Below are 72,089 nucleotides of genomic sequence, written 5' to 3'. Positions count from 1 at the left end.
CAAGGATGACCATCATCACCACTACTATTTAATATTGTAGTAGAAATGCTAACTATAGAAATAAGAGCAGAAAAAGAAATTAAAGGAATCAGAATAGGCAATGAGCAAACAAAGTTATCACTCTGCAGATAATATGAGAGTATACCTAGAGAATCCTAGATCATCAACCAATAAAACTAATAAAAATAATTAACAACTTTATTTTATTTTTTAGAAAAAAAAATTCCCATTGTTGCATTATTCATGTTCTTACTCTCCCCTCAAACTCCCCAACTCCCCACCCCCCATAGCCAACACACATTTCCACTGGTTTCTTCATGTGTCATAGATCAAGACCTATTTCCATATTATTGATAATTGCACTAAGGTGGTCATTTAGATTCTATATCCCAAATCATGTCTGCATCAACCCATGTGTTCAAGCAGTTGTTTTTCTTCTGTGTTTCTACTCCTGTAGTACTTCCTCTGAATGTGGGTAGCGTTCTTTTCCATAAATCCCTCAGAATTGTCCTGAGTCATTGCATTGCTGCTAGTACAGAAATCCATTACATTCGATTTTACCACAGTGTATCATTCTCTGTGTACAATGTTCTCCTGGTTCTGCTCCTTTCACTCTGCCTCAATTCCTGGAAGTCATTCCAGTTCGCATGGAATTCCTTCAGTTTATTATTCCACTGAGCACAGTAGTATTCCATCACTAACAGATACCACAATTTGTTCAGCCATTCCCCATTTGAAGGGCATACCCTCATTTTCCATTTTTTTGCCACCACAAAGAGTGTGGCTATAAATCTTTTTGTACATGTCTTTTCCCCTATGATCTCTTTGGGGTACAAACCCAGCAATGGTATGGCTGGATCAAAGGGCAGGCAATCTTTTAGTGCTCTTTGGGCATAGTTCCAAATTGCCATCCAGAATGACTGGATCAGCTCACAACTCCACCAGCAATACATTAATGTCCCAATTTTGCCACATCCCCTCCAACATTCATTACTCTCCCCTGCTGTCATTTTAGCCAATCTGCTAGGTGTGAGGTGATACCTCAGAGTTGTTTTGATTTGTATTTCTGAAAATTGCCTATTCATGTCCCTTGCCCATTTATTGATTGGGGAATGGCTTGATTTTTTTGTACAATTGATTCAGCTCCTTGTATATTTGAATAATTAGACCTTTGTCAGAGTTTTTTGTTATAAAGATTTTTTCCTATACTATACAGCAGGGATCATAAAAACAATATGGTACTGTCTAAGAGACAGAAGGGAGGGTCAGTGGAAAAGACTTGGAGTAAGTGACATCAGCAAGACAGTCTATGATAAACCCAAAGAGCCCAACTTTGGGGACAAAAATCCACTATTTGACAAAAACTGCTGGGAAAATTAGAAAACAATATGGGAGAGATTCGGTTTAGATCAACATCTCACACCCTACAGAAAGATAAATTCAGAATGGGTGAATGATTTGAATATAAAGAAGGAAACTATAAGTAAATTAGGTGAACACAAAATAGTATACTTGTCAGATCTCTGGGAAAGGAAAGATTTTAAAGCCAAGCAAGAGTTAGAAAAAATCACAAAATTTAAAATAAATAATTTTGATTACATTAAATTAAAAAGGTTTTGTACAAACAAAATCAATGCAACCAAAATCAGAAGGGAAACAACAAACTGGGAAAAAATAATCAACAACTTTAGCAAAGTCACAGAATACAAAATAACATAAATTGTCAGCATTTTTATTTACTATCAATGCAGTCCAACAGTAAGAGATAGAAAAGGAAATTTCCATGCAAAATAACTCTAGACAACATAAAACACCTTGATGTATATCTATCAAAACAAACCAAGCAGTTATATAAACACAATTACAAAACATTCTTCACACAAATAAAGTGAGACCTAAACAAATGGAAAAACATTAATTGCTTGCGGATAGGCTGGGCCAAATAATAAAAATGATAGTAACAATCTGGTCTAAATTATTTTACCTATTCAGTGATGTACCAATCAAACTATCCAAAAATTACTTCAAAGAGCAAGAAAAAATGAAAACAAAATTAATCTGGAAGAACAAAAGGCCAAGAATATCAAGGAAATAAATGAAAAAAAAATATAAAGGAAGGAGTACCAGATTTCAAACAATTCTCAAAAGGCAGTAATCATCAAAACATTCTGGTACTAGATAAGAAGTATAATAGTGGATATCAAGAGATTAGGTAATCAACACACAGTAGTAGTCAATATCCAAAGCAACTTAGCATTTTATTAAGATCCAACATATAAAGGGAAAGAACTCAGTCTTGAACAAAAATTGCTGGGAAGACTAAAAAAATAGTGTGGCAAAAATTAGACATAGACCAACACCTAACACCATTTGCCAGAATAAAATCAAAATTGATCTAGAAATATAAGAAAACAAGGAAAGGTTTACCTGTCAGATTTACGGGTAAGGGAAGAAATCATGATGAAACAAAACATAGAGAACTTTGTGAAAAATTAAATGGACAATTTTTATACATTAAATTACAAAGCTTGTGTACAAACAAAACCAAATGCAACCAAGATTAAAAGGGAAACAAAAGATTTAGTGGGGGGGGGATAAATTTATGGCAGGTATCTCTGGTAAAGGTCTCTTCTCAAATATATAAAGAACTAAGTCAAATTTATAAGAATATAAACATTTCCCCTACTGAAAAATGATCAAAGGATATGAGCAGGCAGTTCTCAGAGGAAGAAATTAAAACTATAGGCACAAGAAAAAATGCTCCAAATCACCACTGATTAGAGAAATGAAAATTAAAACAACTCTGAGATACCACTTCGTACAGATCAGAATGACTAACATGACCAGAATGGAAAATATTGGAGAAGATGAGGGAAAACTGGCACCAATACACTATTGGTGGAACTGTGAACTGATACAACCATTCTGATGAGAAATATCGAAGTAGGCTCAAAAAGCCATAAAATTATGCATATCCCTTTACCCAGCAATACTACTATTGAGTCTATATTCCAAGAAATCAGAGATAAGGGGAAAGGATCTACTTGCACCTGTAGCAACTCTTTTTGCAGTGTCAAAGGATTAGAAACTGAAGTGTTATCTATCACTTGGGGAATGGATGAACAAGTTGACTATTGTGCCATAAGAAATGATGAATAGGATGGATTCAGAAAAAACCTAGAAAGATTTATATGAAGTGATGCAAAGGAAAGTGAGCAGAACCAGGAAAACAATGTATGCAGTGACAGAAATATTATACAATGATCAATTATGAAGGACTAAACTATTATCTACAAAGCAAGGTCCCAAGATATCCATGAGACCCATGATGAAAAATGCTTTCCATAGCCAAAGAAAGATGTCTTTTTTTTTTAAACCCTTACCTTCCATCTAGGAGTCAATACTGTGCATTGGCTCCAAGGCAGAAGAGTGGTAAAGGCTAGGCAATGGGGGTTAAGTGACTTGCCCAAGGTCACACAGCTAGGAAGTGGCTGAGGCCAGATTTGAACCTAGGACATCCTTTTTCTAGGCCTGGCTCTCAATCCACTGAGCTATCCAGCTGCCCCTAGATCTGCCTTCTTACAGTTCAAAGCATCCCATCTTCCACTTAATTTCCTTCATGAGTTTTTTATTGTGTATGTGATAAGTACAATGATCAATATGGAAATATGTATTGCATGAAAGCATAGGTATAACCTATATCAGACTACTTACCACCTAGGGAGGGGAGGAAAGAAGGGAGGGAAAAAATATGAGTCCTAAAATGTCAGAAAACAATTGTCAAAATTGTTTCTAAATACAACTGAATAAAAAATAAAAATAGATGTAACTGAATAAATAAATATCTTTAAAAGAGAGAACAGATTGGCACTACAATAGCATAGCATTATCTCAGCACCCTTTTAAGGGTGACAGTGAATTAAAAGTGTTTGTCACTGTTTTATCATTTTGAAAGCAAAAGAGGAATAGGTTTGGCCAGCAAGAGAGTGAGTGGTAAGGAACAGAAGGGGAACAATTAGAAAAGTAGTGGCTTTATGTGGTGCAGATTATTCCTGAAAGGATAAAAAAACATTAAGTCCTATAGTTCAGAGTTCTGTGAGTTGCCCCAAGGACACAGATCTTATTCACTCATGCTCCTTTTTGCTATTTTTCTGTGTATGTCAATTCTCCCAATCAACACCATGTAATGGTGGGAAAGCTGACCATGAAGTATTCATTATTACTTTATTTATTGAATAATTATATTCTTATATATTATTGTATGTCATGTATGTTATATATTATATATTATAATAAAATTATTGTTGCTTTTGTGTTATAATTAAGTAAATGTTTTGTTTAAGACTTAATAGAGTCATAGTGACTGATTTTATATAAATGGTGTTAAAATCATTATCTGGGACAAGATGAATGCCACTTTGAATGACAGGACCAGCAGTTGAGAACCTCAGAATGTTCCCAGGTGCCATGAGCCAAGGGCAAAAAGCAGTTGGCCCCAGCCCTATAAATACCCTCAAGTGACAAGATAAGCTGGCTCAAATTGGAGCAGGGACTTGGGAAGGTGAGAGGAGAAAGAAGGGTAGGCCTGAAACCTGTGACCTGTTATCCTTCTGAAAGAGCTAAAGAACAATCAACATCATCATTATTAGAACTAAGAGAGTTTACTGATTCATCAATCAACATCATCAAATAGCCTTCCCTAATTTCTGGCTTGGCTGTGGCCAAGTCAGGTCAGAGTTAGAGAGAAGGTGAAGAACCTTCAGTTTCTACCAAACCTAGCAATCTCCAGGCCTTGATCAACAACCTAGATTATTAGCCTAAGTAATTAGCAATAGGGTTATTAAATCCTCAGTCCTATTACCTTGTTTCCTAATCCCCTCAATAGATTTAAATACAGTGTCTAACATCAAGTACCTTTCCTGAGTGGTGATTATACCAAAGCCCTTGGGAAGGGGAGATCAATACACAGTCAGATTATAACATTATCCAATAGCTAATCAATAGCCCTTACCAACAAATATTCCAACCTCAGGTTGGGACACCTAGCGAGGTTAACCATCTACACAACCTCTCAGGGGTTCCCTTCCTGGGCAAACTGTTAGAAGGGGATAACTGACAAGCTTATCCAACCAAGCTTGTCAGGGAGGAGAGGCATAGATTATACCAACAACTGGGAGAGGAGAGTGATTTCTCCCTCACCAACTACAACCAGCTTAGGCCTGGGCATACAATCCCTCCTCCTCCATACTGTCTCTGAGATCCATCTATACTATCAAGTTCTCTGGGATCTCTATACCATTATAACAATGGGGAATACACTTATAGGGGCTGAGGACTCATAGCACTATGAATAGTGGAAAAATATCTCACCACATCAGGATTATTCTTAAAACCTTAAGAGATGTGAGTTGCAGCCACATGCTGGTAGCCCATCTTTGAGACTTGCCCCTCCTTCTCCCCAAAATATGCCAGTATGCAGGAAGGTTTGGTCGAGCAAAGAATGAGAGGAAGTAGCTATATTGTATGCCTGAAGCTATAACTATGAACTTTATGGAGGCTCAGCAGAATGAGCATTTAGTGAATTAACAGCTTAAGTGCAGCTTCTAGTCAACTATCTTTAGTAATCTACTTGGGATCTTTCAATATCTTTCCTAATACCATGAGTATACAACCCTCGACCATATCATTATATGAGTAACAAATAATGAAAGAACTCCAATAATTCCATTGATTAACAGATCTTTGGGGTCTCTTGAGGTCCTTCTCTAAAGAGTTGATTTTTGGAACAACTCCAAGAATGTTGGAAGTTGTAGAAGTAGATTGTGTGCATATCCTATATTCTACTCATGCAGTGAAAATGTTTTAAACCCTCAGGATGAGTTTCTTCCAACAAAAGGCTATCCAAAGTAGAACTTTTCATTAGTCACTCCCACCCTACCCCTAGATTAAGGTTCAGTGACAATTATGAGTTCCATGAAGCTGTGACCCTTTTTCTCTATTCCAATACTCTCCCTTTTCTTTCTGTAAACTTCTGCATAAGGTATATAAATGGTCAAGATGTTCAGGTACTGTTCGATGACTGCAGTACTCTACTAATTTTAAGAATAGACTGGATTTGGTCACAATACAGAAATTTTAAAAGATTGACAGGAATTGGACAAGAGACTGGGGCCAGAATATTTTCTTTCTTGCTGAAGCCCATGATTTTTCCAAGAAATTTTATGAATGCTATTGTATATCATATGTATGTATATATGCAGTCAATTGAGACAGCTAGATAGCAAAGTGGTTAAAGTGCTGGGCCTGGAGCCTGGAAAACTCATCTTCCTGGGTCTAAATCAGGCCTCAAACACCAGCTATGTGACCCTGGTCAAGTTGTTTAGCCTGTTTGCCTCAGTTTTCTCACCTGTCAAGTGATCTGGGGAAGAAATGACAAACCACCCTAGTATCTCTGCCAAGAAAATCCCAAACAGGATCATAGTCAAGTCACGACTGAAACAATAGAATAACAAAAATATAGCCAGTTCTCATCATTTGCTGTAGTTATGTTCTATAAAGTAACTGTGAATACTGAATTAGCTAATACTGAACCATGGCTCCTAAGGGAAATATCTGGTTAAGTTACTATGAGCCTTTGATCACAAAATTTACTTTAATCCTTTTCAGAGTGGCCTCAATACAGATCAGTGAATTTCTTCTTCCTTTTTCTGGATCGACTATATTATTGATTCATTAGCATTGAACTCATGGACAAAAGCACTAAAATTCATGCCTAAACAAAGCTTACATAACACATATTTTTTCCTTTAGACATGTCACTGCCTTCTTGTATTTAGGAACATTATACTGCACTTTGACACTATGCTTGGGGGACATTTTAAACAGTGAAATTAACAAAAAGTACAAATATGTGAAAAGCATGGCACTAACTAGACCACAAAAGGGACACTTATTGACAGCATAAGGACTGAAACAAAAAGGCAGTGTCACCTTGTGCAATCTCAGCTGAATCTGTGTATGTTGAATGACTTGAATTTCTTGATTTTTTTGTTCCTTTGTGTAAGTCTGAGAATTTGAGTATTGAATTGAGGTTTCATTAGGAAGAGACTTCACAAATATGGAATCTGCAAATAATGAGGACCTACTATATGTGTACACACATGCACACAAGCATGCTAGTTTACATAATAGTGAACTCATTGCATCCTCTATCAGGTGGATGGGGCTAGTCTCCTTGTTTGATTATCTGCATCTTTAAAACTGGCAAGACCAAGATGATTACTGTCTTTTTGCCATCTTTTCAGCTGCACTTCCCTCAGTTCTCCCTCTTTTACCCCAATTTTAAGAAATGGTTATGGAAGTGTTTGTTTCTGCTATTGTCTTATTTGCCCTCAGTTTTGAGGGCTTGGAGTTAAAGGTCTCCATGGAGACCTAGGAGCCAGATTAAAGGTGGGCAAGCCAATCTACAGGGAAACACTGAAAAGTCAGGGACTTGAGTCCAAGGGAGCTTTTGGACTTAGAACTGGGCTTGTACTCTATGAGAATCTAGCTAAATTATGAATTATGAATTTAATAATCTCTTTCCCCTTCCCAGACACTAAGGTGCAAAAGGGGGAAAAGATTGAAACTCCTACATGCTGGAGGAAGTAAGTTTGCATAATTAATCATTGATTTGTAATAACTTTTGGATGTAACTTTTTATAAAAACTCAATGATACAAATGCATGTGCATACAAATGTATATTATATGCATAGACCATCTAACTCCAAATTCAGAGTTCTTGCTCCTTTGTAGGGGCATATCCTAAATTTCTTCAGAAAGTGACTAGAAAACAATTGTTACCTGAGATTTGCTGTATATAGTAGATACTCCATATCTTTAGTCATCAATGACACCACTGAAGAAGGTCTTATGAGTCCAAGAGAAAGAGATAGCATTTCCTTAAGTTCTTGGTAGTCTTGCAGCATCAGAGGCATAATTGGTACCAGTCTTTAAGTGAATCTTCTTGATTTCTGAATTCAAACTTCCTTGTTTTTCCAGGAAGGGCTCCTAACAAACAGAAGACCTGGACCAAACTTTTTTGGTGAGGTCAAGTTTGGTCTGTGTGTGAGTCTCATTGGCTCACACCTAACTAAATCCCATTGGGCCAGTTGTCATAGTCTTCCACTACTGACTACACACCATGGCTTTATCTCCCTGTCGAGTGGATAAGTTCTGAGTAACTAAAGGGCTGTTTCTGCTGAAAAGACAGCTGCACTTGCATCGATAACAGATAGATATATAGACATATATATATGTTTATATATCTTGAATATTTGAGACAACCTAGTGTAGTTTATGTGCTTCATGGTCACTGCCTTTGGCTGCTGTTCTCTGCAGTAGTCAAAAATAGTCAAGACTTCTTCCTCTGCCTTGGAAATAGGTACTTATCATAAATATCTCTGTGCTTCCAAAGTGTATATAAATGTTGAATATCATAACTTAGAACTGCCCCATCTTCAAGGTATATAGAATGTCAAAACTAGGTCTCTTAAAACTCCTCTTTTTTCTGTATTGGGTCCCTTCTACTCCCATGGCATCTCTATGGCACATTATAGTCATGATTCTAAGACACTTGTTAGATGTGGACATTTCTGAGAGTAACCATAATCATAAAGGGGAATGGGAAGAGTCGAGCTTGATGACTTATCCTGTAGTGGTGACAGGTAGATTTGAGAAAATTTGACATTTTGGTGTGTTTTTTTTAATTCATAATTTTTTGTATTTGTATTGTACTGCCTGCCTGATGGTCTAGGAAGTATAAGAACATGCCTGCCTCCGCCTCATTCCATCCCTTTCTCCCTACCTTGTAGTCTCTTATCTCATGCCCCAATTTTCCACCATGCTCCTGCAGGACAATCCTCATATAGTCAAAGCCCCCACATCAAAGTTTATACTGGCAAACTCAGTTCTTATTTTGATTTGGAGTGAATTTTCTCTGGTTGGTTTATGATTCATTTATGTCTCCAAGTACACTGTCGATGTATTAGCCAATTGAATTAATTTCCCCAATGCTGGTCCAGATAGGCAGGGCAGATGGCAAGACCTTGGTGGATGGTTGGATGGTGTATGAAACACACACACACACACACACACACACACACACACACACACACACACACACACCTGGCTCATTCTCTGACCCATGAAAATCCTAGGAATGTTAGGATCTAGTTTATTTTTCTGTCCCAAGGACACGTTTCCATTTAATTTCAATAATAACAACTACTAAAAATGCAAAAGGTACTTGTGCTTAATCCTTTTAACTTTCAGGAAAACTCTTCTCCCCTTTACAGAGACCATGAGGTTTTCTGCTAAGTATTAATTTTCCATAACTCACAGTACCAGCAAAGGTGTGGTTTGCTCCTTGATGCGTAAGGTACCTGATGCATCAATCTGTCTAGTAGGGTTATAGATGAAAGGGATCTTAGAGGTCATCTAGCTCATGTTTCTTATTTTATGAATGAGGAAACTAACCCAAAGAGGTTTAAGTGACTTGTCCAAGGTCACACAAGTAGTACAAGACAGAACTATTACTTGAACTCAAAGGCTCCTGAATGAAGCCAATGATCTTTTCATTATGGTGATATGGTACACACACTGCTTGCAATGTCCACAGACTTAGCCCTCCCTGTTTTGGCTCTGCTGTCATTTCAGGATTTTTTTATGGACATTGGTTTCTTTATACACATGGTGTTCTTTAAGAACTTCATGGAAATGCAGAGCTTTATTCAGGTTCAATTACATACTTGTCAATTCTATTTTTCTACTCTCAACTTACATGTTCTCTTACATTCAGAAGTGGATTCATTCTTATCCATGCATCACTGGTATGTTATATGAACAAGTGGGGTCCACTGTATGCTTACTGCATTTCTTTGGCATTCTTATATCCACATGCATTTTGAAGAAGAATGATTATTTTAAATATAGTATGAAGACAATTGAAGCAATTATTACAGAAAAGATTTATGGAAAGATTTCAACAATTGTTACACTAAGACAAGAATCCTCTAATTGGGTAGGCAAAAAGGAAGTCTGAGGAATACGACCAGGTAAGAACCTCAGATTAAACATCTAGTTCAACTCCTACTCAAGACTTTTTTTTTTAACTTTTGGTTTTTTGTAATTTATTTATTTATTTGTTTGTTTGTTTTCTTTTTCTTTTTCAAACCCTTAACTTCTGTGTTTTGGCTCCTAGGTAGAAGAGTGGTAAGGGTGGGCAATCGGGGTCAAGTGACTTGCCCAGGGTCACACAGCTGGGAAGTGTCTGAGGCCAGATTTGAACCTAGGACCTCCTGTCTCTAGGCCTGACTCTCAATCCATTGAGCTACCCAGCTGCCCCCATTTATTTATTTTTAAGTATTTTTCCACGGTTACATGATTCATGTTATTTCCCTCCCCACTCCCAGAGACAACAAGCAATTCTACTGGGTTATACATGTATGATCACTCGATACCTATTTCCATATTATTCATTTTTGTAATAATCTTTTTAAAAACCAAAACTCCACATCCTATACCCATATAAACAAGTGATAAATCATATGTTTTTCTTCTGTTTCTACTCCCACAGTTATTTTTCCCAATGCGGATAGATATTTTTTAAAGTTTCTGACTCCTGAATGAAAAGAGCAAAGTGGAAAGCCGAAGGAGAGATAGCCAAAGACTTCAAATGAAAGCCAAAGTTAGAATCAAAAAGAAAGCCCATGGCCATTTGCCCAATGGAGCTTTGCCTGCTTGTCTGGCAAAAACTACACAACTAGCCTAGCAATGTACAATTAAGAAGCATTTGGTGGAGCCCGAGTTTCCAGAGGAGAAGCTTTCCATAGTTTACTACATGGCTGGTATAGCCTATCAGAGAGCAAACCCAGTAGGATCATTGAGATGGAATTTTTATAAGTTCTTGGTAGTCTTGCAGCATCAGAGGCATGTGTCCATACATACATATTCCCTGGCCACATATGTTCCCCATGAGTATGTTAGTCCTTGTGTGCCCTGGCCACATGTGTTTCATATGTGTTCATTCTTTTCACTAATGGTATGTGTATTTATAGGAGAATGTTTAATGATTTATAGGGGGAATGTCATACTATTATTTTTATTTGCCATTTCATTAAATGCCTTTGCTTTGAAATAATTGTAACTACTTACTATCAAAGGTTAATATATAAATCAGGGATCATAAGCTATAAGTGGATTTTGAATCCACAGAGTACCTTAAACCTGGGATATTCTTCTTTGGGGACCCACTTTATGAGTTGGGAGTCTTTCTAAATGCTGTTACTTTGTCTCTAATATTTTTATACTTTGCCATTCAGAAACACTTTTGTGATTCCCATAAATACTTATTGTTAATTGACATTGTGCTCAGCACTGGGGACTTAAAACATATTAAATAGCACATGACCTTAATGAACCTGCATTCCATTTGAGGGGCTGAGAGAATATAACATATACAAAGATGACTACAATGTCATTTGAGAATAATAATAACTGGGATGACTAAATTTTGCAAAGAGCTTTATATACTTTATCTCATTTAACCTTCCAACTACAATATAGTTTTACTTCTATTTTACAGATAAAGAAATTAAGTCTCACAGAAGTTAAGGTTTGGTCCAGGATGACATAGCTAGTAAATGTTGGAAGTAAAATTTGAACCCAGGATTCCAAATCAAGCATACTATCTACCATCCCACAATGCCTCTCAGAAAAAGAAGAGAGTATTAACAATCACCAATGGGACATCCAACTAGAGATGTTAGCAATGAGGGACCACAGTTTAATAGACTAGGGATAGATAACTATGAGAATCGCCTGCATAGTCATGTGTATAGAGGAGATAATTAAACCCATGTGAACAGAAAGTGAGGAAGAGAACATGGAATGAGAACGACCAGGATAAAGATATGAGGGATATCCGTGCTTGTCCTTATCTACTACTATGATGTTCATCTGTCTGCTCCTAGTTTTCCTTCTTCCCAGACTTTGCTTTGGAGCAAACAGAGCCTGAGTTAATCCATCCCAGAGATTAATTTCACTGCCCTGCTTTCCTGGCTTCCATACAAATGGGATTTAGGTACACTAGATGCCATTCTGGGAGAAGAGAGTATTGAAAGGAAAAGTAGGGAAAAGGGTACTGCAGGTCAATGCTATGTATATATCTGTCCATAATTTCATACTACCAGTATCACCAAAACAATAACTAGCAAGTATTAGAGAGGTACAAGACAAAATGATATGTGAAATCCAAGGAAGATTTTTAACCTACTTACAGATTAATGCTTTTAAAAGTCAATTTTAATAACAATGATTGTAAACTTTAGAGACAAGGAGCTCACAAGTCCCAAGAACCGTATGTGTGCTTGTGCCCACCTTAGGTGTATAAGGTAGAGTGAAAGTGTCTAAACTGTGAGAAAGCAGGGACAAGGATATATTCCCATCTAGATGCCCTGAATAGTTACAATGTATTGATTTTTAAATTGGCCAATTTAATACAATCTACCAACCTTGGTTGATAAAGAGAATAGTATGAGAATAGTCCCATGCTATGGGGGTATTATGAAGAGAGAAATTAGGAAAGATGAGTCCAAGGCCTGAGGTTAAGACAGGGAAGTTCCTGGAAAACTTTGTGCTTAGAAGTCTAGTGATTTCTTACAGGCACATAGGATTTAGAACTGGATAGGGCTTTCGAAATCTAATTGCCTTATTTTATAGTAAGTTATTTTACTAAATTTTAAAATTTATGAGGAAAATGAGAACTACAGAGGTTAAGTGATTTGCCCAATGTCAAAGAGGTAGTAATAGAAGCAGGATTCAAACTTAACCTCTTACTTCAAACCCCTTCCAGGATCAAATATGAAATCTTGTTTGGCTTTTAAAGTCTGTTATAACCTCGTCCTTTCCTACCATTCCACTCTTTTCATACTGTGATAAAGGAATTTACCCTTCCCCTTTTCAACTACATATACCTGGTATGAATTTGAACTCTGCCCAGAAGCTAGGACTATGTGAGTGAAATCATTGAGGAAACTGAGTCACAAGGGTAGAACTGCTGAAAAATGTCAGGAAAATGGAACAATAGTCAAGAATATTTCGAGACAGGGGGCTGAGGCATCTTTCCTGCGATGCCCCCTGAACTTCCCCCTGGGTGGCACAGGCAAAATAGAAAGCCATAGGTGGATCCCAAGATGTCATGTGTAAGAGCTAGTGGTGGAGAATAAGTTTGATAAACTGAGGCAAGAACAGATCTCACAAAAAAAAAATAGATCTCACTCTCTTTGCTTCTGTGTTTGGTGCTGACTAGACTTGCCTGTGAGAGTGTCTAGGGAGCCTTTAATGGTGGCCCTAGAATAACAAGCTTAATGGAGAAATAAGGAAAAGTACCTTTTATATCTCTCTTCTATTTTTTCCATCTTTTTTCCCTACTACTTTCGACTTAATAAAATTATTCGAGGTCAGTCTCATAATTTTCACTCTTACAATACCTTGCCCCCCACCCCACTCTACCCCATTCCATATACTATACAATCCAGTGATACTGGTCTGCTTCTTCTTCCTCGAGTATTTACCAACTCCATGCATTTTCACTGGCTGTCCCCCCACATCTGGAATTCTTTACTTCCTCATCTCTGCCTCCTTAGTTCCCTAGCTTTTGTCAAGTCTCAAAGTCCCACTTTCTACAAGAAGTCTTTCCCAGCTCCCTTTAAATTTTAGTGTCTTCCCTCTGATATTATCTCCAATTTATCTTGTTTATAGCATTTTTGCATAATTGTTTCCATATTGTCTCTCCCATTAGAGTGTGAGCTCCTAGAGAACTGGGATTGGTTTTTATATGTCTTTGGATTTCTAATACTTAGCATGTCTAGCACAGAGTAGGAGTTTAAAGAATGCTGGTCGACTTTTTCTCCTTGCTCAAAACAAAACTCATCTTCAATCACAGTCTGTAATACACTCTCCTTTACCTCAACTTCCCAGAGTCCTTGGGATTCTAGGCCTTTCCTGAACTTTTTTTTAGCAGCTAGTACCTCTCCAATTTATGTTGTTTATTTGTAATATACTCCTATGTTTACATGTACATAGAACCTAAGCTCCTTTCATATTTACTTTTCCATCTCTAATGCACACAGTAGACCAGGCATTCTTAATCTAGAATTTTACAATTTCATATAACTAGTTTCCTTTGTAAACCTAGTTCATTTTATGCTTCAAAAGCAGTTAGATGGTACCAGTGGATAGAGCATTGGGCATGGAGTTAGGAAGACCTTCTTCAAATCTGAACTTGAACACTGATTATCTGTGTGACACTGGGCAAGTCAGTCAGTCTGCCCCAGTTTCCTCAACTGTAAAATGAGAAGAATAGCGCTTCCCTCACAGGATTGTTAGGATCAAGTGAGATATTTGTAAAGTACTTGGTTATAGCTAAATAAATGCTATTATTATTATAAAACTTTCCAAGGAATCCATGGGTTTCACCGAACTGCAAAAGGCAATTCCCAAAAAGTTTTAAGAATTTGGGTAGCCTACGCAATAGATACCTGTTGATTGAATGGTTCTAGCTGTTAGCCAGGGAACTTATCAAAATAATTAGGGATTTCCCTTTTTCAATAGCTCTCACTTGAAAAAAAAAAAAGCATTAAAGAAGGGCGAGTTGCCAAAGGTTTTGCTTCCTTGGAGGTCTCCAAACAAAGGATAATTGGCTGTTGGCCCGGCATATTATTATAGTGGGGAGCTTCCTTTTGCGTTAAAATGTGATCAGGGGCCATAACTGCCCCATAACTCCCCAATCGAAGAACTGCAGTTCTTGCCCAGGTGGGTTCCCCAGAAAGGGATGTCTTAGGTGTGGTGGCTGGGCTTGGGGTCCTCCTACACAGGGAGTGGGAGGTCCCCGCCAGCAGAACGGATTCCACGTTAGGGATTTAGTTGGATTCGACAGTGGTCCGGGAGAGGGCCGAAATAAAAGGCAACAGAGATTCGAGGGGCCGCGCACGCAGCTTTTCCGCAGAGAGAAGGGGCCCGAGGGCTGCTAGGGAGTCAGGCTCGCAGGGAGTCCCGGTAGCTGGGGGAGGTAGGGAGCGGGAACGACAGACTTCTGGCTTCCGCCCCGCGACTGAACCAGGCCCGGAATTTCCAGATCAGTGGACCAAGCCGGGGGCAGGAAGGGTCAGTGGACTAGACGTCCGGGCACGGGAAGAGAGTTCCCTAGTCCGGGGATAGGGGTGTGAGAGGCCGAAAGCAGCAATGACTCCTGCAAAGCTACTCTCCAGCTCTTCCCCCAACCACGGGTCCAAGACCAGCTGAAGCAGCGAGAGAAAAGGGGCTGGAAAGGGAGAGGTGCCACCTCCCCACATCTGGGATCCGCTGCCGCCCGCGTTCTCGGAAGCCCCCACCCCGTGCCCTATCCCGGCTTTCACGTGACTCCTCAGGCTCCTCCCCCATCCTGTCGTAGCACATTCTCGGTGGTGCTGAAGGCCTGCAACTACGGTGTCCGCGGACGGCCAGTCCTTCCTCTGCCGTGGAGCTCTCTGGGTAACCCTCGGTGGGAGTCCCACTTCTGGCCCAGCTCTACTGACGTACTGGGCTGTGGGGACCCCTTCCGTCGCGCAGGGCATCCTCCCCTGTCTCCGTCAGCCTACGGCTGGATTCTAGAGCCCCCAGAGGGGCGGGGCGGGATGCTGTACGAGCTCGGAGGCCCGGAGTAAAAGAAGCGCACGCCCTTCTCCGACAGTGGCCGGGCGCAGAACGGGAGGGTAGTCGAAGCTTCCGCTTCTGCGGGCCCTGCTCGGTAGTGGAGCGGAGGCTTCCAGGGAACCAGGCGAAGACGACACCTGGAGAGGAAGGCTGTCGCGGCCGCGAAAGGTGCGCCTGGACCCGAACCCAGGCAGCCTCCCCTAATTTCCTATTGGGGCTGCAGTGAAAGGAGGAAAGCACCACCCCACCCCAACCCCCGCCCTCTTGGCCTCATTTATTACGCTGCGTTGGGGAATCTGAAAGGGCGAGCGGCTTGTCCATGGTCATCCAGCACTTTGAGTGAGGCAGGACAAAGCCTCTAAGGAGTCCTGCCTCATTGATGCTACCATTAATTGATCTCGTTTCCCTCCTCCCCCGGCTTCCCAGGGTTGGGGCTGGGAGACCAGAGCTGAACCCTGGTGCCAGGGCTGATTAATGTCCTCCTTGCCACCTTTCCGTGCTAGGATCGTGATTAGTCCTATTTATAGGGGCTCTCGCCTTAATATTCCGCTTGGCACTTCTCTTGCCAATCAAATCAGTACCGTCTTCAGTGTGATTGTGCTTTAGTGGCACCAGGGAGCTGAGTTAATTAAACCAAGTATAAATAGACTCTGCCCTTGCCTTGCAATTTGCTAAAGTGTTTCTCCTCTTCCACCTCTTCTCTCCCTCCTCCTCCCACCTCCAATCCAGACATACATTCAGCCTACTTTCCTATCTCCAGGCCTGAATCACCTGAGCCTCCCTGAGATGCACCGAGTTAGTCTGCCCCAGGACCAGGTTTTGAATCCATCTCTAGCATTTAGCATAGTCGGAGAATCCCTCTCCACATGTCCCACAGATTCCTTTTCCTGGACATCCCTTAATAATCTCCCACTTACTCATTTTCCTTTGTACTCCAACTTTAACCCATAGTCTCTCCTTTCCCCATGAGTTTCCCCTCTACTTTTCATTCCTCCATCTACCTCTTCCTTAGTCTCCCCCTCTTAGCAGCATCTCTAAAGTTTGAGGTACTTTCTTGTCTACTGTACATCTAGACTCCCTAGCAGTTGGGGTACTGAGATCAAGAAAGACTCCAGATTCTTAACTTGCCTTTCAAATAATTATGTGTATAATGCTGGGATCAAGGGCAGGAATTTCAGAGGGGATGGAGCAGATCTCACTTTACTGTCTCTGATAGGTACAGTGTCAGCCATGACACAGTCACATTACCTGGAAGGCCAGGCCTACTCTGTGCCTCTGATCCAGCCAGATCTTCGAAGGGAAGAGGCTATACAGCAGGTGGCAGATGCCTTACAGTACCTCCAGAAGGTCTCTAGTGATATCTTCAGCAGGTAAGCATGACTCAGGGTCCAGTAAACATAGGTAAATACATAAATTATATGCAAAGTAAGTTAATTTACCCAAGAAGGAGAGGACACTAGAACCTAAGGGGGGAACAGAATAGGCCTCAGGTAGAAGGTGTCACTTGAGCTGATCCTTGAAGGAAGGGAGGGAGTATATTCCTCTTGTGGAGAGTCAGGGGATAGAATAGTATATGTAGAAAAAAACAAGTAGTCTAGTTTGGTAAGATCATACTCTTTGAAAAAAAGTAATGTGCAATAAGTTTGAGAAAACAGGCTGAAGTCAGGTTGTAAGACTTTAAATGCCAAACAGAAGAGTTTGTATTTAGTCCAGGAAGCAAGAAGGAGCCACCCAGGCTGCTTGAGCAGAGGAATGATATGATCATACCTGTGCCTTTGGCAGATGTGTAGAATTTGGGTTTGAAGGGGGATCCCTTTAAGTCAGAAAGACCAATAGAAGGCCTTTTACTGGTAAGAAGTGATGAAAACCTAAATTAGAATGGTAGCTATGTGATTAGAGAGAAGGGGATATATTTTGAAGCAAAACAGACAAGACTTGACAACTAATTGGATAATGAGTTTGAGGTACATTAAAACTCACAAATCTTATTCAGAAAAACTACTGACAATGCTTCCTTCTTTAGCTTATACATTTTTTTAACTCAAGTATATTTATCCTTGTAAAATTTCATATTATTAGATTAAGCTTGATGTTCTAACCTGTCAAGATCTTTTTGCATCCTAATTTTGTCATTCAGTATATTAGCTATCTCTCCCAGCCTTGTGTCATATGAAAATTCGATAAGCATGCCATCTGTGCCTTTCTTTGCTATTGATAAAAATGTTCAACAGTACAGGGACAAGCATAGATCCCTGGGGCACTTCCCAGGAGATAAACTACAAAGCTGACATTGAACCATTGTCATTCAGCCAAGTCCAAGGTTATGTAATTGTACTATCATCTAGCCCATATCTCTCATCTTTTCCGTAAGAGTAGCATGAGATACTTTATCAATTGCTTTGCTAAAATCTAGACAAATTATATCTACAATATTCCTGAACTATTAACTTAGTTACTCTGGCAAGAGGGGAAATAAGGTCTATCCGTTCATTGTTCATCTCTTTAATAATCAATTTCTAAACTCTTCCTGAGAATTGGAATCAGATAAAGCTTTACAGTTTGCAGATTCTATTGCCTTTCTTGAAAATCAGGACATTTGTCTTCTTCCAGTCAGCCAACCAACAAGCATTTAAAAATATTTCCCCCCCAATTACATGTAAAAACAATTTTTAACATTCATTTTTTTAAAATATTGAGTTCCTAATTCTCTCCCTCTTTTTCTCTCCTTCCTCCTCCCTAAGACAATAAGGCAATCTAATATAGATTTTACATGTGCCATCATGTAAAACATTTTTCCATATTAGTCATTTTGTGGAAGAGAACCCAAAGAAAGTGAAGTATAATGTGGTTCAGTCTCTATTCAGACTCCATAAGTTCTTCCTCTGGAGATGAATGACATCTTCCATTATGAATCCTTAGGGACTGATTACTGTATTATTCAGAATAACTGAGTCATTCACAGTTCCTCATACAATATTGCAGTTACTGTGTACAGTGTTCTTCTGGTTCTGCTCACTTCACATTGCATCAGTTTGTGTAAGTCTTTCCAACTCTTTCTAAAATCATCCTGCTCATCATTTCTTATAATGGAATAGTATTCTGTCAACATCATATACCACAACTTGTTTAGCCATTCTTCAATTGATGAAAATCCCCTCAATTTTCATTTCTTTGCTATCACAAAAATTGCTGATATAGGGGCAGCTGGGTAGCTCAGTGGATTGAGAGTCAGGCCTAGAGACGGGAGGTCCTAAGTTCAAAGCCGGCATCAGACACTTCCCAGCTGTGTGACCCTGGGCAAGTCACTTGACCCCCACTGCCCACCCTTACCACTCTTCCACCTATGAGCCAATACACAGAAGTTAAGGGTTTAAAAAAAATTGCTGATATATTTCTGTGAAAGTAGGTCCTTTTCCCTTTTTTTTGATCTTTTTAGTATTATACAGACTTGTAGTTGTATTGCCAGTTCAAAACGTATGCACAGTTATAAAGTCTTTTGGGAATAGTTCCAAATTGATCTTCAAAATCATTAGATTCATTTATATCTCCATCATCAGTGAATTAGTGTACCAGTTTTCCTACATCCCTTCTAACATTTATCATTTTCCTTTTCTGTCATATTAGCCAATCTGATAGGTATAAAGTGGTACCTCAGAGTTATTTTAATTTGCATTTCTCTAATAGAGATATTTCTAGCATTTTTTCATGACTATATATATAGCTTTGAATTCTTCATCTGAAAACTGCCTTTTCATGTCCTTTGACCATTTATCAAAGGGGAATGTCATAAATTTAACTCAGTTTTCTATATGTTTGAGAAAGTAGGCCTTTATCAGACATACTTGCTATTTTTTAAAAATCCCCAGCCCTCGTCTTTCTTCCTAATCTTTGTTGTATTGGTTTTGTTCAAGCAAAATTTCTTAAATTGAATATAATCAAAATTATCTCTTTATATCCTGCAATGCTTTTTTGTCTCATGTTTGGTTATAATTCTTCCCTTATCCATAGATTTGACAGATAAATTATTCCATGGTTGATTAATTAGCCTATGGTATCACCCTTTATGTCTAAATCATGTGCCCTTTTTGACCTTATCTTGGTATGTATTGGCCTATATCTTATTTCTGCCATACTACTCTCTAGTTTTCCCAGCAGTTTTTGTCAAATAGTAAGAATTTTGTCCCCAAAGCTATGATCTTTGGATTTATCAAACACTACATTACTATGGTTATTTACTACTATTGTGTTATATATACTATTGTGTACAACAAGCACCTAGAGTCTATCTAGTCCAAACTCAAATTTTTCAAGTGAGGGAACTAAGGCCCAAGGACTTTGTGATTTGTCCAAGGTGACCTATGTAGTGTGATATGGGTGGTAGGAGGATGAGGATGGATGGAAGGAAGAGAAAAGGAAAGTAGGGAAGCTGTAGAAAGGGAAGGAAGGAAGCAGGGGTAGCCGGCCCCTAGCCCTGTGGGGAAATTGACCCGAGCCCTTCGGAGCTCAACAAAAACTAAGCTAGATGATAGGGATATTAATAAACTGGGTTTATTTAGGTTAGGAAAGATTAGGGAAAGCTAGGAAATTAGGCTCTCCAGAAGCACTCCTCCTCTAGGGGGAAAAAGGCACCAAAACTGTCACACTCTTTTCTTATAATTTCCTCACACACCTCCCACAAAGGAAGTAGGAGGTGTCTGAGAAAGTTATGGCAGAGAGTCCTGGGAGTTTAGTCTCCTAGGACTTAGAGCCATTTTAAAATGCACAATAGGAAGCCCAAGGAAGTCAACAAACTGCTAACTGGGTAATGCTTGAGGTAGAGCTTGAAGGAAGAGAAGATTCTCTGAAGCAAAATGAGGAAGGAGTGAATTCCAGGCATGGAAGACTATTAGTACAAAGGCAGGGAAATGGGACATTTTGTTTTTCTTCCTGTCTTGCTTCTTTATCTTCTGTCATTGAGATTTGGCTTCTCCTTTCCCCAACACTATCTCTGGCCATCCTTTTCAGTACTAGTTGCTCCTTTCAATTCAATGGACAAGATTTGAAATACTTCTTACTCTCTTTTGCTACTTATAAACTCTTCTTATACCAATATCACTTAGCAGCCTCTCTTTGTTTGAAGTTTGATCTATCTAGATTTATCACAAAATTTGGAGCCTGGTGATCACTATGTCCTTAAGTGGATAGAGTATTAGATTAGAATCAGAAAGATATGAGTTCAGATTCTGCCTTTGACACTAATTAACAATGTGACTGAGCTCATCACCTGATCTTTTTTAAACTCAGTTTTCTCTTGAGTAAAAGGTGCTTGGGTTGCTTTTTTTTAACTCTGTCCAATCTGGTCAATTAATGAGCACCTACTATGTAGCAGGCACTGTGCAAGGTAGTGAATAGACAAAAGTCTCTACCTTGAACTTCCAGCAAAATAGAAAGCTGGAGGGGAAAGTGTCTTCCCTGCTGAGAGTAGCAATGCCAACTTATAGGAGTAGTACATGTTAATTGGAGACATGTGGTTTGCCCAGGGGAACACAAGATAGTTTATGACATAAATGAAACAATTCCTGCCCTCAAAGAACAAGCCCATACACCAGACTTCTTTCTGTCAATAACTGAGACATTTTACAAAGATCAGATCAACTCAGCAAATATTCATTGAGAATTTGCTATGTATCCAGGACTTTGGGGTAGGTATGGTCAGGTATATAAAGGAAAAGTGTAAGATACTTTTCTTCCAATCTATTTAAAAATACAAGACATACAAATATAGACCAATAGATAAATCTTTATTCATTCTATTCTCGGCTTTACAAGTCACTTACCCCTTTTATTTTCCTCATCTATAAAATCATGGGGTTGGCAGTTGATGATCTCCGAATTCCCTTTTAGCTCAATCTATGATCCCTTGATTTTCAGGGGGTAAGATATTATCTCATCTATTTTCAGAGAAGGAACATGGATCTGGATGTCCAGAAATCCTTTTGGAGGTGGAGATTAATCCCACCCCCCAATTCTGCTAGTTCCCTCCCCATATGCCCTTTTATCTCAACATCTAAGTGGTTCCCAACTTTTAGCCTCCAAGCTCCAAGGATTCAGTAGTTATAAGGACAGAGACAGGTAGAAGGGAAAGAGAGAATTTTCGAGTCAAAATAAATACTCTTATCCCATCTTAACATTTCTCTTTCTTCTATCTCTGATATTAGATTTCCCTTTATCTCCCTTAGGTAGGAACACTTTGCCCTGGTCTCATTCTGACTAGGTAAACTAGAGCCTAGAAAATGCAACAGCAGAGATTTTCACAGAGATGAAAAGAATCGCAAATATTCTCACCAGATTTCTGCTTCTTCCAACCTTTCCTTGTCTGTCCTACCCACATCTCTCTCCTCTACCAGCATCCTATTGCCTAACTACGGAAACTAGGCCTAAAATTATGGTCCCTGGGTTTCCATTGCCTCAGGACTTGTATAAGGAATGGTTTTGTTAGGGACTAGGGAATGGACAGTTTTTCTGCTTTATAGCTTGAATATATTGACTTGCATATATTTATTCCTTCTCTCACCCCTACCTGTTAGTTTTTCCTGAGAGGGAACAGCCACTTTCTCTAGGGAGAGTAGAGAAGATGCAAAAAGGTAGAGTTAGCATTGCTAAATATCTTTCCTTCCTTTCTCCTCCCCCTCTTCTACCACCTATCCTGCTTCTCTAGCTAGTGATTGGCACCTGGAAGTGCACCAGGTTACAGAACACTCAATCAGCTGCTTGCATAATTAGCAGATTGTTCTTAATTATCCTAAGAGCTGAGGAGGGGAAGGTGAAGAGATCTTAGGTTCAAGCTTTTCTTTGCCTGAGGATAGGAAAGAAAGAATGGGAGGGGAGGGAGGAAAGAGGAGAAACCAGTGATTAAAAGTCAAGGGCCTTTTGGGGAGCACCAGAACAGGATTGGGCTTTGGTGACTTGCATGCTGAGGAGTTAGCACAGTTCATTCTGGGACATCCTTAATGTGTAGGGCAGCCTCAATAGAGATCAGGCCCAGAAGGATACAGTGCATGGAAGGCCTTCTTTGTCATGGGGCTAGACAAGAGTTATTTCTGTTGTTGGAGTCAGAATACCTGGGTTTTGACCCTCACTCCTGCCTTGACATATGAGGTTTGAAGATAAAGTAATGAGAAAGGGTTTTTAACAAACATACTACATCTTAGAATAATAGGATATTAGAGTTAGAAAGATTCTTAGAAGTAATTTAGTCCAACCTTTCCACCTAATTCATGAAATCCATTCTAAATAAGCAATGTGGTAGAAAGAAAACTAGTCAGAAGACTTGGTCTCAGGCTCTGGGTCCAGCGCTTATTAGCTGTGTAAATTCAGACTTGTCACTTAGTCTGTTTGAGCCTCATTTTCTTCATCCATAAAATCTGTGCATAAGGAAAAGTAAAGTGACAGCTTTATAAACAATAAGTTGATTAGTTAATTAAAAGCTATTTAATTCAAAAAAATTTAATAAAAGCCTAATATGTGCAAGGCACTGGTGATATGAGGACAAAAATCAAAAAGCGATCTATTGTAGAATATACAAAAGTAAAATAATCTGCATTTTATTAAAACATCATAAAAATAGCATTTTAGATCTTAGAGTCACGAATCTCCAAAAAGTCTTACAGAAAGCATAGGTTCTCAAAGGCAACATCCATTGTTTGCTCCTGGTACTATATTCTAGGGCCAGAGAAAAAAAGGTTTACATAGTAATCCTTCAAATACTGACTCGTTGGTGATATAATTTTGAGATGTTAAGTAGGATTCTCAAAATAACTATAAATGGGGAAGATATCACACTCAGAAAAAATTCTAGACTTTAAAAATTCTCTACCATACCCCCCCCCAGAGTAACCAAGAAAATATCAGTGACTAACTCTAACCCATATGCCTACTTTACTTTCTTTACAAAATATTTATGACAATGCACATATACATCAAGAGATCCTTGAAGATAGAAGGGTTGTAACTAATATTCTACAAGCAGACCATGTTTTTTATAGTAAGACAATTGAATACCCTGTGCTGTTTGTGTTAAATGTCTTAAAAAATTGATTTGGTCAAAAAGTAAAAAGCTTTTCTGTAAGGCAGTCTTACAACACGATAGTGCCCATGTCAAAATCATATACAGTTCTGTAAGAGATGTAACTTTTTGGTTGTAAGAGTTTAAATTTAGGTTTTATGCTAAATATGAAAGTTATAAAGTAATATTGTAGTCACCAATTTGAAACTATTATAGCGTAATTCAAAATGACTTTTAGTAGCTTTATTTGGAAAGAGTGAAAGTGGAAAAATATAAGAAGATAGAGAACTGTCTAGCCTACCACCCTAAGTGCTGCTCTGGTGTCCAACTCAGCCCCAGCAGGGCTCGGTAATCTTCAGCCAGAGGTCCCTGTGGTGTCTTCAGCCAGAGTTCCATCAACACAGCCTCCCACTCACACAGCAAGTGGACCCAGGATCCAGGGAAAAGGTCTCCTCCAAGCCAGGAAAGGAATCTCCAGAATAAATCTCTCCAAACATCAGGAAGGGAATGAATCTCTGGAACCAGTCTCTCCAGAAGCCAGGAAAGGAATCCCTCCAGACCATGCTGGTCTCTTCTTTATACTCCTGTTTTCTAATCACTTCCTGTCATTCCCTCTTCTTCACAGAAATCAATGGCAGTCTTTCAATTTGCCTAGCACTGCCCCCTCAATAGCCTTTGGAGGTGTGGGCTTACTCTAGTAGCACTTGTGAACTCTCTTACTTAGTGTTAAATAGGGGTACTTTAAGTTCTTAATTTGATCAGCTAAAAATAGGCAAGGGGAGAGTTAATCCTATCTTCACATAGTGCAAGCTTCTGAGCCGGGTTTGGGTCTGAACAACATAACTGAAAAACACAACACAGCCCTGATGACAGCTGCAAGCTCCCAGTTATCCTGAGATCCCTATTCTGGTGTTTGGCAGCAGGCTTCACACTGGGCAGAGGGCTAGATCTGAACCTCTTACCACTCCTAGGGTTAGAGCTAAACAGTTGCCATCTCTTTCTGTTACTGTTTCTTATCCAGTACCCAGCCTCAGATCTAACACCACTCTCCCCTCCCCATCACACACAGACAGAGAGACACACACATATTCATGAGAAAAACAGAGACAGACAGACAAATGTCTTGGATCTTTGACTCACAACCTGTTCTCTCCAGCATCAGTTGTCTCTATGCTGGGTCTAGTATTCATTTTGCCCCAGTGCACAGCCTGGCTAGACACTCTCCCCCTTCTCCAGTGTCAAAGGTGTCTTCCTGTGCAGAGCTCAGCTGGAAAAAAAATGATTCACTGTAATTTTTTTGTCTTGAATTTCCTGATCAGGACTTGGCCTAGTGTGTTCTTCTTCAGTGGTTCCCAAACTTTTTTGGCCTACCGCCCCCTTTCCAGAAAAAATATTACTTAGCGCCCTGGAAATTAAATTTTTTTTATTTTAATAGCAATTAATAGGAAAGATAAATGCACCTGTGGCAATCACTGCAGCACCCACCAGGGGGCGGTGGTACCCACTTTGGGAATCACTGTTCTAGATCATCATAGATTACTTGGGAGTAGGAGCTGGGTTGTACTTCCCCCTTTTTTTCTGCTGTCTTGACTAGTCTTTAGCCATGGTTATTTTCAAAGCCACTTGATACCTTTCTTTTTTATTCTCTTCACCTCTACAGTCTCTCCAATTTGTTTATTCAATTTTTTTACCCCACACCTCTTTTTTAAAAAACATCTTTTTTGAACTTTTGTTTCTCCTCTCTATCCCTCCTCATCTTCACTGGAAAGCCATCCCTTACAAATACATTTTTAAAAGGTGGGAAGAATTATTAAAGCCATTCAAAAAAATGAGATGTTGTATGCAGTGTTCTAAAACAGTCAATCCAACCTTTGCAAAGGAGAAAGTAGAGGTGTCATTCTCTTCTCTTTGAAGGCTAAACTTGTTCTTTATAATATTGCAACATTCAACTACAGGTGTTTTGTGGAAATAATTCTTGGCACTGCTTACTTCATTTGCATCAGTTCTATGATTCTTATTACCATTTCTTTATTTTTGAACCCTTACCTTCTATCTTAGAGGCAATACTAAACATCTATCCAAGGCAGAAGAGTGGTAAGGGCTAGGCAATGGGGGTCAAGTGACTTGCCCAGGGTCACACAGCTGGGAAGTGTCTGAGGCTAGATTTGAATCCAGGACCTCCCATCTCTGGGCCTGACTCTCAATCCACTGAGCCTTCTGTTCCTTTCTTCTGTCATCATTGTCAGTTTATCCCAGAAGATCTTTTGATTAAAAAAGAAATTAAGGAAGAAGCAATGGAAATTAGAGTGTTAAAGAGCTCTTGGGAGTCAGAAAATTTGTATTTGAGTGCTAGCAGTTTAGAGTATTTAGAGGTAGAAGGAACTTTAGAAACCATGAATTCCAAGACCCTCCTTTTATAGCTGAGGAAAGGAGGCCTCAAAAGGCCTAAAGTCACACAGAATTTTAATTGAGCCTCCTTTTACCTCGTGCTGTACCTTTCCTCAATCTTTTAGGAAGTGGTTCAGAGATTTTTAGGGAAGTTAAGAGGAGAAAGACCAAGGAGTATCCTGGAAAAAAAAAAAGTATACCTTCTCCCACCCTCATCTGCTGAGGAAAAAAATCTATTTCTTTGGTGCCATTAGGAAGTCCTGAATTCACCTATCCTTTGACACTCTGTGACCCTGTGCTAGTCATTCAACCTGCTTAGTCCCCTCCTTCACACACTTGGTCTAAAAATAATCAAAGCAACTCATTAGGAGTGAGAGGGAGATTAGGTAGGTAATCTAGAGCTTAATTTCTTAGCTGATTGCATTTACTTCTATCCATGGAGAAGTCCCAGTGCCCCGTTGAGAAAGTGAGGGGAAGAGGCAAGTGGTATAGCAGAGAAGGTATCTGCTTCCCCAGAGACAGGAGGTCCCAAGTTCAAATCTGGCCTCAGATACTTCCTAGCTGTGTGACCCTGGGCAAGTCACTTAACCCCCATTGCCCTTACCACTCTCGTGCCTTGGAACCAATACACACACACACACACACACACACACACAATCTAAAAAGAATGTGATACAGTGATAATATTTTAATTTGGGAGACTGGAGAGGACTTCATGAAGTGGACCACATGAAGTTCCTCATAGAACTCCGTGTAATTGGGAGATGTTGCACAAAATAAGGAAATCCTTGATCGAAAACCTCTGTATGAAAGCAGTCAACCAGTCTATAGGTAAGCCTGGCATGCATTCTGGATTCCAGGAGTTAGATGGGGGGCAGGCAACAGGAATTTATCCAAAACAACATAATGTTAATTTGTGGTTTTCTAAGTCAATATGAGAGTCCTACTTTCATATTTAGAGGGTTCCAGAAGATAGAAATGAAGGGAAGTGCTCCAAGTATGGGAGGTGTGAGGAAGAAGGTCAACCTTGGAAATGCATGGAAGACAGAAATAGCAGGATCAGATTGGGGAATAGCTAATAGACTAGTTTGGCTAAAACAAACTCTAGCACAGGATTGCAGGAAGCAAATGGGAGGTCACTTAGTTATGTTTGAACTTCTTTTGAATTGGTGTAAGGAGATACTGAAACCTATTAGGGACATGGAAAGCTCTGTAGGTATTTGAGAAAAATTGTCTTTTTCTGAATGGTATGAAAATCCTGTAAGATCAGCATTAACTATGATTTGTACTACTTAAGTCTGTTAAAGTTAGACATCTTTTAGGTATAGGGAAAGTTCTGATGTTTCTGGCCACTTGTAGTAGTTAAGTCTGCTCAAATCCTTTTATATAGCCCCTAGGAGATGGGAGTGTTTATAAAGCTCCCAAGTCCAAACCGGCCTTCCAGAAATTATCTGCAGCACTATGCCAGCCCAGGGAAGTATATTGCTCTTCCCAGAGAATACACTTCTTCATTCCTAACGTCTTGGAACCTGGGGCCAAAATAGGATTTGGGACAAAGAACTTTTGGAAAAATTTCTCATTCATGGTTGTTGGTCTTTGTGGCAGGATTTCCCAACGAGTAGAAACGAGCCGGAGCCAGCTGCAGGTCATTGGAGAGAGAGTCTCTTTGGCCCAGGCCAAGATCGAGAAGATCAAGGGCAGCAAGAAAGCAATCAAGGTAGTAGGCACCACAGTGTGTCTCTTCACCTCACCCCACGCCAGTCCGTCAGTCTAGAGATCCTGACTCCATAGGCAAGCCTTGGGCCTCCCAGCCTATTCTATCTAGGAAACAGTACTCCATAACCACCATTAACTCTTCTTCCTAGGGTATTTTTCACCACTTCTAGGACACACTATGGGGTGTTCCACCAAAGGGAAAGATAACCTTCCATCTTTGAGAGTTATGAGCAGACATCTTCCTGTCCCCTCTGCCTCCCTACAGGTGTTCTCTAGTGCCAAGTATCCAGCACCAGACAGACTGCAGGAGTATAACTCCATCTTCACAGGAGCCCAGGATCCTGGGTTTCAGAGGCGCATCCGACACAAGATCCAGAGCAAGCACCGACCCCTAGATGAAAGAGCCCTGCAGGTCTGAACTCCCAAGAGGGAAGAGAGTGCCATTGGAAGGAGAAGAGGGAGATGATGGGCTGAGCATGTTGGGAAGAGAGCTGGCTGGCTAAATAGCTGTAAAGGTGGCTCACTTAAGGCCATAGGGCTTTCATTGCCTATATCATAGAATTTCAATACTTCATTGCCTATATCATAGAATTATTTTGTAAAACTTAAAATGCCATATAAACGCGCTATTACTGAGAGTTCCTGCCCAACACCAGGGCTGTCACTATGCACTGTCCCAGTAATAGGTTGACTTATGGCTCAATTACATCTCTCACCACCCCCTTCATCCTCAGGAAAAACTGAAGTACTTCCCTGTGTGTGTGAGCACCAGACCCCAGCCTGAAGATGAGGCCGAGGAAGGACTTGGGGGCCTCCCCAGCAACATCAACTCTCTCAGCTCCTTGCTGCTCTTCAACACCACTGAGAACCTGTATGACTCACAGGAGAGGAAAAGGGGCAGAACTGATGTCTGGTGGGATGGGGGTGGTGGGGCCAGCAATGGGGTAAGAAAGCTTGAGGAGTCAGGAGAGCCTCATCTCTCTACACCCCTCTCTTTTATTTAAACCTGATCCTAGAGGAAGCAAAGAGGGGAGCTAACCCTACCATACAGTCAGGTCATTGCCAACTCTGCCTACTCTGTCCCTTAGGTACAAGAAGTATGTCTTTCTGGATCCTCTGGCTGGGGCTGTGACAAAGACTCATGTGACACTAGGGACAGAGACTGAGAAGCTGTTTGATGCTCCCTTATCCATCAGCAAGAGGGAGCAGCTGGAACAGCAGGTAATGTGTGTCAGGGGTGATGCTTAAGAGTCCAGGAACACTGTGAACATGGTGGTGAAGCAAAGTTTATATGAATAAATTCAAGCTACTATGCTTTCTTTTGGTGGAAAGAAGGGATGTCCACCTAGTTCGTTCTGTCTGATCCCAGGCAAATATAATCTCCCCACCTCCTGTTTGCTCTTTTAGGTTGCAGAGAATTATTTTTATGTACCAGATCTGGGCCAGGTGCCTGAGATTGATGTACCATCCTACCTGCCTGACCTTCCTGGCATTGCCGATGACCTCATGTACAGTGCTGACCTAGGCCCTGGCATAGCACCTTCTGCCCCTGGCACCATTCCTGAGTTGCCCACCTTCAACACTGAGCTTGCTGAGCCATTCAAGCCAGGTATTTTGAGTACAGGGTGAGGTAGGTATTCATACATTTTTTTTCTGGTCCCAACTGAAGTATACATTTTTTATTTCAGAACTAGATGGTGATGCATTAGTAGCACCTCCACCGCCTCCACCGCCACCTCCTCCTCCTCCACCGGCCCCCGAAGTGTCGGTCAGTGCACCTCCACCCCCACCTCTGCCCCAGCTCACCTCAGTCCAGCCAGCCAGTGTGGACAGCAGCAGTGTGTCCCCTTCAGGTACCAATAAGTGACTTTAACCCTGGCAGTTGGGACGAGAAGGAGTTAAAGGCCCGCCAAAGTCAAATTCATAAGGGCTGTGGACACTTTCATCTAATCCAGTGGCCTCAAACGACACGTTTACTACTGTTTCTTTTCACAAACGTTACCTCTTCCAAACAAAGGGACATTGCTCATGGTGGAACTGGGGGAAAGGGGGATGTAGATCCTGATTTTATATATATATATATATATTGCTAAGCACACCATTAATGAATACCAGTTTTTAACAGATTCCATTTTTTTGATGAACAAGAAATTATTTATTTGTGGGTGGGACTTTAAACTTCATTTACTAGGTAGCAAAAGTGAGCAGTCTCTCCTTCAGAGGTTAGGCTATAAGCAAGTAGATGGCTGACCCATTTTGAAGTTTGCTCTCTCTCCTCCTCTTAGTTCCAGTTCATGTACCGCCCAAGGAAGTCGTGGATCCTTCCAGTGGACGGGCAACCCTACTAGAGTCAATCCGCCAGGCAGGAGGAATTGGCAAGGCCAAGCTAAGAAGTGTAAAGGAGCGAAAACTGGAGAAGAAGAAGCAGAAGGAACAGGAACAAGGTAAGGCCTGCCTTTAGAGCCCTGAAGGCCATTGCTTCTTTCTGTTTCAAAACACAAGGCCCAGTAAAGAGTGCTGGGTCATCCCCTAGCCTAGATTTGTTGAAAGGGCAATGCTCTTGTCTACCGTGCATTATGGAACATTGCTGTTGGCCAGGATTCAAACTGTACAGAAACACCTCTTAGCAGACTACTCATTCTCCAGGCTTGTTTTCTTCTAGTTTCTCAGAGAGCAGTTGCAACCTGCCTTCTGATCTCCTATTCCTTGCCGAGATTCTGGGTTTTTTGAGAATAAGATTGCTCCAGTAGTACCACAGTGCCTCAATCAAGAGATATGCATTCTGCCATCCAAAAAGTGTTACCAAGCATTTTGCCAAGTGTTGGCAGATACAAATATTGTAAATGAAACAATCCCAACAAGGAGCTTGCATTCTAGTGAAGAGAGAAAATGACATGCACAAGTATATGCAGAATAAATATAAAATGAAATAAATGTAAAGTGGTTAAATAGCTAACATTTATATAGCACTTACTATGTGCCAGTCACTGTGCTAGAAGTTTTATTATCATTTGATCCTCACAATATCAGAGGTTAATTTTAAATTTTACAGATGAGGAAACTGAGGCAAACAAGTCAGGTAGACTTGTCCAGGATTACAGTCAGTGTGTGAGGCCACTTTGAATTTGGGTCTTTCTGAGTTCAGGCACTATGTGCACTATGGTGTCCCTTAGCTGCCTCAAACTAACAAAGGTAGTTTGAGAAGGAAGTTACTGTCAGTAGAGAAGTCAGAAGAGATTTCACCTTGGGTCGTACTTGAGCTACATCTTGAAGAAAAGGATGCTGTGAATGTATTTTAGGCATGAAGGATAATTGGTGCAAAAGCAGTGATGGGAGGTAAGACTATCAGATGTAGGAACAGAAAGGCCAAGTTAAATTGTATTGGGATACAAAGTAGTGATTGGCTTTAAAAACTGAATGAAAGAGTATAAAGGGGGTAAGCTAGGTGTATAGAGAGCCAGACCTAAAGACATAGAAATCCTAAATTCATATCTGGCCTCAGACACTTCCCAGCTGTGTGACCCTGGGCAAGTCACTTAATCCCCATTGCCTAGCCCTTACCGCTCCTTTAAAAAATATTTTTTTTTTCATTTTTCCCATGGTTACATGATTGTTTCCCTCCCCACTCCTGGAGTTGACAAGCAATTCCACTGGGTTATACATATATTATCACTCAAAACCTATTTCCATATTATTAATTTTTGTAAGAGTAATCTTTTAAAACTAAACCCCAAATCATACACCCATATAAACAAGTGAGAAATCATGTTTTCTTCTGAATTTCTGCTCCTACAGTTCTTTGTCTAGATGTGGATGGCATCTTTCTCATAAGTCCCTTGAGATTGGCCTGGATCATTGCATTGCTGCTAATAGAGAGGTCCATTATGAAAAAGAAAGTCCAACGTCTTATAGTGCCCACTTCCAAGCCATGGGCAATGTTCCTAGCCTAGGTATTGGGGTGACTTGGCGTTAGCTTGCTCTCCCCACCCATTTCAAAAGCTTGTAAACTATGTTTTGTGTGATAATACATGTATAACCCAGACTGAATTGCTTGCCAGATCTGGGAGGAAGACAGTATGATAGATCATGTAACTTCAGAAAACTGATATGGAACTTTGTTAGTAAAATAAAAATAATTTAAAATTTTTAAAGCTTATAAAAGTAAGATAATCTTAAAATGCTATAAAAATGTTATTTTCATTCATCATATTCTGTTGGAAGGGATCTCAGAGGCATCAAGTTGAGGTTGCAGAGGAATTCCTTTATGCACCATAGCCTCTAATTATCAATCAGCTTGAGACATTCAGTAAAAAAAATACTCTCTCAAGGCAGCCCATTCTGCTCCGAAATGTTAAGATAATTTTCTTTATGTGTAGCCCAAGTACACTCACTGTACTTAATTATTACAAATTACTTAGAATACAGTACTTTATTTATTGCTTGTTGGTACTAGCTGCCCACTGCCACAGTGAAGCACTAATAATCCTCTGGAAAATAAAGGAACGGTGATAATCATAAACGACCACACCAATGCAACTAAAAACAATTTGGAAATAGGTCTTGAACAAGGACACATGTCAAAATCAGTGGAAATGTTCGTCGGACATGGGTGGGGGGAGAGTGGGGGGTGAAGGGGAAAGCAGGGGCATGAATCATGTAACCATGTTAAAAATGAATATTAGTAAATGTTTTTAAAAAAAGTATATCCCATGAGATTTCCTATCTTCACCTCTCTCCTAGCCATAATTTTTGTGTTTGTTTGTTACAGTGAGAGCCACGAGCCAGGGTGGTGACCTAATGTCGGATCTCTTCAACAAACTAGTCATGAGGCGCAAAGGTAAGTCGTCAGTGAGACCTTGGTGCCTCCTTCCAGGCCCAATTTATGATTCATCCATCCATAATGTGCCTCTTGCTTCTTTTTTCTGGAGCTGAGGCAGCCCAGCCTTCCCTCACTATTGTAATTTTTTTCTTTTAGGCATCTCAGGGAAAGGACCTGGAGCAAGCACTGGGGAGGGCCCTGGGGGAGCCTTTGCCCGAATGTCAGACTCAATCCCACCCCTGCCAATGCTGCAGCAGCCACCTGGAGAGGAAGATGAGGATGAATGGGAGTCATAGGGAAGCCACACCTGACCTGTTGCCCCAAGCTGGAGGAGACATGGACACCCTTAAAGTTTGCCCCTGATTTCGTTCTTATTAAAAGTTCCTCAGCTCATCCTGGGGATAGAGAATGGAGCACATACTATTTATTTACATCCACCTCTGCCCTTTACCAGCATGTTCCACTCTTCCAATGGCTAAAATTAATATGAATCACAACTGCATGAACCAAATGTACACTTTAATTAAGGCACTACAGCTATGTTAACCCATGACAGTGAGAGTAAGCCCTCCTGTTCCCCATGATTAAGAGTATATATGGGCGTGGGTGAAGAGTAAAGAGACACTCATTTATCCCAGGGGAGAGAGAGCCACACAGGAAAGAAACAGTAAGAGACATGGGTTTGCTAAAAATAGTTGTACTGGGAGCCCAGTGGCCTCAATAATATCAAGGGCAGGAGGTAACAGTGTGTTTGCCATTGGCTTTGAAAGAGAAACTGGAACCAAGCCAGCTCTGTGCAGTTGTGCTCCCTTAAGCCCCAGCCCCTTTTCAGGAATGGAGACAGGAAGGGAAGAAGTCCTGGGGGCAAAAGCACAGACTAAGATCTTTTTGAGGAAAAAAGGGCCAAATGAGTTGTTTTGGGGGGGGCTGGAGGGGAGGAAGATGCAGGAAGGCCAGGGCCAATCTTTGAAGATAAATCCTCAAAGGTAGATTGACATACCTCAAAGGCATGCTTAAGGAGACGCATCATAGCTCCATGTCAGATCTGGGCAGGGTCTCATGAAGCAGCAGCAGTGAGGGAAATGGAAACTATCTGTAACAAGTGCAAAAAATCCATTCACACTGCTGCTTCTACTACCTGAAACTTTTCTTTCTACTTTTCCTAAAATGCAATTCAACCCATGAGATAGACCTCATGCTGGAAGTTCTCCATCCATCTCATCAAGAACAGATTCAGTCTTGAGCTACAACTTCAATTCACAGTCTTTGGATCCAAATCCCAGCTTTTCTTCTAACTTCTACTTTGAATGTAGGCCCTAGAAATTTGTCCAGGTGTTTTTTACTAACATATTGGCTCCTCCCGTCCTCCCACCAGGGGACAGGACAAAAGGAGCTGAGGCTAGATTTATCCATCTGTGTTTTATCATCTTTGTGGCCATAGCTCCTATAGAAGTAACAGAAGACGTAGCAGGCTTAGGCACGTAGTAGAGTGAAGCTCATCTGTCAGGAAGGATCAGATTTCTCCCGGTGAAACTGGAAAAATATACCAAAAGGCAATGAGAATCTTTCAGTACAGTGAGTAAGGGGTGGAGGGAGGGGGGAGGGGAGGGAGAAGCTTGGAAGACGGAAGAGCCAGGACTTACCTTCCGCAAAGCAGCAAAGGCTGGGCCAAACGTGGCTTTGATTGACACCTGGTCTCGGATCCAGCCAGGCAGTTTGGCCAGGACGGATGGACGGGAATAACGCTGGTCCAGGAGAAGGATGCTGGCAAAGTCTTGCCGATGCCGAATGGCCCGTCCTGAGTTTGGCAAAGGCTAGGGCTCAGAGTAGGGAAGACTCAACAAGCTCTGTAGTCTGATCTGTCCATCACAGAGCCAACTGGGTTTCTAATGAATCATTGAACCACCACCCCAATATTAAATGACGGTAAATCAGCAAAATAAATTCCTGTTGCCTGCCCCCCATCTAACTCCTGGAATCCAGAATGCATGCCAGGCTCACCTATAGACTGGTTGACTGCTTTCATACAGAGGTTTTCGATCAAGGATTTCCCTGGGCTATTGGGCTGGGGAAATGGAGGAAAGGAGCTGTCAGTACTGTTTTTAAACAAGGAACCCACCCTGATCCTTATGCCATTTGCTTCAGCATCCATTAGAAAAATTATATTCCCATAACTAAGACCGCAAAGCAGTTCATCCATACACTGTGCCCCCTACTAACATATGTGTGATCTTATGACACAGAAGAAAGGGAGTGTAAGAGGGCTGTGAGTACCATCCCCATTCCTGAGCAGAGCTTCAAGGCAGCACCACGAAGGGCACAGCATGAAAACGATGATAGACGACGCTCTAGCCCATGTTGATTTTGCTCAGCTCTCGAGAGCCTCCCTGAACCCTGAACAACTCAACGTACACAGTCAGTGTAACCTCATCCAGTCCAAATCGAGGCAAATTTGGGAAAGAAGTGAACTTGGGAAAGAATGTAACAGTGACGAGAAGAACAACTCACTCGGGTCTGATCCAGGTACGCCATCTTCTCCTGTAGCTCCAGGGATTTGATGTTGGGGTAGGGCATGCCCACCATAACCACACACCTTCAGAGGGATTGGACGGAGCACTTTAAGGTTTCATAAGCACTGTACAATAGGCATTCTCCCCACTTACAGAGGGTCACAAAGCAAGAAAGTGTTGGGTGGAATCTGAGCCCAGGAAACAACCTGTCCCACTTGCTACAGTAGCACCTGCCCTCGCCTTACCTGGACTGACCCCCCAACACGGATACACTTAGTCCAGCTTTCACCCTTCTACCCAGCCTCATCCAATCTCAGCGTTGGGGAAGCTGGTGACACTGAGCTTAAAGATTTTGTTGCCAGCACCATGGGCTTAAGTTCTCAGCGGCTGGAGGGCAAGGGTAGAAGGAAGGAAGGACCAGAGCTTACACTTACCGCCCCAAGTCATCAGAGAAGTTGATCCCTTCACTCATCTTCCCTCCAACCACTGAGAGGAGAAGGGCGCCAGTCATCACGCCTCTCACTTGACTGCATCGCTGAAAAAGTACCCCAGATCAAAAGCTGCTTACTCAGACATTGGTGCAATCAATGAATCAATCAACATGAATGTATTCAGTGCTTACTGTGTGCCAGGCACCATAGATACCAGCACAATCCCTGCCCTGAAGGAGTTTGGATGCTTTAGCCATGATCAGCTCTCATGGGGCACTTGGACATATCGACATAAGCGTGCCCCACAGTTTCACAGCCACACCTCTTACCTTAATGCACTTGGAGTATTCAGTCAGCACCTGTTCCACCTGGTTTGCTCTGTTGGGCTCTTGAAATATCTGAGACAAATCATAGAAGCCACCAAGATAAGGGCTCAGGGATCAGAGTTCCTAGTCCTGTTCCCTAGCCCTGTGTTCTGAATAACACTTAGGGAACCCTTATGGGGCAATGACCCTTTGGCTTATGGAAATGCTTCCAAGGAAATTAAGGACAGGGATGACAGGAGAGTGCGTAGGCTTGATGAGAACCCCTAATCCACTGACCAAGACCTAAAGCAGAGGTCTGGTATTTGCAAGCATCTCTGGGGAAGGCCATTTACCAGGGTGGGCCAGGGAGGGAGAGGGCAAGGTTACAAAATGGACTCACCTTCTTCTTGACTGCCAGACGAGTCAAAAGACCACTCTGCGCCCAGTGTGCTTGTACCTTGTGCAGGTAATCATAGGAGGGGAAAAAGCAGACCACACCTCCAGGGACCACATTGCACAAGTTGCAGAGGATGCGACCAATTTCATCCATCTGAAAAGGGATAGAAAAGAAGATTCCCCACAACAGAATCACCTGGATGATCACTGTCCCACCAAGATCTCCAACAGACCAAACAAAACCACCACATCTAGAGAAATCTGGGAATCCGTAAGGGGAAGTGTGGGAGAAGATAGCCATCCTGGGGCCAGAAAGCCCAAGTTATGATCCTAAATGGTACTTTTAGTACATGGTAAAATGTTAATAAATTTAAAATGCTGATAAAGACATAATGTGCTCGAAGTGTGCTGGTGAGTCTTCTCCCAGTTGCTCTAGACATTGCAGCAATAATTAAACTAGAGATTAGAGACAGATAGCCTGTAAACTTTACTCTATCAAGGGTAGAAAGAGTTTTTAGTAGGTGGCAAAAGAGCGAGAAAGGGATAGGGTTCAATGACATCTTTGGCACTTGCCTCATCCAAAAGAGACAGTTGGGCTTTAGAGTCATTGGGTTTTTTTTTAAACCCTTCCCTTTTGTCTTAAAAATCAATACTACGTATTGGTTCCAAGGCAGAAGAATGGTAAGGGCTAAGTGACTAGGGGTTAAGTAACTTCCCAGGTCACACAGCTAGGAAGGGTTTGAGGCTACATTTGAACCCAGGATTTCCTGGGTTCTGTAGGGCTAGCTCTCTACTAAGCTACCTAGCTGCCCCTAGAGTAGTTGCTTTTTTTTAAAGGCTAGAGGGGGGAAAAAAAGTCCCTTCCCATCACATCCCCACTTAGACCAATCAATCTACTTAAGCAATGGAGAGATTCAATGCTTGACCCTAAAAGATAGATAAAATCCCACACTCATCCCTCTTCTTGAGGCAGCTATGTGACACGGTGGATACAGAGCTGAACCTGGAGTCAGTAAAGTCTGGAGTTCAAATGTGGTCTTAAACACAAGTCTGTGTGACCCTGGGCAAGGCACTTAACCTCTGCTTGCCTTAGTTTCTTCAGGTGTAAAATGAAGCTAAGAACAGCAATTACCTTGCAGAGTTATTGTGAGGATCAATGAAATATTTGAAAAAAGCACAGCACAGAATCTGGCACATAGTGGTACTATATAATGTTTATTCTCTTTCCCCTCCCTCCCCTTTTCTTGGGTCAAAATGGTTTCCATGCACTCCCACTCTCTACAATAATATTTCTCAAAGTATTCTGCTACTGACCAGCTGAGGCAGGTCTCTCTTCTGATAGATGAATTCCAAATGTTGATTTGAGGGCCCATTGCAAAGGACAATGGGTAGAATATTGTCTGGTGGGATTACATGGCCTGTTGAAAACCAGAAATAAAGACTGAGATGAAGACAAAGGCGGTCTAGGATGACAAAAGGGGGAGCAGATCTGTCTCCTCTAAGGAGTAGCCAATCTATGAACTAGGAAAACATGAGCAGAGAAGAGGCACATCAAGTGCACATCTGAGAGAAAGTCGGTCAAGGATGTGTCCCTGTGTCCAATCAGGGTCTTCCATTACTCTCAGAGCCAGTCTGGGAAGTAGTACACAATTAAGGTCAAAGAGGACGCAATCAAGGACCCTGAGGCCCAGCACCCTCAAACGACATAGTTCCAAAATGTAAAGTCTGGACCAATGGGTACATGCCCCCCCGTATACCTCATCTTGGACATGAAGACTCACCGCAGGAAAACTCAACCACACGCTCTGTTCCTACCCCCGCACATTCTAGCAACTGTTCTCGAAAATCAGCCACCTAAATAAAAATCAAGACACAAATTCCAATGGGCAACCTGAGGAGGAGAAAGACAGAAGTAGGAGGCTGAGACGTGGGGAATGGCAATGGGAGGGAAGCAGAAATGGGCATCTGGAGTGGCAACTAGTTCAGCCCTGGCACTTTACAGATGAGGAAAGGGTCCAGAGCATTACCCAAAGCACTGGACACTAGAAGGGCCAAAATCTGAACTCCAGGCCCGTCCCTATGGGAAAAAGAAGTCGGGTACGGTGGGTATAGAAGAACAGCATGGGGGGTGCAGACAGCAGAGAAACGGCTGATTTCTCCAGGACAAAGGCAGGCTCCAGAGATGCAGAGGCATGCACAGGAGGCAGGCATGAGGAGGGGACACTGGGCAAGGGAGCACTGCCGCCTGGTGGGCCAGAAGAGTGAGCGACGCAAGAAGTCCTCACCGGCTGCATGGTGCCCCCTGCAATGATCACTGCCCGACACTCCTTCACCACCTGGGCAAAGTGCACAGAGGGATTCAGGAGGAGAAACCGCAGACTGCTCTGACTGAGGCTCCCTAAAGAAAGGAGACAGGAGACACTCCGTGAGAACAGGAAGCATCCAGGCCCGCAGGCACCCACCTTGACTAGAGCAACAAAGCTGGGACGCAGGGCATGACAGATACTTTCCCCACCCCAGTGTGTGCAGATGTTCCATTTTAGGACACTTGGGGAAATAATGCCGACTCTGAGTTCTAATCCTACCTCCCACACTTACTTCCTTTGTGACTTTGCCCCACGTTCCTCACTGGGGGATTCCTCACAAGGGGGCTGACCCAGCTCTCTGGCTGAGGTCCTTCCTCCACTTGGAGAGCGATGGTCCTAGGAACCACCACCCTTTTCTAGGATCCCATAGTTTGTAACAACTTTTCTTCCAGACCTCATTTACATTTTTCAAGGTGAAAAGGTGAAAAAACTGACAGTGGCCTGAAAATGTTGATTGTTAGCCCCTTCTAATACTATTCCCTCTTCTTGAACACAAAGCCTGCCTTTCAAGTACAGTGCTTGACACATGAACTTAATTTGTTCCACGGCCAAGCTTGTAACTCAATTTCTTCATGTGTCAAATAGAATTTCCCCATTTAAATTAATGGAAGTGCAAATTGATCTGTTCTGGCCCCAAAAAACCTTTCCATGGAAGTTTGTTTCTTCCTCCCTTTCAGAATGTTTCAATAATATATGAAACAAGTGTTGTTACACAGCTCCAGCGCACAACCTGTTGCAACTTTTTCTGGGTGTGTCTTTTCAATAAACGATTTTTTCCCCAAATCCTCAACATTTTCTTAATGTCACTTGTACTGATTACCTCATCCACCTCAGGCTCCTCCCCACTAATTTCCTGCAAAACCTCCAGATGCTGCTGCTAGTCTAACGCCTTCAATTGCTCCTCTCTGTGCTTCTCCCGAGGTCACCAACGTCAAGCAAAAGCAATTCAATACGGATGCTCGCAGGGCCAGACAAACACTGAACTAAACGAGACAGCCTTGTGGAACTCGTGAAGCCCAACGTTCAGCAGGCTACCTAGTGGAGGGTGGCAGAAGCTTGTCATTCAAATATCCACTCATGACTTGAAGCAAAAAATCCAGATTGTCACTGCTCGTATCTCAAAGCGATTGTGACTTAGGGTGCTCGTGTATCCAGGTCCCACTGTATAACTTCCAGTTCCTGGGGAATACACGAGACTGACTTTGCCTCTTTACTGTCTCCAAGTAACTTGAAGGGAAGAAAAATGGGAATTGCTATTCATGTGCTCAGAGAGTGAGCCTAGCTGCAAGGGGCCTGGGCTGGAGGCAGAATTACCGTGTCTGCTCACAATTACTCTTCCATCCTGATTGGAAGTGGTGAGAGCAGCAAGGAAACTTTCAATCTGCATCAAGGGAGAGCCAAGCTCTGGGGGTCTGCTCTCGTCCTCTCTGGAAGGAGATGATGGAGCTGCTGCAAAACAGAAAAGAAAGTGTCTAAAGGGGAAGAGGAAAAAAATGTCCTGAAGCTACTAACCATTCCTTCTCCCCTGGGATTTGGAGCCTGGCTCCTTCCCAGACTTCCCTGACTCACCTCCAGTCCCAGGCTGAAGGCTCTCCAAGAAGTGTTGGAAACCAGCCAGCCTGGATTGCTCTTTAGAAGGTGAAAGGATGGACACACCACCATACTCCTTGGTGAACCCAAACAGCTGTATTGGAGCAAATTGCAAATATTATCCCCATTCTATAGATCAAAAAACTGGTAGTCAGGAAGATTGAGTGCACTGTATAAGACCTTATACAACAGCAAGTGGCAGAACCAGTGCTCAAACGTGGGCCTTATGACTGCTCAGGGCACTACAAGGGGCCGATTAACAAAAGGGGTGGGGAGGGAGGAAGATGGAGAGTTACCTAGTAGAGTCTTCTAACTGGAGGCAGTTCCAAACTGCATTTCCAAAGGACCCCACAAGATAGGAACTAGTCAGAGGAATGGGCATCCTTTCTTTATGCCCCAAACCTGGCCCATTAGGCCGTCTAAATGGGAAGATGCAAGAGGAGAAAGTATTACCTTTCGGCTGACCATGCTCTTCTCAAAATACCGCTGTACCTGCAGAAACAAGGAACTAGTTGTCAGTACTGGTGAGGGATAGCAGAGGAGCACAGACTGCTGACCTCCCCAAGAATCTAAGTTTTCTTTCAGCCAGATAGTTTAACCTTTTGTATCAAAATGTTCCCAGGGTTACTGACAATAATAAAATGGGTTCCCTTCTGCCCACTCTAGTAGTAAAATAGCTAAATGACTGAAGAAATAAAAAGAAAACACGTGGGTAAGGAGTCCCCAAATCACCAAATTGATTACAGGCATCTCACTTCTCGAGCCACATACACATGCCCTTTCCCTTTGGGAACATCTCTATAAAGGGGGGTGGGAGGCACCTGTGGTTCCACACATACTAAGCTTAAAGGAAAGGTCTTAACCCTGACTCCTCAGCACAATGCTAGAATTTACTATGCCTATTAATTGGATTTTACACATACAGAGAATACTCCTGTCTCTTTGCCATTCATGATCTAACACCCATCTTCCCCACCCCTTAACCCCCCATTTTCTTCCTTATCTTAATTCAATAAACATTATGTACCCACCACTGCAAGGCACTGACCTCAGGCATAAAGGGACACAAGTACACCAATAACTCACACAAGGTAGAACATTGTTATATGCCACAAATGGTACAAAGTGTTATAAAGAGCTCTGTAGAATGAAGAGGGTTCAGAAAAGAGTATTTGAAAGAAAAAGCTTTTGAATTGGGCCTTGAAGGATGTGTTGGAGAATTAGGATAAGTCCTAATGAAAGCAATTCATTATGAATGAATATGAAAGTGCAAACAGAAAGAACTACTTCTGGAAAGGTCCAGATATGATATAATGCTAGGTAAGTAGCTGAGCTAATAACCATATAAGACACACAGAATGAAGTCAGCCCAGGATAAGGCTGGGAGCAACAGATCCTGCAAGCCAAGATATGGAGGTTGAATTTTGCTGGCAGCTAATAGAAGACCACTTGAGGCTTTTGATCAAAGGAAGTATATTTTAGGAAGATGAACCTTACAGTGGCATATAGGACAAAACTGGAACACAGAAATGTGAGGCAGTGATATCTGTACCATCAATTAATCTAAAAGCTTTTACTAAGCTCCAGCTCTGAGCCAGACACTGTGCTAAGTGCTGGGGATGCAAAGAGAGGCAAAAAAGGCAAAAGGCAGTCTCTGCTCTTAAGAAACTCACAGTCTAATAGGGGAGACAACACAAAAACAACTATTTACAAACAAGACACATATGGTAGCCTGGAGATACTTATTCAATGCCTTCCCAATTAAATTATCCAAAAAAATTTTTATTGAGATGGAAAAAATAACAATTCACTTAGAAAAACAAAAGGTTAAGGAATTAATATTAAAAAAACAAAGAGAGGGGGAGTCTAGCAGTATCAAATTTTAAACTATACTATAGAAGCAAGAATTATCAAAACTATCTGGTACTGACTAAGAAATAGAAAGGCTGATCAGTGGAACAGAAAAGACATACAACAGCAGTAGTAAAAGATTATACAGTAACCTTGTATTTGACAAAAGTAAATACCTAACTTTTGAGATAAGAATTCACTATTTGGTAAAAATTGTTGGGAAAACTAGACAGCAGTCTGGCAGGAACTAGGTACAGACCAAAATCTTACACCGTTTACCAAATAACATCAAAATAGACATATGACTTAGACATAAAATGAGATTTTAAGCAAATCAGAAGAAGACAGAACATATCACCCATTAGATTTATGGACAGGGAGAATTTATGAATAAATGAGAGCACTGTGAGATTTAAAATGGATAATTTTGATTACCTTAAACTAAAAAGGCTTTGGACAAATAAAACTAATGTAGATAAGATTAGCAAGAAAGCAGAAAATTGGGGGGAAATTTTATAAATAGTTTCTTGAATAAAGGCCTTATGTCTCAAATATACACAGAACTTTGTCAAATATATAAGAATATGAGCTATTTCCCAACTAGCAGATGATTAAAACATAATAAACAGTTGGTTTTTGGAGGAAGAAGTCAAAGTTATATATAATATGAAAAAATACTTTAAAAATACATATATACAATATGAAAAAATACTCTGAATCATTACTGTTTAGAGAAATATAAATCAAAACAACTCTAAGATATCATTTCACATCTATCAAATAGGCAAAAAGGGAAAAATGAGAAATGTTGGAGGGGATGTGGAAAAATGGAGACACTAACACACTTTTGGTGAAACTGTGAAGTGATCCAATCATTTGGGAAAGCGATCTGGAATTATGCCCTAAGAGTTATAAAACCATATATACCTCTAACCCAATAATACCATTGTTAGGTCTGTTTTCAAGGGTGATCGGGGAAAAAGGAAAAGACCTTACATGTTCTAAAATATTTATTGCCGCTCTCTTTGTGGTGGCAAAGTACTGGAAATTGAGGAGATGCCCATCAACGGGGAATGGCTGGATGAGTTATGGCATATGTTTATGATAGAATACTATTGCAAGGTAAGAAATGACAAGCAAGTTGATTTTTTTAAAAAACCTGAAAAAGCCTACATAAAATTTTGACAGAATCAAGAGTACATTATATACAGCAACAGAAATTGTTTGAAAAACTGTGAATGTCCACCTCCAGAGAAAGAACTGATAAATAGAAACACCTATGATGTTAAAAAAAAGAAATTAGTGTAGAAAATTATCCTTTATTTCAGTCAATTTCCAATTAAATGTAGCTTATTTTAAATATTAAGTTTATAATAAAATAAATTTGGCATTTGTAACTAACAAAAGCCTGAACTGGGGTGGGCTAAGTTGGTATAAGATTTCCTTTTCCAAGGAAAAATTTCAAGACATTGTCTATGAAGATCAGTTATGAAATCTCAGCATCAGAAGAGACCTCAAAAATCATCTAGTCTAATCCATAGGAATTCTCTCTATAATGGACAAGTCTCAACAGCTGAGGTCAGAAAAGAAAAGGGAGAAGACAAAGATAACTGAGGTTTCGACCTAGATGAGCAGGAAAAAGGTGGTACCATTAGCAGAAATATGGGGAAGTGAGGATGAAGAAGTAACTAGGGAATAAATATAAATTTGGTTTTAAATATATTGCATTTGAGGCACAGACAAGCTATCTAGGTAAAAATGTCCAATAGCAAGGTATAAATAAGGGGCCTAAATACGAGGAAATCTGAGGCAATAAGGAACACAGAAGGGAAGTGGGTTCACTAGGGTTAAGGCAGAAAAGGGAATAGTAGACAAGACCTCCAGCATTCTGATCCATTTCAGCAATGAGCTAGGATTAGGTTCTTACTCATAGTTAATTTGCTGCTGTGCCATGCCGCCCAGGGTTTAGTTGAAGCAGAGTGCTGTAAGACAGATGAAGTGACTAAAGCAGTGAAAACCCAGGAGTTCTTCTTTGTTCCAATGACCTTCAACACGGAAGATTGCCTCTCTTGCTTTATCTCAGCTAACTACAATCATGTTTTTATGTACTATTGGCTTTGTACATTTACTGTATTTGTATAGCTTCGGTTCACATATTTTATATTTACTGATATGCTACTTTTAAGTGTTCTTAATCCATTTTAAGCTTGATTGTTTTGTCTTCCCAACTAGATCTCAAACTTTTTCAGAACAGATTCTTTTCCAGAGGACTTAGGACAATGACGTATTTGTATATTAGAAGACTGATCAAAGCTTTCTAAATGAGTAGAGCTTTATAAGGTCATAGAAATTCTACAGGTGGGCACACCTGGCACACACATAACCTCTACCTTAAATAGGTTGATATTGTCGATCTGGCTCTGAAACAGGAAGTCATTGATGGTCTTCAGCTCAGCCCCTGAGAGTAAAGAAAATGAAGATTCCTAGTATTTCTGAGTTCTGCAGATCTCAGCTTCCAGGTTTCAAAATCCTCCTCAGGCCCCATTCAGCTAAGCATGCTTTTCTTACCTGTCTGAAAGAGGTTCTGAGTATTGGGATTCTGTTTCACATTTCCTGGGGAGGGGAAAAAAAAAAATCAAGCCACGACAGGATCCCTACTCTAGACTGCTCCAACTTACCCAGAGGCTCAATGACAAGGGGAGGGAGTGTGTGCAGGCACACATTCCCTAAAGGAACTCACAGATTATTTGATTTCATCTTTTTACAACTTTCCTTTGAATCAAGGAGAGAAGTGAGATAATCTTAGTTTACAAAAGGGAGGAGAAAAACTAGCAAACACCCTAGGGCCAAACAATGAGCCAATTATAAAGTCAATACCACACAGGAGTCTAGCATGTCTTGTCTCAAGCATTAAGTGGTCTAAATGATGGGGGCACAGCATGATAAATAAATATGAAAAAAGGGGAACAGCTGGCTTACAAGTTTAGTGGATTGGATGAGGCTAGAACTTCTCTTACCACCTAGGACAGTCACAAATTTCTCCAACAAATACAGGATCTGTTTGATGTACATCAGGTTCTTGGCCTTCAAAAGTTTCCTAGAAAAGAACCAATGAATATCAAGAACCCTTCAAATAATACACCAGCGTCCCCAGCTGACGAGCTCTGGCTCCTCAGCAAATTCTTTTTGGCTAAAAACTTTATAACCCACTAGAGAACAACCCACTGGAGAACAACTCACTGGACAACACCAGTAAGGGAAAGCTGACCACACAGTCTAAAGATTTCATTGGCTTACTGCTTAATATCAGGGTGAACCACAGGACCCAATTAAGCACATTCCATTATCAGTTCAGTAAAGGTTCTGCTCTAGGGCAGCATGGAAGGAAATGTGCTTAAGTCTTTGTATCTTCTCCATTTTTACCCCCCCCAGGACGCTCACCTGTATCGCTCCATGTACTGGGACAGCTGGGAGTGAGCCTGGCAGAGCTGGGAATGAACAAAGAAAACGACGCTGAAAGAAGGACCAGGGCCTCAAGTGAGCTGCCCTGGACTGAGGCAGCATTCATAGAAAAATAAAGTTTCCTAGAGCAGTCAGGGAAAGAGAAACACGGGGCACAGACACAGCATGGGCTAAATCCTCCATGGAGCATTGGTGAAGGCTTACTCTGTGCCGCTGTGTCTAGGTTAAGTGCTGGTGAAAAAGCAGAATGTTCCGGCCCTTAAGGAGCACATAAGTAGGTACATATTAAAATATGGACAAAGCAGATAGAACGTAGCCTGAGGGGGAAGGCCTTGGGGGGAGGTGGAAGGCCAACGGGGACCCTGAGGCAGAAGGGAAGAGGGAGAACATTCCAGGCAGGGGGAAGCCAGGGAAGAAGGGGGCTGGGGAGTCGTTTGTGAGCAGGGGCAGAGTAGAATGTGTGCAGTAGATGGGAAAAACAGGAAGGGGTCAGGTTGTAAAGAGCTTTAAAGCCAAACAAATGACTTTATATTCGATTCTAGAAGTAACAGGGAATTTCCCAAGTGGCATGTTGGTCAGACCTGCATGGTAGGAAAATGGCTCTGGTAAATGGGTAGAGAATGGACCAAGCAGCCCGGGGCAGGGGGTTCAATCAGATCATTTCGATGGTTCAGGCAGAAGGTGATGAGGGCCTGAACTAAGGTGGTGTCTATGAGAGCCAGCAGAAGGGGAGATACGGGAGAGACGTCAAAAGAAAAAGTCACAATAGGTTAACTGAACGGCTAAATGGAGTGACTGGAGGGAGAGTGGTACCCTAAAGGGTAAGAGGGAAGTCTGGAAGAGGTTTTAGAAGAAAGCTAACAAGTCGTCTTTTAGACATGCTGAGTGAGAGATGCCTCCAGTTCAGAATGTCAAACAGGCACTTGGTGATGTAGGGATGGTGATGAAAAAAGAGACAAGGGACAGGGCCCAGGACTCTGCCTGGAGATGAAACTGAACCCAGGGGCCCTGATGAGATCACCAAGTCAGAGACCTCGGAGAGAAGCGGCTTCAAAGAAAGTCCCCTGTTGAGATGGGGGACACAGTGGCGAGAGCACTGGGCCTGGAGCCAGAAGGAGCCAAGCCCCAAGAGGGCCTCAAAGATTTACTATCTGTGTGATCCTGAGTAAGTCACTTAATTTGCCTGTTTCCTCAACCATAAAATAGGGGTAATAACAGCATATACCTCCTGGAGTTCTGAGGATAAAATGAAAGAATATTTTTAAAGTGCTTGACACATAGTAAATGCTCAATAAATGCATGTTCCCTTGTACCCACCTCCACTTGCTTGGTCCTAAATCAAAGGACCGTCTACTTGAGATCCAACAAAGACCCTTAGTTTCTCGTATTCTCTTTATCCTTACAAACCTACTTATGTATTTACATGTTGTATGTCCCCAACAAAATATAAGCTTCTTAAGGGTAAGGATTTTTTGTTTTGTTTAGTCTTAGTATGTACCTAGCACCCAGGACAGTGTTTTGTACATAGGAGGAACTCAATTCTTGTTGAATTAGCATCAAAAGCCAGAATCTGGGACCCAAGAGAAGAGCAGCACTGCCACTGCCTGATAACTTAGGCTTGTTCAGGAGAAAGTGTGGCATCCTGAGAAGGGCTGCTCTTGTGTCAGCACTGCACAAGCTGCGGAAGGCAGCTCCCAGGCGATCCTCTCTACAGTCTTCTCTCAACACAGGGGAAACGAGACATTTCTGCCAGCGGCCCTGTACCATTTCCTATGTGGTCAGAAGAATCTAGAGCTCCCTCGAGTGATGCTGGTCAGACTGGTAAATGGGCAGTACAGGAGAAGCAAGGAAAAGAGACATTTCACCCCAGGCATGACTCCAGACCCAACAACTCCAATATTTCTCTGAGTTACAGCATGGCTTTGAAAAGGTCAAAGAACTTAACGCTGGTGCGAGGATAATGATACCCTTCTTATTTGAAATATCTACACCAGTGATGGGCAAACTATGGCCCGCGGGCCAGATGCGGGCGCCTGAAATGTTCTATCTGGCCCGGTGACATCATTCCTAATCTGAGGAACAATGAGTGGGATACAATACAATGAAACTTGGAAAGAGTTGCCTTAGAAGCAGACTGACAGAGGAGGATTTCCTTCCCTTTGGCCCCTCTTTGAGAAGTGTGCCCATCGCTGGCCGCACTATGTGGACACAGAGCGCGCCTCTCCTTCTGCTCCCCCCACACTCTCAGACGCCCAGAGGTGCACAGCCCTCTGGCCCCTCCACTTGCCGACTCACCTGGAGCCCGCTAACCTCCGCGCTGTGGATGCTGGTGATGGTGTCAATCAAGTTGTGGGCTTCGTCGATGATCACCACCTGTCCTTGCAGCTTGATGCCGGCAGCCTGACGGGTCGCTGCGTGCAGCAGCATCTGGTAGGGGAGGACCACCAGCTGCGGAGCAGAGGACCACACCGTGCGATTCACCCCTGGGCATCCCACTCTTTCCCTGCATTTCCCTCGGCAAATAGGCTAGTCGCTAAAGGAACCACTTGTTTTTTCTGGTTGGAATGTAACCAGGTTCCTATCTCTGAGCCTAGTACAGGTAAAAGCTCTGGTCATCTAACAGTAGAAAGTGGGTGAACCAAGGCGCAAAAGGGCTATTTAACCTTGGTTCTACCATGCTGTGCCACAAAAATTAGTAAAACCACTTAAACTTTCTGTGCTCAGATTTCCCTACATGCAGAATGTGGGACAATAATAACCTCTCCTACCTATCAGGGATTATTATGAGGACACAATGAGAAGGTAATACTGATGCTTGGAAAAATATGTGTAAGTATGCCCACAAAACAGATTTTTAATCATCATTCTTTAATAAATATTATTAGTTTAGAAACACTGTCTTCTTCACAAGAAACACTTGGGTTCCCTGTAACAATGAAGATAGTCAAAGAGCTAGAGATTATTGTATGGGCCCTCAAGGAGGACCTTAGAAATCACTTCAAATTTGGAGGCACATCTAGCAATGGAGTGCACTATTCAGCAATCAAGAGCATAGGAAAAAGATTGTGCAGGGGACTCATAAGATCTTTGTAGTTTTATGAATGCTACCTGGTACACACATAGCTTAGATTTATGCATATGTAAAATGTAAATTTGACTCACCTTGCCTGATTCATGTATGTTACTAAATTAAATTACATGATGGATATGGATGGATTTTGAGAATAAAAATGGTTTTCATATTAGAAATAAATACAAGTTGTATAACAATGAATACTAGGAAATAGGGGGAAAGCTTCAACCCTCATGTTTAATGTACAAAAGATAATTCATAAAATGTACTTGCATGAAACTGCTTTTTAAACTACATTTATCTTAGCCTTATGTTTGAAGGTTTTGGGGTTTTGTTTTGGGGGCTGATGGCTACTGTTTGTAACAATCAAAAGGCATGGTCCTGGATGATTACTATAATAAACTTCATTTTCATCAAGATTGTGGAAAAAATGGGCATATAGGGAAGTATCTGAGTCCAATTTATGTCTGTAATATTTATATCTATTTTTTTTAAAAATTTCTCAATCATGAAAACTCCTAACCCATAAGGCATGTGAGAGAACAGCTAGGTACTCAGTGGATTGAGAGCCTGGCCTAGAGATGGAAGGTTCTGGGTTCAAATCTGACCTCAGATACTTCCTAGCTGTGTGACTGGGCAAGTCACTTAACCCCCACTGCCTAGTCCTCACTGCTCTTCTGTCCTAGAACTAATACATAGTACTGATTCTAAGATGGAAGGTATGGGTTTTTTTTAATTTTTATTTCTTAAAAAGCATAACAAAGATGCTGAAAAACAACAAGTTACTGAGAATTTAATGGGAAAGGCAAGTCCATGGCTGCAGAGTTCCCTTGTGGCCTGGCAGGAAAAAGAGCACCTCCTCCTCAGGGAATACTCACCTGGGCTGAAGGAATGGCAAATCGGCTTCCATAATAAGGGCAGGCTCGAGCCTCCTTCCCTAGGACCACCAGCTGTTCAATGTCTTTCACTTCCATGAGAACCTCATCACGAAGAAACTGCATCTGCTCATAATTGTAGAAAGGGCAGGACATTCGATTCTCCAGCTTCCTTTTCTTTGCTTTTTCTTCCTCTTTATTTTTCTTCTCTGAACAGGCCAACAAGACAAGAAGGGCATCAAAGGCAGACAGAGGAGTGGAATACCAAGCTTAAAAAAGGCCATGGCAGGACTCTTCTATGGGAGAATCTAGAAGCACTTCCCAAGCCCTGGCTTGAGGCAACCTCACAGCTCTGGGAGGTGTCTGGCCTCTTTCAAGGTCATTCACACAGTGTAGCACCCCAATTCCAGGCTAGACTTAAAGCATTTTTGTTTGTTGAAAATCTGTTTTTACTTTTATTCCAAACTTAATAAACAAACAAAATAAGTATTTCCATATATGTAGGAAAACAGAAAAAGAGAATTGTTCAAAAAACTGCCTATCTCCAATCTGTGCATAGCTTTTTAAGCAGATACATTCAACCAGGAGCTTCCAAAGCTATCTCTGTATTTGCTTTTAAGATACCACAATGACCTTCCCTCCCTTCTTGGATTTTGATTACCTTACCCCTTCCCACCTCTTCCTTTCTGCCCCCCCTTAGAGAAGAGAAAAACCCTTTTAACAAGTATGCATGATGGAGCCAAACAAATTCCTACATTTGCTGGTTCCAAAAATCTGTCTTATTTTGAACCTTAATGAATCTTTCTTTCTCCTACTTGTGGATAAACTCTTGGAAAAAGCTGATTTCATCAGTGCCTCCATGTCTTCTCCTTCCATTCTCTTCTCTGTACTCTGGCTTCCCATCTCATCACTCAGCTGAAACGACCCTCTCCTCCAAGGCTAATCTCTGAACTGCTGAATCTAAAGGTCTTTTTCTCAGTCCTCATCCTCCCTGACCTCAGTGCAGTGTGAGACTGCTGACACTTTTCTCCTGGATACTCTCTCCTCAAGGCTTTCATGGCTCTGTTCCCTCAGTTCTCCTAGCTGTCTGATCAGTCTGCTGGTTCTTCACGTCATGCCTACTAAATGTGAACATCCCCCAAGGCTTTGTCCTGTGCCCCATTCTCTTTTTAATCTACACTATCTCAGTTGGTGATCTTTTCAGCTTCTATGGGTAAAATGATCATCTCTAGGCAGATGATTCTTAGATCTCTATCTCCCAGCCCTGGTCTCTCTGCTGAGCTAGTCACACATTTCCAAAGCTCATAAGTATCTCAAACTCAACATGGGTAAAAGAGAACTCTATCATTTTCCCCAAAATTCTTCCTCTTCTGGAATTATCCTACTACTCCTGAGGCCACCATTATCCTCCCAGTCACCAAAGTGGTCCTCCATACCACTCTCAATCCCTCATCTTTACTCACTCCATATCCGATCCACTGTCAAATCTTATTATTTCTATCTTTACAACATCTCTCATGTATGTCCACTTCTGCCCTCATTAGCCCTTTTTCGGGTCCTCATCCTCTCTCACCTGGGCTACCTCCCTGTGCTGAATCTTTCCTCCTTCTGAGCCATCATCCATTCAGCTGCCATGTTGACTCTTTCCTAAAGTCAAGTCTGACCATTTCACCCTCTGCTCAGGGGGCTCCAGTGGTTCCCTATTACCTACAGGATTGAATACAAAGTCCTACTGGACATTTAAAGATATTTGTGACTGGTTCCTGCCTTTATTCTCCTCTACACATTTTACAATCCAGCAACACTGGCCTGCCTGCAGTTCCTCAAGCAAGCCTCGCAAATAAACCACCTCTCCTATCCTACCTTTGCTCTGCTTTCCCCCATGTCTGGAATGTTCTATCCCCTCACCTTTGTTCTGAATTTTCCTGACTTCCTTCAAAACTCAATTCAAACCACATTCTCAGCAAGAGGCCTTTCCCAATTCCCCCTAGCTGCTAATTCTCTCCACTTCTACATGAATTTATAATTACTTTGTATTTATTCTGTATGGGTCTACTTTGGTTTTTTTTACATGCCTTCTCCCTCCATTAGAAATTTGAATTTCTTGAAAGACTATTGGGTTCTGAGGGGTTTTTTATTTCTTTGAATCTCTAGCTCTTAGCATAGTGTTTGTTACACCAAGAGCTTTTAGTCAATGTGGCCTGAATGACTGACTTGGACCCACCCAGGAGGCAAGGACACATTTTCCTAAAAAGAATATTTAATGATACCCAGGGCTGACCTCTGTAGGAGAAGGGCTACTCTCCAGCCAATTTCTAGTAAGCTCTTTTGTTCTGTCCCTAAGTGCTCCCAAACCAGCCTTACAACAATCCCTATTTCTTTACTCCCTCAATCCTCTGCTCATCTCTCCCTTTTTTTCTAGTTTTAATCATAGTGCTAAAAGGGTTGCAAAATACTGTATTTATATCCTGTCTTATCCCCTAAGTCACAGGAAGAGCTACCATGCTTGTTTTTCTGCATCTCCAGACAGCGCTCATTGATGAGGTGGACTGAGCCCAGGCGCTTTACTTCTTCATTCACACAAAGGTTCTACAATACAAAAGGAAAGGGAAGCGTCATTCATCTGGACTTGTATCTCCTTTGGCAGAAAGGACTGAACAGAAGATTCTCAAACCAGTAAGCCTCTCTGGGAATCTAGGAAAGGGTCTGAAAATGCCAGAAGCTGACTTCTGTTTCCTGTAACTTCTCCCTAACGCTTAGGCCCTAATGCTCCACATTCCTGCAATGAATTGGGTGGCCAATGAGAGGTCAAGCAGCAATGTCCAGGGCCCATCCCTCACCCACCTGCCGGGAGCCCAGGGAGATGAGCCGGGTCTCTTTACCAAAGGGACTCTTCTGTACCTCGTGCACAAACTGAGTCAGCTGAGAGTGTGTTCGGCTACAATAATAGATCTGGTTGGAGAAAAAGATGAATTTCAAAGAGTTGACTATGGCATCTCAAACAGATTTTCCAATAATTAAACACAGTCGGATCAGAAAGCCTGGCAATATGAAGGAATTAAAAAGGAAGGAGCTAGGGGGCAGCTGGGTAGCTCAGTGGATTGAGAGCCAGGCCTAGAGACAGGAGGTCCTAGGTTCAAATCCGGCCTCAGACATTTCCCAGCTGAGTGACCCTGGGCAAGTCACTTGACCCCCATTGCCCACCCTTACCACTCTTCCACCTATGAGCTAATACACAGAAGTTATGGTTTAAAAAAAAAAGGAAGGAGCTCACTCACAATGGAGGTGCAGGATGCCATGGAAAGAGCAAACATTGTAGAGCTGGAAGACTGGGCTTGAATCTCTACTCTGCTACTTACTACTGAGTGACCCTGGACCTTTCAGGGTCTCAATTTTTTCATCTGTAATGTGAGGGGGGTTAATTAGCTAACTTTTAAAGGCCCATCTAACTCTAAATCTATGCTCTTATAATTCTATACAAACTTTGGGCAAAACGCCTATATATCATTCTCAGTCATTTTTAATGAGAAAAACCCAAATTTCCCTAAATTCAGCCTTCTACCCCATCAGAAACTTAAAAAGAATTTAAAAAAGTAAAACCATTAGATGTAACTTTTACAGACATAATAAAAATAGTCATTAATACAAGGGAACACAAGTAAAAGATACAAACCTAAATGAATATTGATATGAATGGATCAAAGAAAAAAGGTCAGGAACAATAACTACATGAAGAATAATAATAATGACACTGGAAAACAAAATCTCTGAGACTTTAGATAGTTACAATTGAAGTTCTCAGAGGATATATCTGAGAACATATGTTATCAAATCAAAAAATAAAGGATTAGTCAACTAAATATTTAATTTTTAAATTTTTAAATAAAATTATTTTTTAAATTTTTAAATAAAATTATTTTTAAATTTTTAAATAAAAATCAACATATAGACTATCAACAGCACAAAGAAATCTTAAAAATTGAAGATATAAGTGAAGAAATAAAGATATAAACTGGAAGCCAAAAAGACTATGTATTAATAAATAAAGCTTAAAACTTATATTTTTTAAAAGACTAACAAAAAATAAAACAGTAAACTTTTGGCCAACCTAATTAAAAGAAGAGAAAGGAAGAAAATCAAATTAACAACATTTTAAAAATAGCAAAAGAGAAAATGAAAATATTATTAGAACCCATGATACACAGCCAGATGCTAGCAAAACAAAATTTAAAATATTTAACATACTTAAATTAGTAAAACTTAAAATGAAAATATCAAATGATCCCATTTCAGAAAAAAGCATTTATTAAGTGCCTACTATATACCATGCAATAAAACCAAGCTACCAAAGGAACTACCAAAGAGGGGGGTGGGGGGGCAATCCTGATCTAGATGAACTTACAGGTGAACTCTAAGAAACTATCAAAGAACAACTAAATATCTACATTACAGAACTTGGTCTCAGAAACTGACTAAGAAAATACTTTTCTGAGATGAACATAGTACTCAGGCAAGGACAAAGTTAAAAAGAAAAAACCTATAGACCAATACTACTAAAGAATACCAATTCAAACATTTTTTGATTAAAAAAAAATCCTTACCTTCCACCTTACAATCAATACTATGTTTTGGTTCCAAGGCAGAAGAGCAGTAAGGGCTAGGCAATGGGGTCAAGTGACTTGCCCAGAGTCACACAGCTAAGAAGTGTCAGGCCAGATTTGAACCCAGGACCTCCCATCTCTAGGCCTGGCTCTCAATCCATTGAGCCACCCAGCTGCCCCCCAATTCAAACATTTTAAATAAAATGTTAACAAATAGTCAACTCCAGTAATATATTCAAAAATTATTCACTATGATCAACTTATGATGCAAGATGTTTAACATTTTAAAAAATGTAGTTAATCATATTAAAAATTTTTAAACTCTAAGCTACATAATACTATCTAAATTAATAAATTTTTTACTATGCCAGTCAAATCGACAAAAGGATACTTTCTGAAGAGAGACAAAATAATATCAAAATTTACTCTGAGGAATAAAAGACTTAGAATCTCATGGGAAAATGAAATTTAATTTTTTTAAAAGTAAGAATAAAGGGAGAACAGTACTTCCAGACCTCGAATTATATTATAAACCAGTAATCACCAAAACTATTTGGTGGTACTGGTTATAGAAAAATCAATCAATAGACAGAATAGATAAGGAAAAATAAAAAAAATATGATCAGTAATTCAGTGTTCAACAAAGCTAAAAAATAAAATGCTTGGGGAAGAATAACCTATTTGACAAGGATATTTGGGAAAGCTAGAAAGCAATTTTAATATAACTGGGTTTAGAATAACGACTTATACAAAGCACCACAATAAGCTCAAAATGAATATAAGCCCTGATTATAAATGTCACATCATTAAAAAAAAACAAAAACCTTAGGTAAGAACTGGATATATATGAAAATGTTTATAGTAGCACTTTTTGTAGTTATAAAAAATTGGGAACAAAATAAATAGCTAAACTGTAATGCATGATGATGAACTACTACTGCACCAAAAGAAAGATGGAATACTACAGGGACAAAATAGTGTTTATAAGTCCTGCAAAGTGAAGTAAACAGAATAAGAAAAACAATATTCACAGTGATTAAGCTAAGATAATGTAAAAAGAGAAAATGATTTAAATATATAATTTATTAAAATCATTATTTTAGTAATAATTAAAATTATTAATTAAATTATTATAAGATTAAAATATAAAAAACCCACATAGAATTATAAGTTTGTCCTCTTTTGGCACATAGTTGATGTGAAACTCCAGGTCTTCATAAAATCTTTGCCTTCATCAAGGTTTGTCATGGTGGGAACATTCACAATGATGATGGTGGCATGGCACCTTCTGTTCACTCTTTTCAGGAGGCATATAAGTTTATTGTCTATATTAAATGCAATTTTAAACCTATGCCAGCTTCATGGTGCTCCTTATCACACTGACCACTCTGGTGTCCAGCTGCAATTATGGTAAGCTGGCCTTCATTTCTCAGCCTTGTTTCATTTAGGGCTGCCATGAGGATGTAATACTTGCTGAATTCTCTCACAATAAAATTTCAAATCTATTGGATTTCATATTCTCTATAAGTGTGTGCGTATTCCATGTACAAATGGTGAGTGGAATCATCTTTAAAAAGTTTTTGTGCATTTTTTTGTGTTTCTACTGCAAGGTAGGATCCCTTCCTGGTGTGGTAAACTGGCCAAGGTTAGGTGAAGCAGATAGCTTCAAGCTAACAATTTTTAGGGAACCTTTTGAAGTAGGGGAAAATTAATAAATAATGTAATAGCAAAATAGTAAGCAACTGAGTGCCAGAAATCAATATTACTTGCAAGAAATACTCGAGCTGTCACTGGGTCTCACCTTGGTTACATGCTCCTCTTCTAGATCTTCATCATCCTCTTCATGTACTCTAAATAACGGAGGGAAAAACATAAGACACAAAAAGAGTGAAATGTTCTTTCCTCAATAAAATCCATATAAACCTGCATGGACTAAGGAGCAGGGCCTGAGGAGCAAAATGTAGATGTGACTCTACTTCAGAAGACAATCAAAGTCAGCTGGCTGAGTATTATTAGGTGAAAGGTGGTAAAAATACATTTTATGACACAGAGGACCCATCGGGGAACAATTTTGTTCTGATTAAGAAGCATGCCCAGGTAGATAAACGTTCACCTTTTTACTACTTAAATTAACTTCCCACCAGGGCATTGAAAAATAAAAGGAAAAAACTGAAGAGAAGATATTGTGACACTCTGAGAAAAATTGTAAGACATATTTATGATTCAAATCCTAAAATAGAAATTAGAATATTTAGATTCAAATCTCTGGACTTTGAGAATAAAAAAATTCCCACTCACTGTTTTAGTTTTCCTATCCAACAAGGAAATTAAAACTCTTTGTATCAACTCAGTAAAAAATACCATATTTTTGGTCATTGAAGAAAAATGTCTGCCACAAGTAATGATGTCACCATATAGAACCAATACTGGACTTAGGAGTCATAAATCCTGGCTCTGTCAATTACTAGTCATGTGACTATGAGCAAGTCATTTGCCTTCACTTTGCTTCAGTTTCCTCATCTCTAAAATGGGAATAATACTTCCACTACTAACCTCATGAGAGCTGTTATAAGGAAAGTACTTAGTGTAACCTATAAAACACTCTATAAGTATGAGCTATTAAGTAAAAATTATTTTCATAATCCTCTAGACAGGAATTAAACAAAGAACAGAATGAAAGAAATCACCTTTATTCATAACCTCAGAGCAATAATAAAATAGTTCAAGGCTAGTGAAAAAGTAGCCATTTGTAAAACTGATGTCAGAGACAATAATGAACTATTATTCTGTTTTACCCAACAGCCTGGGATTCAAACTATACATCAGGATCTACAAACATTTATTAAGCACCAACCACTGTGCAAAACCAGTCCCTGTTCTCCAGGACTTCGCATGGCAGCCATACGAAGGACAAACTGACTGAGTGGGGAGACTTGAGACAGAAAGTCTGCTGTAAGACTGCTGCAATAGTATAGACTGGTCGCTCTGTAAGTAAAAAGAGGAGGATGTATGGGGGAGATGTTTTGGAGAAACTAAAATATGTAGCAATTAACTGAATATGCCAGAGAGCAAGATGACTGGAGTTCCTTTGACAGTGATAATGAATTCTGTTTTGGACATGTTAAATTTGAGATACCAATGGTACATTATGTTCAACATCTCTAACAGGTAGTTGGTGATACAGGAAAGAGACTATATCTGGACAGAAAGATCTGGGAATCCTCTTCAAAGAGATGGCAAATGAAACAATGAAGCTGATGGGATCACCAAATGAGAAAGAGAATAAAGAGGAAAAAACAGAACCAAGTCTTGGGGGACATCCAGTTGGTGGGCATTCAGTTGAATAAGGTCAGAAGTCATTTTTTGAGAGAAAAAGTGGAAGGAGCTGGTTTTCCTCAATTTCTCAAGAAATTCAAGTAAGAAGAAAGATCTGAAACAAAAGCTAAAAAGCAGAAGAGAATTTAGTGAAGGGACTGACAGCAAGCAGAAGGGTTACTTCCTCATCAGAGACTGCAGTGAAGACATAGTAAGTGATAATGTCACAGGATAAGGAAGAGAAGAAGGAATAAGTGAAGTTTTTCAGTGAAGTATGAGGTGAGGTCCTCAGCAGAAAGAGAACTGAGGAGGAAGTAGCATGGGAGGCTTGAGGAGAGAAAAGAACTTTGAAATGGCCACTATGGCAACATCAGAAGTTGAATGTGTAAACGAATAAAGAGAAAATTTCATATTATAAAAAACAAGTCCTGAGAAATGTACCAGTCTCTCTCTAAATACCAGGATAGCAGACACTGCCTACACTAATCTGCATGTTTAATGGTTCTTGCCGGGGCCTTGAAGAGCATTTTGTTTCTCTAATATTTGGATTCTTCATTCAAGTTCTTTATCTGGAACGCGGGAGGATTTTGAGAGGGATATTAGATCTAAAGGTAAATGAGATATCATTTGTATAAAACCAAATCCATGTATACCCCAACTGCATGATTCAGAGGAGAATAGGAGTGGAAATCCAGAGCTGGGGGTCACAAGTCTCTGAGCTCTATTCTGGGAGCAGAAATTCAGGACTTGAGGGTAGGTTACCTATCTGTTTTCTCATTTACCAAATGGAATAATAATAATAATTTATTTCTAGAGATGCTGAGAAGATATATTCATTAATAATCCAAAGCAATCAAGAAATGAGGAGATACTAATAAGGAGATATTAGTGCTGCTCCTACACACACACAACCTGGTTTCCTCTACTTTTGAGTTTAAGAAGAAACAGGGATAAGGATTCTGACTACTTCCAATCCCTAATAAAAACATATTGGGTTTTCAGGTTTACAAACTTTCCCTGCAGCATCTCTCTATAGTAGGTAGTACAAGTACTGTGACTCCCATTAAGTTTCATCTGGAAAACACTGATTAAGCACCTAGTACATGTAAGCACTATATAATAGGTGCTAAGGACACAAAGACAAAGCCCCCTCTTCCCCTAAAAACAACTGTCCCTCTACTCAATGAATTTACACTCTACTGATGGAATTAAATTTAAGAATAAGAGGAGCACTAACAACCGGGAATTAGGAAAGACTTCTCAAAGATGACAGCACAAAAGCAAGCCTCTAAAGAAAGTAGAGATTTCGAAAGGCAAAGACTGAGGATAGAGCATGCGTCAGAAATGGGTAACAATAGGGAACAGTCTGTGCAAAAGTATAAAGGCAGGATATTGACCACTGAACTAGAGAACAAAAAGTATGGCAATTTGGTTGGAACATAAGAAAATACGGAGAACAATGGGAAGTAAACCTTTAAACAAAGGTCAGAGTAAGCCTGAGAAGGGCGTTGAACACCAAGGTGAAGAATGTGTATTTTATCTTAGAAGCAACAAGAAGCCTCTAAGCTTCTTCAGCAGGGAATGATGTGACAAGGATTAGGCCTCAGGAAAATTATTTCAGCAAATTTAGCAGATATAAGTAAAGTTGATCAAATTTACTCATTTAACAGATATGACGGGTTAATCAACAGCATGAAATGCTACAGAAAGGCCAAAGCACTATGATATTCTCTGGGGACCTGAAGATACTTCAGGGAAGCCTCAAACCTGCAGCGTTTGGAGCACAGACAAACCAAGAGTAGAAGTCAATAGGAACTTTAAATCAAAGGCAGAACCAAACAGAGCCTGACTACTCCTTCTAAGAGAACATAAGGGTATAGAGCCTAATAATGGCACACAGTCCCAGTTCTAGAAGTAAGGCCAAGAGTGTAGGTAAACAGAAAAAATGAAAATATTATGGGTGAAGAGACACTAGATGAAAAGGGTAACACTATAACTACAGGGAGAATTTCAGAGAAAAAAAAGAGATGGTCATAAAGAATATAAGCAAACCTAGAAAAAATTAAGAGATTAAAAAATGAAATAAGAACTCTGCGGAAAAGAAATAAGAAAAAAGAATCAATAGCTTAGAAAGGAAAGTAGAAAATCCAAATAGGAGATGACCTGAAAGTAGAATTCAAAGACTTGAGGAATCCCAACAAGAAATTTTAGAATAAAGTCAAAAGATGGAAAAATAGAAAATATACAATGTAGAATCTATTTTCAAACCCAACAAAACTGGAAGAAAAATTAAGGAGAAAGATTTTAAGAATCATTGGACAATTTGAAAACCATGATGGAAAGAAGAAAAATGTAAACCAAATTTCATGAAATCATAAAAGGAAATTCATAAAAGGAAATTCAATACCTATTAGAAGCAGAGGGCAAAATAAAAACAAAAAAAGAATCCATTGATCAACACCAGAAAGACACGTCAAATTAAAAATATCCAGAAATATAAAAACCAAAATCTAAAGCTTTGAGGTCAAAGAAAAAATAGTACAAACATCCAGAAAAAGCTCAGGTACCAAGGAAGAAAAGTCAATATCACACAAGACTATAATGCCAGCTACAATAAAGGAGAGAAAATCTTAACATACAATATTACAAAATGTAAACAATAAATTTGACCTATGAGATTGAATATAATTCTACAGAGAAAAAATGATCCTTTAAGAAATCAGAGTGGGCAGCTGGGTAGCTCAGTGGATTGAGAGCCAGGCCTAGAGATGGGAGGTCTTAGGTTCAAATCTGACCTGAGACACTTCCCAGCTGTGTGACCCTGGGCAAGTCACTTGGCCCCCATTGCCTACCCTTACCACTCTTCTGCCTTGGAGCCAATACACAGTATTGACTCCAAGATGGAAGGTAAGGGTTTAAAAAAAAAAAACCAGAGCATTTCAAGCATTCCTGTTAAGACCAAAACTAAGCAAACAATAAACTGCACACACAGAAACCAAGAGAAACACAGAAAAGTAACTACATTTCAGTTTTTGGAAGAGACTAAATTTTAATGAACTATCTATATCCTAATGTGAGCCATTTGAAATCGAAGACTACCTTGCTTTTTTTATGTGCAGTGTTTTGCATATGGTAAGCCATTCATAAATATTTTTTCATTCATAATTAGGGGAAAAAAGAAAAGTGCTCCTTCATAGTGCCATTGTTTTCAAGGGCCAGAGAGGGAATTAAAAAAAAGGCTACCATAATTGGTCCAACCATTCTGGAAGGCAATTTGGAACTATGTCCAAAGGGTGAATGCCTGCCCTTTGACCCAGCCATACCACTGCTGGGTTTGTACCCCAAAGAGATAATAAGGAAAAATACATGTGCAAAAATAATCATAGCTGTGCTCTTTGTGGTGGTAAAAAATTGGAAAATGAAGGAGTGTCCATCAATTGAGAAATGGCTGAATAAATTGTGGTATATGTTGGCAATGGAATACTATTGTGCTGAAAGGAATCATAAACTGGAGGAATTCCATGTGAACTGGAAAGACCTCCAGGAACTGATGCAGAGCAAAAGGAGCAGAGCCAGAAGAACATTGTACACAAAGACTGATACACTGTGGTACAATCAAACATAACGAACTTCTCTACTAGCAGCAATGTAAGAATCCAAAGCAAGGCTGAGGGACCTATGAGAAAGAAAATTAGCCACATTCAGAGAAAGAGTTGGGGGAGCAGAAACAGAAGAAAAACATATGATCAATCACATGGTTCAATGGGGATGTGATCAGGGTTTTGATGTTAAAAGATCACTCTACTGCAAATATGAATAACATGGAGATAAGTTTTGAACAATGATACATGTATAACCATAGGAATTGCTTGTCAGCTCCAGGAGGGGGGAGGGAAGAGGGGAAGGAAAGAACATGAATCATGTAACCATGGAAAAATATTCTAAGTAAATAAATAAATTTTAAAAATTTTTTTAAATTTAAAAATATTCTAAATAAATAAAAAATTTTAAAAAGAAAGGCATGAGAAGAAACTGCTTCAATCACAGATTACTAGTCTTGATCACACTCCTCTTTCACCACTTTTCTTCTTTATATAGTGGAGGGCAGGAAGCAAAGACATGTTAAGAGAATAAACTAGAAGGAAATACAATTTGATTTTATTCTTTGAGGGAGCACTGGAAGCCACTCGTCCCAGTAGAGAGATGGAGAAGGAACCATAAGACAAAGAAAGGTAAGATGAGAGTTATAAGAGCTGGAGCCCTATGAGGGCCTAGTTCCCTATGACAGGTTAATTTAAGATTAAGGATCTTACCCACTAGCTGTTTTTTTCTCCTCGTCACTCTCATACTCAGCTAGAATCAGCTCTTCTTCCCTGCCAAGTTCTTCCTCTGATTGCCCACTGCCTGCCGCTGCTAGCATCTCCTTGCTGAGGTGCAGTAGGCGCTCCATCTCTTCTTCTTCCTGTCTCTGCATCACAAGAATTAGGAGAAGGAAGACTAAAATGAAGGCCTGGCATTTGGGATTTGGTTTCATCTTTTTAACTCTGGTTTTGCTTTTTAGCTCCTTTAAGTTCTCTTCTGCCTCTAGTATGGCTAGGAATCAAAGTCAACACAAAATTTGTGTGTCCCTTAAACAGGCCACATTGTCCCGTTATGATGACTCTGTGTGGTCTCCACGGGGAACATGTCAACCTACCTATGCTACATACAGAGTAAAGAACTCTCTAGCAAGAACAAAGGAATTCTATTGTTCTAATGGGAAATTTTAGTAACTAGTAGTCAAACGCTAATAGATTTCTATTGACTGACCATAAAAGAGCTTGCCTGGAGAAGGCAAACAGTCTCTTTCATGAATACTTCATTCTAAACTGTCCAGCAATTCAGACAATGGGAAAGCAACTGAAGTCTGCCACTCCCACTTAACAAAAAAATATGGTTCCCACTGTGATAATTAGATTAAGTCTACCCTGCCCATCTTTAGATTTAATCACCAAAGGTGATAACATCTCCAATTTTGGGAGGTCTGTAACCCACATGTGCCTGTGCTAGAGTGGGTGACAAATCAGAATCGACTGACTGCCCCCTAGGCAGTCCTAAGAGAAGCTTCTGTTGTGATTGGACACGCAAACTAGGAGGGAGACACAGGAAATGACGCATACGTGACCCCTTTAAAAGAGAGTTAAGTGAATCAGAAGGTCTTCTGGAGAAGAAGGCTTCTGGAGAAGGAGGTCTTCTGATTCATGGAGGAGTGCTGGCTGGGACCCTGAAACCTTGGTGAGCCTGTTCTTACTATCTTCTTTGGAATTCCATGTGGTAAGTTTAAAGACTGAATCTTCCTGAATTTCTTTTAAGGAAATTCCCTTTAATAGAGACTCTGTAACTGAAGCTTTTGCTTCATTCATTTGGGGGGTGGAGGAGGGGCCTCTCCCCCTCCCCCTCTTCTGGCCCTCTGACTCTCGGCTTGGGTTAATTAGATCTACCTGGATTAATTAGAGGATCGGTAGTAATTTACCTACTATGCTAGATTCTTATTTCTTCTACCTCTTCTCAATTATAAATAAATTTCCATAAAAGTCAATTTTGACTTGAGGTTATTCCTTAATTGGGGAACTTTCCCCAGGTGACCAACCTTTTAATATCTACCCAATAAAAACCCCTTTTCCCCATTACGCCACAAGCCACCAGGTCAAAAACCTAGATTTAAGTTATTTCCAGATACTAAACTCACCATTCTTTTTTTTTTTTTCCAGAAATAATAGGTATTGGGGCAGCTGGGTAGCTCAGTGGAGTGAGAGTCAGGCCTAGAGACAGGAGGTCCTAGGTTCAAACCCGGCCTCAGCCACTTCCCAGCTGTGTGACCCTGGGCAAGTCACTTGACCCCCATTGCCCACCCTTACCACTCTTCCACCTAGGAGCCAATACACTGAAGTACAAGGGTTTAAAAAAAAAAAAAGAAATAATAGGTATTTTATTAATGAGAATGATGAGTAAAATGTTTCAAAATGTAAGAGATATATTTAAAGTAGTTCTTAGAAGTATATATATGTATATATACATATATAACTATATTGTATCTCCCTGATAACTTACATTAACAACAAAAAAAGGGAACTAATCAACTAAATATAAAGTTTAATAGGTTATAAAAACAACACATTTGCAGTCCAAACTAAGTATAATTGCAGAAAATTTGAAAATTAAGAACATTTTTAAAAACTTTATTTTTTATTACATTTTAATTCCCAAGTTGTCTCCTTATCCCTTTTAACAAAATATACACATATGTATAGATATAGATATGTAAAACCACTCGACAAAAGATAGATTTATATGGATCACCATACAATAAATACTTCTATTTATCAGTTCTTTGTGTGATAAAAAAATTGATAATTTTGATTACATTCAATTAAAAAGGTTTAAAATCAGTATAGCCAAGATGAGAAGAAAAGCAGAATATTAGGGAAAGTTTTTTATAGATAGTTTCTTAGATAAAATTTTCCTATCTCAAAAATTGTCAAATGTATAAGAATTTGAATCATTCCCCAAATGATAAATGTCAAAAGGACAGGAAGAGGCAGTTTTTTAATGAAGAAATCAAAGCTATTTGTAGTCATATAAAAAGTTCTAATCATTATTGAGTAGAGATATATAAATTAAATCAATTTTTAAATTGAACTAAAACTCAAGACTAAAAATAATTTTTAAAGACTGATAAAACTGAGGCAAATGTTCACAAATTTAATTTTAAAAGAGATGAAAAGTAAATCACAAAAACTAAATATGAACATAAAAAGAATGAATGAAAATAAAATTAAAATGATTAAAAAACTATCATAATGATAATCTAATAAAGTTAAAAGTATAATGCAATTGACAAATATGTATATTTTGTTATTATTCTTTTAAACTCTTATCTTCCCTCTTAGAATCAATACTAAGGATTGGTTCCAAGACAGAAGAGTGGTAAGGGTTAGGCAATTAGAATCATGTGATTTTCCCAGGATCACACAGCTTGGGAATGTCTGAAGCCAAGTTTGAACCCAAGACCTTCCATCTTCAGGCCTGGCTCACAATCCACTGAACAACCTAGCTGCCTCAAATATGTCTAAAGTTAAAATAAACTTACCATTCTTTTGGCTGCATATTTTAAATGTGCATTATTACGTATCTGCTGGAGACGCTCCTCTCGCTTCTTCCTCTTGACTTGTTCATCCTGAAGGATAAGAGAAGTCTAAGAGAAACTCCTACAGAGCCTTACACTTGTCCTTTCTCTGTGAACTCATTATTGTTATCTTCACAAGAGGCCCTTTTTCTTCCAACATCTTTTCTGATATACACTTGGAGTTGCTAGGCTTGCTATAACTCTTCCCTGAACCTCTCAAATAGCTCCAGCTCTGCTTCTTAGGAGAAGCACAAACATTTTCTCTTCATAGAACATGTTCTCTTAATTGAGTTACTCTTTAATTATGGCCAATGAGTCATGCTGCCAAGGAAAATGGATAGGTCATTTCATAGATGTCAAAATCTTGCCTAGAAAAAGATCATGTGACAACCAATCTATAACTGACAGCAACAGAGCATTATAATTAATGGCAAAAGAGGAGAAAGCTAAGAAGTATGATGAATTCAAAGTAGGATTAACTGAAACCTAGGGATCTTAGAGGCCTATAGATAAAACTGATGGAGTCAAAGGATAAAGACTAAGATGAAGTCCTTTTCAGCCTAGAGTAATTCCATGCTAGTAATACCTTCTCTTAATGTTCACCTTCTTTCTTACAATCCCCAAATTTTTACCCTTAGTCTGTCTATCATGTCTCTTTCTTCTTTCTTTTGAACAAACTGGGCAATCCAATCAGGCTCTCCAGGAGGTCTCAGAGCATCTGAGGTTCTCTGGCCAGTAGACATGTGATTGGGAGATTCTTCCAAGTGATTTGGTGGAGCAATTCCCAAATCAAGAAGCCGGGCTTCTTCTTGCTGCTTCTTCTGCTCAAAGTCACGGAGCCAAGAAAGGGCCCCACAAATGAGACTTAAGGATTTGCCCTAAAGGGAGAAAAATTAAATTTTAGGAAGAGACTTCAAAACCCCCTTTCTTTCTGTCTCTCTTTTAATGAAGCCTTCAAAGGCCTAAAGCAGTGATTCCCAAAGTGCTACCACCCCCTGGTGGGTGCTGCAGTGATCCAGGAGAGCGGTGATGGCCACACTTTTTTTTGTATTACATTCTATTCTGAGTTCAAGAAATAGTTTCATAATTTCCAGGGGGGCGCTAAGTAAAAAGTTTGGGAACCACTGGCCTAAAGGAAAGTTTTGTTTGTTTTTAAATCTACCTGGTTACAAAACATTTTTAGTAGCCTATAAAGAAGCCTACTCTTTCATATATGCTTCCTGGCATCATAACAATGCTGATAAAAGCATGAGAAATCATGACAAAGATTCTCAATGCTGTGATTAATTCAAATTCATGCTTGCACAAACACTAAATTGTTTACTTGATAGGCCTGTGCTCAAGTTCATGGCTGTGAGAATGAAAAAAGAAACAGAAACAAATAGCTTTGCCTAAACTCAGACTACAAGAACTACTGGAAAGTATAGTTGCCAAAATGGGGTGGTATATTGTCAGAGAAGACAGACATACTGATAGTTCATGTTATAGCCCTTTCAATTTTTGTTTTCACTTCAGTTATCAAAACAAAAGTGCAGATAAAAGAATCAAGCAATTCTTCCTCAAGATTCATTAGCCACATTCCCTCCCGGATCCCTTCTTTTAAGTTCATACTTACAGTGCCAGTTGGACTCTCAAATATTCCAATCTTTCCAGCCTCCAAAACATGGTACAGCTCTGTCATAAAGTCCTTCTGGATAGAGTAAGGAGTGTAGGGGAAAGGGAAATGTATGCCTCCTTTCTGGTGATCTGCCATATTCCTTAAAAAGATGAGTCATTACTTGGAGTTAGCTCCCCTGAGAAATGAGGAAAAGGCAGTTATCTATAGAGCAGGCCCTAAGAACAACTTCCTTATAGACTATGTAACTCTCTTTACAATGTAAAATTTTTGAAGTCTCAGGTCATATTTTGTAAAACCCATAAGGTGGTAAAACTTGAAACCAGAGTGGTGACTACATGAGAGGAGACAAATGGGCAGAAGAAATCTTGTGAAGGAAGCTACTGACATTCTATAGGTATCTACTAATAACCATGGTGTTAACATGTAGTCAAGGGAAGATCCCAAAGAGAAGTCTCTAAGAAGATCTCAATGCTACCTGAGTAACACCTATCTCAAAGGGTTGTTGGAAGTTATATTAGCATAAAGGGGCTTCTAGGTCACATGAGCAATAAGATAGTGGACCATAAATTTCTTCTGATCTTTATTACATTGTTGAGCCAATTTAGTAACTGAGACTCCAATTTTAAAGATTGGAAGTTAATATGTAATAACTTAAGATATGGATATATCAACCTAGAGGCTTACAGCATTTGTGCTAGTCTGGGTTTTGAGTGAACTATCACAGATCACACTATGTTTGCATGAAGCTCCAGAATGTGATGATTCATAATTGCTAATGTTTGATTTTTATACTATGTAAGTGTAGATTTGGAGTATATAAAGGATAACCAAGCACTCATCTTGGAAGGGGACTGGAAGCTGACTCCATGGAACTCTGAGAGACTTCCATTTGGGAGGAGCCAATAGCAAGAGGCTTCTTAACTGTCACTTCTCTCCTGACAGGACGAGGAGCTGGGGAGGGGAGGGTCTTTGATTGGGAGTGGATCCTGAGTGAATTGGATTTTGGGGTGGATCCTGAGTGAATTGGGTTCCTCTGTACTTTTATGAGTGACTATTGGGAGATCACAAATACCAACAAAGAAGACATTGAACAGCCATTGTCCAATTTGGCCAGAGAGGCTGAACTCCTGGGGGGGGGGGGGGCGCGGAGAGCAGCTTTGAATGAAGGGGGAGTCCTTTTCCTGATCCTGCCTGAATCCATTGATCCTGTTACTTCCCTTTTATATTAGTTAGAAATATGTGACCAAGCCACAGAAGAAGTCCAGAGCTGCTCTCTTGGGGAGAAGACTTAGCTGATAGTGAAGTTCATCCTTTCCCTCCTTCCTTGATTCCCCTATACCTTTTTCCCCTGTACTCTGAATTTAATTTGATCCTTTAATAAACCCCTGTTAGTTTGATACTTAAGAGTCTGGAACAGTTACATTGAGGGGGGAGGTGACTGATCTTGTGGCTGAAGACCATTACCTGACTCCATCTTGAGGGGTAAAGCTACTTGTACTTAGGAGATTAAGGGAGGCTTGTCTCAACAGGGCTGGCTCTGGTGGTGGGATCCCATTCATTAAGGTCACAACTGAACCCTAACACCTTCCTTCAACATCCCCAATATAGTTTTGCCAGTTTGGGAAGCTCATTGAGTTTATTCTCTCATAGGTCTTCCCTGGGATGGGAATGAGTGAATAGCTGATCTGACCCACTGAAAGCTAACAAGGGGGGAGTCTAGATACACACCTCCTACTATCAATACTCACCCTATACAACTAGATTGTGTTTAAATTAGAAAAGAAAGATGTTGAATGAAGGCTTTTGGAAAATACTTGTAGATATTTAATAGGTATTGAGGATAAATGTTTTTATTTACTGTTAACTAATTGATACTGCCACAAGAAAAAGAACTATGCCCTGCCCTAAGTTGTGATTAGTGAAACTTACTGTGTGAGGTAAGGTCTCTTGGGACTACAATTTGATTTGCTCTGAGTGAATTCAGGTAGATAACTATTTAATTATTATTAATCCAGTATTCTACCATTCAAGGTAAATGCCATAAATTGCACAAAGGGAAATTTATGAGAGAAGTACTACAGATGGATATAAATGACTAGGAAGATTAAGAAGTAATGGCAGAATCTTCTTCACTTGTTTTCCTTACTATGCTAATTCCTTTAACAAGAATGTTTCCAACCTCATTAATCCAAGGAGCCTGGCTTTGATACTCTGTTGTATGGCTGGTTGTTCCAAAAAGGTTTCTATGACTTTTACCTGAAATTAAAGTTAAAGGAATTTTTCCTTATTATACCTATGATAGGTCAGTCAGTACCCTTAGGCTGAGACCGGAAGGAATAGTCTTGATAGTGTTATAACTATGGCTCTCCTTCCTTTCATAAAAAATTTTGACTTTGTTATAATACTCAAATATCTTTGCGTTACTATAAGAGGATACAAGTGTAAAGGAAATTATTATTACTTTTTACTCTGAATTTGTGGCCCCTATTTTTCAACTCTTTACCTACCAATTAACAATTAAAAAAGAAATTTTTATTTGAAGGCATTATTCAAATTCAGTAAAATATTTCTCTTATAAACTAAATTCTATACTACCAAACAAAAATACTAAACCTTACAACTTGATCTGTTTGTTTTAAATTTTAAAAATTTTAAATAAAAATCAAAGAAATGGGAGAAATAAAACTTCCTAACCTAAAAAACTAAGAGAATCAGTTCTTAGGTTTTCCATCTTCTTATCATAGTTATATATTCATACAAAAGACTAAGTCCTTAAAGTAGCTCATTCTTTCTGGATGAAATGAGGTTAATATATCTATATCCTCAAAGGAGCCTAAATGTCCACAGGAAGTTAAAAGGGTTTTTGACTGCATTGCTTATAATCTGTTCCTTATATTATTCTATTTCCTGATTTCTTTGAGGTTTCAATTTTTTTTAATTTACTTGTATTAATCTAATTCTGTTATCTGTACCATTCGTGAACATCTTAAATACATTTTTTAAGTTGTAAAAGCTCATTGCCATGCTTTAAGTTTTTATTCAATCTTGATAATTGTATACAACCTTGAAGACTATGATACCTTGAGAATTTAAGTTATGATTTTATAAAAGGTCTTTAGAATTGACTTTAGATGCCTAGTACCCTTCTGTATGAATGATAGGGTTTTATATATTTATTATAAAGAATGTTGTCTTAAAGGGGTAGAGGAAACAAATGGAAGTTTCTTGCGCAAGCTTTTTTATATTACACAGGAAGCCAGGAGGGCTACTGTATGCTTGATGTTTTGGCTTGCTTTCCCATCAGTAGGATCTAGAATTCCTGAGGATAACTTAGATCCAGAAGTTTTTTTTAATCAGATTTTTTTTTAGGCTCTGCCCCACAATTGCCATGGAGGCAGTAATAAGAGTTTGTTAAAAAAAAAAAAAAAAATATATATATATATATATATATATATATAATCAGCTAAGGATGAATGATTTACTATACCTATTGAATTTGTGACAAGTATACAATTTTTAAACATCATAGCAAGGGGTTATAATAATGGGTTTGTTTGCTATTGTCTTTAAATGTGTTATTAGAAATTATGGTACTTTATTTGAATGTGTATTGTGAATCTGCTATTTTATAAGTCATTTACACTCACAGTTCATGACAAAAGCTTAACAGGAAATGGATCTCATTTCTGGGTGAAAAACCTTTCAGTAATTCTAAGATATATATATTTTTGAGTTTTAAAACATTCTTTTATTTTTTCTTCCTTGTATGTGCAATGCAATATGTGTTCTTTTCTCTCATTTTTTGTACTTGAGAGCATTGTATTTTTCCCCTAAATTTTTTAATTTTCCTTTTAATTTTTTAATAGGGTAATTGACTCTTTTCCCTTTTTTTTTCATTTTTGTACTTAAAGTACATATAATCAGTGTTAATACTTTTTTTTGATTTTACAGTAATATAAGTTTAATATAAATATATATTTGCTATAATATTAGGGCATACCCAAAAAGCCTTAGACTATGGTAACCTGCCAATTTTTGGTAAATATTATGGGACTGTGATTAATGTCTCTCTATCTGATTCTAGGAGAAGGGAGCAAAAGAGCCACAAGGTCATAGAGACCGACTGAGAATCTGCAAAGTGCCAAAGAGCAAAAGATCATGCGGACCATACCAATCCAGGTGGGATTGCAGCTTTTCTGACATATGTTAGAGGCCAGATTTTCCCCTGAGCTTCATCCCTAGCCAAGCACCTAAAATTGGCTATCATTATGGCTCATCCCTGAGAAGGTGCAGGCAAATCAGACCAGGAAGAGACACTTCCCTTGCACACAAATTTGGTCCTATTATTTTTCATATATAGAATGGCAACTTTCTGTAGTTCTGGCTCCTGAATGGGTAATTGCAAACTGCTTAAATCACTTTAATTGGGTCTTAATTGAAGGACCTGTTATGAGTTTATTTTTCCTTACATTTTTTTGCACATAAGACTTTGACACTACATTTCATTCACAAGTTAATTTTTCTCTTTTATTTGGATTTTATTTTATTATTTTTTATTCTTTTGCCAATTGATTTCATACAATCCCATAACTCAGCCATGTATCCTTGGCTGATCTGGGTGTTGGCCTTAACCCTCTTTAGAGGAGAATGTTTTATTAACTCTCCTCAGGGGCATGTGTAAGTTTTATACTCAGAATGTCTGTATTATAATCTATAATGTAAAATTTCAACGCTTTTGAGAGTAATTTCAGGGGGGAATGTATAATTCTCCTCAGAAGGGAATGTATGTTTTATAATCTATAATGTAAAGTTTAAATTCTTTTGAGAGCAATTTCAGGATAAGAAATTTGTCATCTCCCCAGAATCCAGACGATGAACCTGTTTGGAGAATGCACCATGAAGATGCCTGAAGAACCTACACTGGATCATGAAGATCCAAAATGAACTTTGGGGTTCAGTTAATTGAACTATGGGGAGTTGCATGCACTTGTTTTGAATGTACACTCTTATGCCAAAGGGTACTTCCCCCAATTGGCTTTTTGTCAATGCGGCTAACAACCACTGGATCATTGTTTTTGTCCTCTTTTCTTTTTATCCCCAAATTTTTGTAATTTAAAAGTTAGTTATGGGGGCAGCTGGGTAGCTCAATGGATTGAGAGTCAGGCCTAGAGACAGGAGGTCCTAGGTTCAAATCTGGCCTCAGACACTTCCCAGCTGTGTGACCCTGGGCATGTCGCTTGACCCCCATTGCCTACCCTTACCACTCTTCTGCCTTGGAGCCAATACACAGTATTGACTCCAAGATGGAAGGTAAGGGTTTAAAAAAAGTTGGTTATGTTTACAAGAGCTTTCTGGGGTCACCCTCCGCTCTTCAAGGGGGAATGTGATATTTGGGAGTCCTTGAACTGACCTTGAGGTCTCTGGTCTAAACTTCCTGTGGATGTTTAGGGGACATGAAAACTACATTTCCCATGATTTCTCTTGCTTAATACATGTGGGCAGTGTAGCAATCCAGGTATACATTAATTGTGATATTATTTTAAGAGTGCTCAAAAACTGACTCTTGTATTGCTAATGATTGATTTCTGTAATCTTGAGTTAAATTGAACCTCAACCTTGCCAAATTCCTAGCCCTTCCCTAAGACTACACTCCGGAAGACTAGTCAGTTATCTCAGTCTCCGTATTTTACTTACAATAATCAATTAACTTACATCTCAAACAACTGTAGACTCCTTAGGCCATATCAAACTCCTAATCTGGGCATTGTCTTAGTATCAGGCAGTTTGTATCTCCTGATGATTACCTCATAGTGTTAATGTAACAGACCACT

At 40.0% G+C, this 72,089-nt stretch overlaps 2 protein-coding genes across 3 annotated transcripts; one reads left to right on the top strand and one right to left on the bottom strand.

The window, feature by feature from the left end:
- The first annotated feature begins 15,550 nt into the window (after positions 1-15,550).
- On the top strand, positions 15,551-33,113 carry WASHC1 (WASH complex subunit 1). The gene is made up of 11 exons (XM_044677524.1): positions 15,551-15,901; positions 16,950-17,103; positions 27,771-27,882; positions 28,147-28,293; positions 28,616-28,752; positions 28,970-29,102; positions 29,289-29,490; positions 29,570-29,734; positions 30,167-30,325; positions 32,650-32,718; positions 32,857-33,113. The coding sequence occupies exons 2-11, from the start codon at positions 16,964-16,966 to the stop codon at positions 32,994-32,996; spliced, it is 1,404 nt and encodes a 467-aa protein (XP_044533459.1). The 5' UTR covers positions 15,551-15,901; positions 16,950-16,963; the 3' UTR covers positions 32,997-33,113.
- Positions 33,114-34,123: 1,010 nt separating this feature from the next.
- On the bottom strand, positions 34,124-66,393 carry DDX11 (DEAD/H-box helicase 11). 2 transcript variants are annotated; one of them, XM_044677790.1, is made up of 26 exons: positions 66,256-66,393; positions 65,273-65,518; positions 64,605-64,691; positions 61,789-61,943; positions 55,962-56,010; positions 52,404-52,511; positions 52,058-52,148; positions 49,563-49,768; positions 47,907-48,059; positions 45,591-45,637; positions 45,167-45,246; positions 44,718-44,762; positions 44,540-44,607; positions 40,752-40,790; positions 40,278-40,392; positions 40,023-40,157; positions 38,628-38,740; positions 38,124-38,196; positions 37,657-37,760; positions 36,347-36,496; positions 35,971-36,039; positions 35,645-35,745; positions 35,209-35,293; positions 34,702-34,765; positions 34,344-34,498; positions 34,124-34,233 (listed from the first exon to the last, which is right to left on the bottom strand). In XM_044677790.1, exons 1-26 carry the CDS (start codon positions 66,391-66,393, stop codon positions 34,204-34,206), a joined length of 2,706 nt encoding a protein of 901 aa, XP_044533725.1. In that variant the 3' UTR covers positions 34,124-34,203. The 2 variants fall into 2 exon arrangements, with proteins under 2 accessions (XP_044533725.1, XP_044533726.1); XM_044677791.1 differs by lacking the exon at positions 36,347-36,496.
- Between the last annotated feature and the right edge of the window lie 5,696 nt (positions 66,394-72,089).

The sequence above is a fragment of the Gracilinanus agilis genome, chromosome 5 (assembly GCF_016433145.1).
Source record: "Gracilinanus agilis isolate LMUSP501 chromosome 5, AgileGrace, whole genome shotgun sequence".
Lineage (NCBI taxonomy): Eukaryota > Metazoa > Chordata > Mammalia > Didelphimorphia > Didelphidae > Gracilinanus > Gracilinanus agilis.
This window is presented reverse-complemented; position numbering and strand designations above follow the sequence as displayed.

Bases quoted from the DNA above. Each gene is read 5' to 3' on its own strand.
- WASHC1 (XM_044677524.1), top strand. From the start codon at position 16,964: ATGACACAGTCACATTACCTGGAAGGCCAGGCCTACTCTGTGCCTCTG. The intron at 28,294-28,615 runs GTCTGAACTCCC...CTTCATCCTCAG, and splicing joins TAGATGAAAGAGCCCTGCAG to GAAAAACTGAAGTACTTCCC. The intron at 29,103-29,288 runs GTAATGTGTGTC...TTGCTCTTTTAG, and splicing joins GGGAGCAGCTGGAACAGCAG to GTTGCAGAGAATTATTTTTA.
- DDX11 (XM_044677790.1), bottom strand. From the start codon at position 66,393: ATGGCAGATCACCAGAAAGGAGGCATACATTTCCCTTTCCCCTACACT. The intron at 49,769-52,057 runs GCTCTTCCTGTG...TGGCCTGTTCAG, and splicing joins GCAGAAAAACAAGCATGGTA to AGAAGAAAAATAAAGAGGAA. The intron at 37,761-38,123 runs GTGAGTCTTCAT...GGTTTTCAACAG, and splicing joins TGTGGTTGAGTTTTCCTGCG to GCCATGTAATCCCACCAGAC.